The 72,089-nt window shown below is 41.1% G+C and overlaps 1 long non-coding RNA gene across 1 annotated transcript; it reads right to left on the reverse strand.

The window, feature by feature from the left end:
• Positions 1-16,188: 16,188 nt before the first annotated feature.
• LOC118716751 lies at positions 16,189-48,368 on the reverse strand. Its single transcript, XR_006741342.1, has 4 exons — positions 48,256-48,368; positions 30,325-30,439; positions 27,820-27,959; positions 16,189-16,289 (listed from the first exon to the last, which is right to left on the reverse strand). It is a non-coding gene; the product is annotated as an uncharacterized LOC118716751 (long non-coding RNA).
• Positions 48,369-72,089: the final 23,721 nt, after the last annotated feature.

Consider the following 72,089-nt stretch of genomic DNA (forward strand, 5'->3'; position numbering starts at 1 on the left):
GACTTCTGCAGCATTTCACATTTATACAAACATCAGTTCAATACTTCTGGTAGAACGTTGTTCCTTAGCCCTGTCTCCTTAGGGAGTAGTCCCCTTTGGAGATTAGGAAAAGGCCGAGTACTTTCTGGCCTCAACCAAAGTAAGACAGGGCTGAGGGGGCAGACAAAAGTATGGCTCCGAGTAGAAATTTGCACACAAAAAAATCACAAATTCCCTCCAAAGAGCTGTGTGGGTTTTATTTATAATCACCTGTTATTTAAAGCTTTCTGAGCCTGGAAAGCCCATGATGGACTATGTGGATGATTTGCCTCCAAAGAGTCTCATGGCTAGGAGGGAAGGCAGGGATGGCAAGGAGGCAACTTCAGGGAGGCAACAACAGAGAGCCGCTACTTCTGAGAGCAACTGCTGCTCTGGGGAGTCCCTGCTAGAGAAGGTCCGGGGTATAGTGTTCAGTGGAACCAGCTTCAATTCCTGACAGTCAACACTGATAGACTTCAAGTGCAAGACAGGTAGTGCAGTGGAAAGAGCGTGAGCCTTGGAGCCTATTGGAGATGGGTTTGTAGTCATGCTCTGGTGCTCACTAGTTTGTGTCCCTTGGTGATTTGTCTTAATTTCCTTGCCAGAAAAATTAAGAAAACTCTTAGTATGTGAGCGAGAGGGCCGAGTGAGATAATGCGTACAGCAGCACCTGGCATATTGCAGATGATCAAAATGTGATAGCCCAGAGTGTTCTTTCCTGTCTGGGCCCCAGGTGAAACGGGAAGCCATGAAGCTCAAAGGCATCGGCCAATTTTGAGTCTGTGAATTCTATCCTGCGCCTTATGTTCCTACGGGAGTAACCTAGGAGAGTGTAGTTTGGAAAAATCGGTAAATCAAGTAACTGAAGCCAGCCTTCTGCCCATGAGAGCCAGGACCCTGTTACAAGGAGATGAACTTGCAACTGATCCTAGAAACTTCATGTGCTTTAGAGACCAGTATGGCCATTCTATGTATTTCTATTGATGACCCTGCTGAAAAGATTGTAGTCACAAAGGATTTCCTTTCTGGAAAAGGTTTTCTTTTCCCTTTTTTTTTTTTTTTTTTTTTTTTTTATATATATCTTTATTGATTTCAAAGAGAAAAGTAGAGGGAGAGAGAGAGTCAGAAACATCAATGATGAGAGAGAGTCATTGATCAGCTGCCTCCTTCACGCCCCTAACTGGGGACTAAGCCCTCAACCCCATCCTGTGCACTGACCAGGAATTGAACTGTGACTTCCTGATTCATAAGCTGACGCTCAACCACTGAGCCAGGCCAGCTGGGCTGGAAAAGGTTTCCAGCATGAGTTTTCTCCACTGCAGACTCAGCTTGCATAGAAAAGATGCAAGCCAAAATTTTTGTTTAAAAATGCACTAATTTCCACTTGCCCAGCTCTACATGCAATCGCTAGATGACTTGGGTGTCACTTTGCAATTCAAACTCTGAGCCTTCCAAGGGTGCTTCTTGATTTGATGTTCCAGGTGGCTGAGAAGAAATGGCCAGTAAGCGATTGCTTATGGCACATGTGTCAAACACAAGGCCCGCGGACCAAATCCGTCCCGCCAGGCCTTGCAATGTGGCCCGCACCGCGCTGTCATCACTGCACTCCGCTGCGTTTCCATCACAATGACAGTTTATGACTGTTCAGTAAACCATTCGGCCCGTGATTTAGGCTGGATTTTAGATTTTGGCCCCTTCTCTGATTGAGTTCGACACCCCTAGCCTTATGGCTTTGAAAGGTCGCAATTCACTTCCTCCAGCACGTTAGAGAATGACAATCTGAACCTGAACTTCAAGCCTCATATTTTGCTGATTATAGATGCAAAGCATGTGACAGTGGCAAGTATCTTATTCTCATGCAAAATCCAATGCTCAATTAGGTCAGGGCTCAAGGCTGATGGGAGCCTCTGTGATTGACGGCTCAGAGGTGTATTTGTTTTAGTCCTACTTGACCTTTTCCACATAACTCAAGCAACTACGGAGTGTGAACAATTTGGCTGGTGGGCAAAGGGGAAGGTAATTCCCCCCTTTATGTATAATCATTCACACACTTGGAGTTCTCCAAACATGTCATTCTTTCACAACTCAAATTTTGCCCATAATTCATTTACTAAGGATAAAATAACTGATACATTTCATGAAAATATTATAGGAATTATGGACATGAGCATTTGAAACATTGCAAGGCAATAAAAAATCCATAGCGTTAAGAGGTAATGGTATTTTTGGTGTAGCATCAAATCATTAATCCAATATGGAACAGTTTTGAACATTATGAAATAGATTTGCATGTAGAGTTTGGTACAGATAAAATACAATTTAAATGTTTTTCACCTGAACTGCATCATTAATACACTCAAGTTTAATGACGCACATGCTTTGTTTTTCTTTTAACAAATATTTATTAAGCGTCTATTTTGTGCCATGCCCTGAAGTAGCACTGTGTTTTAGGATCTCATTACAGCTAGGTGTACAGACCACAGATTACATACACACACACCATAATTACAGAATGTTACATGTGTTATAAAGGAAATAGTGTTCAGGAACAGTAACATGCGGTGATCTACTCTAGATAGAACAGACAGGGAAGGACTCTCTAGGATTTAAGTGAAGTGACATTTAAACTGAGACCTAAAGAATGGGAAGCCAGGTGTCTGGAGCATAGCAGGAAGGGCACTTCACACAGCAGAAAAGCAAGCACAGAACCCCTGCCCGGGGAAAGAGCGTGGCATGGTGCAGAAACTCAACACGGTGTGTGACAGGAGAGGCGTGAGCAGGGCAGAGAGCAGAATGTTACCAAGCGTATTTCTGAGTATCCTGGTGTGAGACAGGAGAAGAACTGTTTAGGCAGGCCTCCAGAGACAGTAAATGACAAACTGAGCATGGAATCCTGGTTTTCTAATTGTAACTTATTCTAAGGACAGAGAGATGAGGGGAGGAGGGACAAAGGATGCAGAAGTCACTGTGCTTGGCCCCTTGCAGTAATGCTGCATGTGGGCTTACTATATATTCCTTCTTACCACTTGATGCATCCACAAGAGTGGCAAAGTTCTAGGACTACAAACACGAGAAAAATGATGGCAAACCATAGTAGAAATTAGCATTCTCCTTAAAATAAAAAAAAAAGTCACTACAAGGGAGGCAAAGGTAGTACATAACATTTTAGTCACAATCCTGATTTGACTTCCTCAATTTCATTGACTGCTGGAAACTATTGGGAATCTTTTAGTTACTAACTGTATCATTTAGCTTGTAAAACACAAGCAAATTGGCATATACCTAGGAGTCCTGGCTTCTGTGTTCCTTGGTATTTTGTGTTGACTTTGAAGCAAAATTATTTTTAATCCAAGATATAGCAGATGCTTCTGGAAACGTTTCTCACGGCAGGAGGGAAGCCATGTTATCGCCTGACACGTGATATCACAATCACTGAGAATCTCCTCGGGGGCCAAGTGGGATGGGATACTGGCAGTCACAGACTTGCTAACACTTGAGAGGCACGGCACCAAGAGCAATGATAAGGACCGTGGAGTTGTCAGGCTCAGCTTAGCCAACCACTAATTCAGGGCATAATATGCTGCCCCAAAGGCCCCCCTCGAGGCTCTTCAAGAGATCCTCCTCTGCTCTAGGCTCCAGAAGCAGTTTGGACTGAGACTCAGGTTCAGGACCTTGATTGTGAGAGTCAGATGACAGAGAAGGGTGAATATGCAGCCCCATCAGATCTCGTATGGAAATAGGACCCTGAAACATGGGGTAGGAATATCCAGGTGGAAAATTTGAGAACCCCAAGTCTTCAGAATCTCTTGAACCCTCTGGGCCATCAGAAGTGGACCATTATTCCTCACCTAAAAATATTACAGAGCCTTCCCTCAAGGCCCATGTCTTGTAAGATGATAGTGTTCCTTCCTCAAATTTTGCTCCCATCTCCCTGACAATGTCCAGGCTCATAACCAGGATCAGCTCCCCAAATTGCCCACCTGGTAAAGTACCGCTGTGAGGAAACATATACGTGTTTCAATTTTATATCATTGGCCTAACAAGCGAGCACACATGTGTAAGATGAAACAATGCAAATTTATTACTTTACATTTCTGTACGTCAGAAATCTGACACGGTCTCCCTGGGCTAAAGTCAAGGTGTTGTAGGGGCTGCCTTCCTTCCTGGAGGCTCTAAGGTGGAATCCATTCCCTTGCCTTTTCTGGCTTTGAGGGCACCCATGTTCCTTGACTGGTGGCCCTTCCTCCATCTGGAGCCAGCGATGGCAGGTTGGGTCTTTCTCTGGTCTTGCGCTGTTCTCCTTCCATGTAGAAGAACCCTTATTCTTACATGGGGCCCACCCAGATCATAGGGTGATCTCCCCACCTTAAGGCTAGCTGGTCAGCAACCTGGATTCCCTCTGCGACCTGGACTCCCTTTAGCCATATAACGTAGCAAATAGACAGGGCTTAGGCCCCAGGATCAGGATGCGGACGTTTTGGGGAGGCCAGCATTGTCCTGCCTGCCTCAGTATGTGAGGATGCTCGCACCCGCTCAGTAAATGCTTCTTATCATTCTCCACTTCTATCCCTGGGCTTCCCCTTGCAGGGGAAAAACCACCACTACCACGGGAACCAGAGGCACCTTAAACCCAGCGTCCTCCCATCCTTAGTGAGAGACTCCTCTTCTACTTTCTTCTCTGATGTCCCCAAACTGCCACTTTCCTCCGGCCCTTTCCCTGTCCCCACAGTCTCACTCTCAGCAGATGGCTTTGTCGTTGCTTACTTCAAACCAAAATCTAGAACCATCTGGATTGAATAACATCAAACTCTGGTGTTCCCACCTACAAATTTACCTTCCTGGGCTCCCAGTCTTGGATCTTTCCCTGTTGTCTTGGAGGATTAGCTGTCCTACCTCTTACTCAGGGTCAACTCCCCCGCCCCTACTCTTGGCCTCCCGTCAGCTTGAGGACACGGCTTCCATCCTTGCTTCTCTCTCCTCTGTCTTCGCCTTTTACTATTAAGGATCGCTCTCTCCTTGAATTGCCTTCTGTAGTTTCTTACATTCCACACCAGACTGCAGTGGTGCTGTTTTCTCCTGGTGCTACTGGTATCTTTCTCATCACTTCTTGGTCCCCTTTAAAGGCTCTTCCTCCACCTGCTCATTCAGCGGGACCCCCCCAGATGCTATTCTTGACTCCTGCTGCCTTCATTTCACCGCCATCCTCTCTCCATCGGATGTATGGTGCTCACGTCATCTTTCTGAAACTCAGCACCTTCAGGAAACCTTCTCTTGATCTCGCTTCAGTGCCTTTTCTCTGAGTTTCCATAGTATTCATGTGTGCCTGTAGCTTAGCACTTATATCATATCCTATTGAATTTATTTATGTCTGTGCTAGTCTGCCTTCCCTATCATAATATAAGCTCCACATGAATACAGATGAGATTTCAGTCTTCATTCTCTAGTACCAACTACAGAGGCTGGCACACAACTAACCCTTGATAAGTTTGGGGAGTCTTTTGAATCTGAAGTAGAAAAACAATGCAGAATTTATAAAGCCCTGGACTTGATCTTCCTTGTCCACCAGATCCACCTTCTGCTGAAAGTTATATATGTTGTATTATGTAGAAGATGCTCTAGAAAGTGAAGTAATGTTTTCTAGCAAATATTGCTAGTATCATTCAACTCTGCAGAGACATACAACAAAGCAAGATTAACTTTGATAGGCCAGTTAATGTATAAGCATAAACAATTTGATGTAAAGTAACTTTTCAAATACAGGTTCCAATTTCTGTATCCAAATGCTCCATTGCTCAACACATTTTTGGAACTCCATTTATGAACACGTCCTCATATTTGTGCAGTGCTTATGTGGCTCTGAATGTCCACGTTGTGGTTTTTTGGGACGAATGGCTGATTAAAAGCTCTGGAAGTACAGAACAAGGTCAGGTTTGCAAAATACTTAACTGTAGCCTCCACTAAAAAAAAAAAAAAGTTCCTCTGAATGACAATGAAATTTGGTAACTTCTTATATTTTCTGTTCATGTCAGGAACTCATGGAAACATAGATAGCTTTTTCCCTACTGCTATAACTCCCCCCCTCCCTGCTCCCCGCTCCGCCGCTGTAAAATTATCTTGGTCTCCTGGGATGACTGCTCTGTCTTACATGAAAGGGGCATCCATTCATATGGTGGATGAAGGGATGCATCCGCAGGCTGAATACAATTTTGCAGAGTTCTTGGCATAACAGATGCTGTACAAACAAAAGATACTTAGAATAAATGGCAGCACACAAGTGCGGCTTCCTTCGGAGCTTTTCAAATCTAGGCTATCCTGAGATAGGAAAACAAGGGTTCAGTAGAGTCAGTCCTACCTATTTATTGGGCCACCCTTTTCTGTACCAAATCAATCCACAAGGCCCTGGATTGCTGGGGAGCACAAGACTTGGTTGGAAAGTTGTAAGGAGGACACTCTGAGAAAAGGGAAGTATGTGGAAGGCCGCCTGCCCCGTTTATCGGAATTCCGACTTAGGGGAATGTGCAGGGGCGCTACCTTCAACGCTCCCCTATTATTCCATGACCTTTCCAAACAAGTCTGTGCAGGTGCAGACCCCGGGTGTTCACTGGAATCCTTATGCTTAATCCCTGGATGCCCTGGCCTAGAGGACAATGTAAACACATGTGAACTCCCAGGATTACTCAGCCTCCTGATTGTATCTAAAGACAAAAATTCCAATAAAGCCTAACAGACAGGCAATCGAGGCTTCCCTGGCCACTATGGCTGGGGCCCCTTAGCCCTCTCTTTCACAGTCAGACTGTGTCTAAGTAATCTGTCCATCCATCGTCCAGGGGCTGCTGGTCAGCCCCCGCACCGGATGGCTCCAGAGGATCGTGAAAACGTATTGCGTCACCAGTGGAGTAAGTCATGTTTTTTCACTTAGCATCGCGGGATGGCAACTGTCCCAGGTCTCTCTGTCAGTACAGGAAGCGCTCAATACATATTTGGTGAAATAGATCCAGGTCAGGTTATGTCCCCAATGCTGGGATACAAAGATAAATAAGACACATCCGCCCTGGAGGAATTCACAGTTTGGCAGAAAGACCAGCAAAGCTAATAAAAGGGATAATAAAATCTGATATGAGCAAGGTGCTATGGGAACCTACTAAAGGGTAAGATTAATTATAAGGTGGGATCCAGGAAGGATTCAGCGAAAGACCCAGTAGGCAGAGAAGATAGGGGAGAAGGGAGAGGAGGATGCCCGTAGGAAATACCTTTGGGGTCTCAGTGAGTGAGAGCACTGAGTGTGTCCATGGGACCCTCCGAAGTGTGATTTAGATGAAGCAAGAAGATGCCGGGGAGGAGGGGACAATAAATTGGGTCTGGAAAAGCAGGTTGAGGTTGGAGTGTAATAAGCATCATAAGTCCCACAAAGAAGTATGAATTGCATTTTTCCCCACCAAAAATTCTTGTTTGTAAAGCTCTGCATTGCCCAGATCCCCGGGTTTTTCTGAAGGCAGTTCCCTGGCCTGCTGTTTTTATGGGATGTTGGTGAGTGGTGCACCGAAGCACCTGTTCAGCTTTTAGTTGAAGGAGGGGAGGCATTGTCTGCAGCAGGTTACGTGGAGCCAGTTGTGAGAAATAACATTCATAGAGACTTTTCTGGATGTGTGCAGTCCATCCATCTCTTGGAGAGATTAGGTGAAACGGAATTACACTGCCTGCCCAGACCCGATAGGTCTGCCTCATCCTTGAATGGATTCTTTACTCTGCGCTTTACGTGTGCTTTATCTAAGCAGCTGGTTGGTCTTTACCTTGAAGGCAACCTGGGTGTTGTCATTGACTCATTGATTGTGTCTTTTTTCTGTTTTAATCATAAACACTAGGAAGCCTAGTGTTTATGATTAAAACTAATCATAAAATCCTCTGGAGGGTCCTCCGGGCATGCTTTCTTGGGTAGTAACCAAACCCAGGATTTTGTTTGACTTCCTACACTTGTATTCCCTTTGCTACAAGGTCTTCATCTACTCATTTGATCTTTGGCAAGCATTTTGCAACCTCTCTCAGAGCCTTTTGGGGGGGCTGGGGGAAAGTGAGATCAACAGGGGTAATGAACGTATGTTACTTACCACAGTACCTGGCTTACCGTACATTCCAAATAAGAACTTGTTTTTATCATTGTGGTTTTTATTGGTCCCATCTACTCCAATGCACAGTCCCCCATGTGAACAGAAATGGGAAGGAAGCTTATATGACTAACAGAAATGCTTTTCAAATTCTAAATATTTTCATGGTCTCAAGCCTTATTAAGCACATAAGTAAATGAACTAGTCTGAGTTGAACAATTACCAATGCAAGTCCCTGAGCTTTGTGCTGTGAAAGAGACAAGTCCACAAAAGAAATAGTAAATGGGGCTTCTCATCTAATGAGGGAGCTTTACTATCACAACAGGCCTCAGTATCCTCATCTGTAAAATGGGAATAATAATACCACCTATTTTATGGAGTCATTGTAAGGGTTCTGACCTTATACACCAGTAGTTGGCAAACTTCAGTTCGAGAGCCATATGTGGCTCTTTGGCCCTTTGAGTTTTTAGCAAAGACCAGCTTAGGAGTACCCTAATTAAGTTAATAACAATGTACCTACCTATATAGTTTAAATTTTAAAAATTTGGCTCTCAAAAGAAATTTCAATTGTTGAACTGTTGATATTTGGCTCTGTTGATTAAAGAGTTTGCTGACCACTGCCTTATACAATAAAGTGCCAAGAATAGAGCCTGGTATATGAAAAGTTGCTGTCAATCACCTTTAGAACATCCAGTCACCAGGGGCTCTCCAAACCCAGCCCTGGGGGAAATCACCTCTAGCTGAAGTCATCCAGGAGGGCTTCTCAAAGGAAGTGGCATCTGAGCTAGACCTTGAAGGATGGAGATCATTCAACTTTGCAAAGAGAAGCAGGGGCAGCGGCCTTTCAGGAGCCCAATAGAAACGGCAGAGAGGAGGGGGATAACCTGCGAGGAAGAGTCCTCAAAGCGCAGAGGACTGCTGACGGGCCAGTTGGTGGCAAGGCTGGTGGAGGCTCCGGTCTGTGTCACTGCACACAAGTGGGCCTTCCAGTGCTGATCCCGGAGAGACAGCCGGAGCACCCTCTGAATCCTTCCCCACCTGGTAGCCAATAGAATGACCTCTGGGTGGAAATCATAAGGAGCTCCCTGCCGGAAACCAATCATTGACTCACTAATAGAAAGAGGCTGGTCAACCTTGAAGCTCTGAAAGGTCAGAGCCAACCACACCCTATCTAATTGAGACAACAGTAACTAAGGCAACTTCCCCATCTTGTAATCATGTAAATCCTTACTGATATGATAATCCGCTTATTACCTGCCTAAGGGCTATGGGTGTTTCCCAAAGCTGCTTAAGGCTAATGGGTGTATCCCATAGCAGCCTCAATAAAAGGGATAGCAAGGCCAAAGCCTAGAGAGTCTTCCCACTAGAGGTTGACTCCCGCCTGGCCCCCAATTTGTCCCAAATTAACTCTTTTCTAGTCTCTCTCTTCATTTTAGTGTGTGGCCTCCTCCAGACACGGGACCCTGAGTGGGACCTCATCACGCAGGTCGTGTTAAGGGTTCCCACAGCTACCTGCCGTCCCCCCCCTAAATTCCCACACCGCCTCCAAACACAGGATTCTACTTTGGGCGAATGCTTAGGAAGGGAAGTGCAGGAAATGTGAACAGAGAGGGCGCAGCAGAACCCCATCTGTGCAGACACTGCGGGGGGCCCCCATCAGGGAGCATGGGAGGGGAGCTGGCGGTTCCCACAGCGTGGGGCGGGCTCCGGGGGAGGCTGCAGACGCAGCACCAGTGGCTGCAGCTGGTTCAGACCAGGGCCTCCTGGCTCCATGTCCACATTGCTCTGTTTGTGTGGAGAGAAAATCTATTCTTAAAAATGCTCCACAGTCTGGTGTTTCTGGACCCCTTAAATCTGGAGGGGAACCCCCTCCCCCTCAGCTGCTGAAAGATGTTAATTTAGATAATTACTAGTAAGCACAATCCTGATGCCAAAGACAGAAAAACCCGATTTTAATGGCAGCAGTGACAAGCCAACGAGAGGAGAATAAGGAAGGCTTGGCTGGTGTGCCCAGGCCCGTAGGCTCACGCTTGTCAGTGACTAAAGCCTCAGGAGCAGGAGGCTGAAGATTCCACAGGTGTAGTAGTTTGCTGAAATTTGAGCGGAGAAGTCAAATCACCCAAACTAGCACCCGCAGCACTTTTTTTTTTTTTTTTTTTTTTTTTTTTTTAAAGCAAATACTAAACACTATACAGAGAGAAATTCTCCTTTCTGCTCCCGGGACACCGCTGGGAGGCGGGGAGGGGGAAGACACCCAGGAAGCAGGCACACAAACACTCCCCATGTTGGCCCCTGTCCAGACGCCAAGAGAAAGTGTTCACCGAGGGACTGGCTGGGCTCAATTAAAACCTTTATTCAAGTTGAAGATACAGACCCGTACAGAAATCATAAATCTGCAGCTGGATGCGTTGCCACAGTGTGAGCATGTCCCACGGGGCTGGCGCCCGGAGCATTTCTGGGGTCCCTGAGGCTCCATCAGGCACCCTGTGCCTTCAGGGGAAACTCCTCATGCTTTCTCTCGCCACAGGTGACTCCTGCCTCCCTCACGGCTCTCACGCAACATTAGGTCTGTGAAATCCATTCACTGCATTTCTTCATTCCTTCTCATAGTTGCATAGGACTGATTGATTTAAAATGCCATGATTTACTTACCCGCTCTCCAGTTAGCAGACATTTGGGTAATTTCCAGGGACTAATGGTTAGTTGGGGACTAATAAAAGTAATGGCGCTGCAAGCATTCCTGTGCACGCCTTACATATGCTGGGATTGTTCTCAGGGGTAGGACCGCTGGACACATTTCTGAGCGCTTGCCATCCACTGGAAACGATGAGAGTAGGTGAGGTGCTGAAATAGAACCACAGCAAAACCCAGTCCTTGCTTGCAAGGACCTCTCAATCCAGTGAGGGGCAGAGCTGAGCTGGCAAATGCTCTTCGATCTGGTAAAGGTCATGGGTGAGGTACCTGGCACTGGATTTGGGGGGTGGGAGGAGTTGATCGAGGGAAGCAGGCTCAGGAAAGACTTCTCAGCGGAGATGACATTCCAATTGATGTCTGACCGTTGAAGCGGCATCGATAGGGACCAAGTGGAAAAGGCAAGGGAACAGCAAGTGGCAAAGCAGAGGCGGGCCAGGTCCAGGGACCATGTGTTAGAGCGGCAGAGGAAGGCGGGAAATGGGTGTGAGGGTGGGGGCTGACAGCTAAGTTGGGGGCACCTCATGAAGGACACATTCCCATCTAAGAAATACCTACATTATGCCGAATGTGACGGCAGCTGGAGAAGACTCCAGGGCCGGGGAGTGACGAGGTTGTTTCCTTGAGGTGACTATGGTGATGGGACGGGAAAGGGACAGCCAGAAGCTGCAGAGGGACTGGAGAACGTGCTTTCTCTGGGGACAGGAAAGGGCATCTCAGCAGATGGAAACGAGGCGATTCTTTGAAGAAAACCTGGCTTTGTCTCAATATCCAGGCTTGATCGACTTGGGATGACTCTCTCAACTTTGCAATACCGTGACACTTTAATACAGTTCATGTTGTAGTGACCCCCAACCATAAAATTATTTTTGTTGCTACTTTATAACTGTAATTTTGCTACAGTTAGTGAATCATAATGTAAATATCTGTGTTTTCCGATAGTCTTGGGCTCTACAGCAGCGGTTCTCACTGTGGGTCGCATTAGAAAGGTTGAGAACCACAGCTCTAAGGGAATACGGAGTGTGAGGGGAGGGAGGCCGGATGGTGTGGGTGTGTCTGGGTGCCAAGGTGCAATGTGCAGAAAGCTCTGGGGGCCAGCGGGCCGCCTGCTGACATCCCGACTGGTGCAGGCGAGGAGCGCCCTGCTTGAAAGCGGAAAGGCAGAGCATATGTGTGAGGAGTTGAAGCCAAAAAGCAAACGCATTGCCACGTGGGTCTGGAGCAGTGGTGCCAAGATCTCATCACCCCCATCCCCTTCGGAGACAGGATGCCAGGTGAGGAGGAGCACGTTCCAATCCTGCCTAGCTCCCTGCTACACTCGGGCGAGGATTCCAGAAAAGCTTCTGTTTTCATAATGGAAAGCACAAACCCAGGAGTATCTTACGTAAAAGCACCTAATGCGGTGGGAACCTAGAAATCTGGCATTTGGACTCCGTGTGAACAGTTGATACAGCAGAGAGGCATATAAGATAAAAATGTAAAGGGAAAATCCTAATTACCTTATCAATTTAATCTATATTAAAGACACATTTCCTTCTAGTTCTTCTACATATAAAATTGGTAATAGATGGGAAAGTCTGAGACATTAATAGAAATAGAAAAACATTTGCCCTCTATTCCACTGGCCAAAGAACCCTGCCTTTAGCAGGGATGCCTGCCTTCCTTCTAGTAAGGTTACATCTCTATGTAGTTGTAGTCACAGTGTCAATTATAGCAAAAAAGGTCGCTTTATCTCATATGATAGTCAAACCATCTTTTTATTTAGATAATTAAAATTCTATTGCAAAATTATTTATAGACAATACTATGGAAAAAAGAAAACCATCCAAAGGTTTCCATCACCCAGAGATAATCTTTTTTTTTGTAACATACATTTTTCCATCATTATGATTTCTTATTACATCACCTTCTTGGCATTTTGTTATCTATAATTTTACAAAATATAAAATAGAAGGTGAAATAAAATAATTAATTTTAAAACAATTACCAATGTATTATGAATATCTTTCCCAACTATATTCCATTGTATAGCACATTTTAAATAATTCCTATTTTCAGACACTTAAATTGTTCCCAGTTTTTTTAATGTAAACAATGCTATACTTGTTCACATTATTTTAAAAAAATATACCATTTATGTGGATTTGCTGATAAAAAAAATTACGTGAATTTTTAAGTCTTTGGCTACATATTACCAAATTTCTATCTAGAAAGTATGTACCAACATGTACTGCCCACACCAAAGTAGTGCCCATTTCTCCACACCTTCACCAACATTGATATCATTCTTTAACTTATGATGAGTAAAAAGGGAGTTTTATTACTTTTATTAATGAGGTTAAGTATTTCTTTGTGTTTATGGTACTTCTAAACTTTGTCTTGTAATCTGCCTATTCAAAACATAATTTTGAACCTGGCACAGTTCTGTCATGTGGACATGCCATTGTTTAAGCATTCTCTACTAGTGTTGTGTGTGTAATAATGCCCAAAAGCAGAATGCATTATTACATGTGTCTGAAACAGAGTGTTCAGACCATACCACCTTCCATCCGCTCACCTATGTGCATGCCATGCTGGGATGAACCACTTCGAGTTAGCCAAGTGGTGGTGCTTCTTTTCACTGCATTTCAGATACAGCAAATTTGACAGGTTGAAGGCAAACCCTCCACCAGCAAAAAGATGATGACTGTCTTTACTGTGACAGTCATTCTGTTGTGGTGGTCTGAAACTGAACCCAGAATGACACCTCTGCAGTGTGCCTGTATAAAGAGCCTATGTAATTTGTGTGTGTGTGTTTGAGGCACTTTCCTACAAGTAGTGCTAGGTCTTATTTTCAGGGGATGTCTTATCTTTCCATGCGCTAGGTCTTTTTCGGAGGATGTCTTATTTTCGGGGAAACACGGTAGTTGTAGTCAGTGCGACTTTACCATAGAATTAGTCCTAAGTATAACAGTTGAACAACCCTTGGTATGAGAATAGATTTCTGGTATTGGTGGGTTAACATGTCTGCTTGTATTTAACGTGAAATATCAAGTAACATAGGAAGCAGGTCTTACCAAATACTCTGTAAACACAGGCTATTCCTGAGTCTCATCAAATACCCACCCAGGATTCAGATGATGCAACATCTGGTTCTAACCATTCTTACAGTGACGATGGCAATGCAAGAGAAACTGTGAGGCAGGAGGTGCTCGAACTAAAGTCGCTTGCCTTTCTTTTGGGAATCACCTTCTGGTACCAAGTAGCATGACTGCCCGAGAGACTGGAAAGAGAGAAAACCTTTAGAAACTATCCTTGGTTATGGATCCAACCTCCTCGTTTCTTTAGTATAGTCCACCCTCCATTTTTGTGGGTTCCACATGCCCAGATTCAACCAACTGCGCATCAAAAATATTTGACATGAATGTTACCTTGTTGATGTATACTGTGTAGCTAGGCCTATGACGATTGCATCTGTCTTGAACATATAGACTTATTTCTTGTCATTGTCCCCTAAACAATGCAGTCTCACTATTTAAATAGCACCTACATTGTGTTAGGGATTATGCATAATCTTGAGATGGTTTAAAGTTTATGGAGTGTGTGAGGAGGTTTTATGCAAGTGCTATGCCATTTTACAGAAGGCACGTGAACGTCCATGAGGTTTGGTATCCATAGGGGCTGTGGAGCCCGTCCCCAGTGAATGTGGAGGGACAATTGTCGATGAACATCTGCGGGCGCTCATGTATTTGGTGCTAAGGAATAAAGGGGTTTTAAACCCACCTGATGGCCAGAGTAGCTTTTGTAAAAGGCATCATCCTGAATGCCATCCTGAGCATCTGGGGGGAAAAACATACCGTATTTTTCGGACCATAAGACGCACTTTCCCCCCCCCCCAGAAGTAGGGGGGAAAAGTCCCTGCGTCTTATGGTCCAAATATAGCCTACACATATACTTTAAAAAAAAAGTTTTTTTACTTGCCCGGCTCTGTGTGGTCTCTGTGTGCTTGCCTGGCTCTAAAATGGTTCTAAATGCTGCTGTTTACAGGGTTGATTACATGTGTTTATGACTGTGATGTTGGGTTTTAATGCACATAAAATATTTTAGGACACTATTTGTTTCAGAATCTTTTTTTCTTCATTTCCCTTCTCTAAAAACTGGTGCGTGTTATGGTCTGGAGCGTCTTATGGTCCGAAAAATACGGTAATACTGCATTTTAATGTGCGGCTCAAGTGATTCTGATAATCAGATTTTCATTCTGGTCTCTGTTTTGCTTTTGTCCATTATTATTCTAATGATTATTGCTTTGCAATACTTTTTTTCTCTACTTGCTCTTCAGCTAGCGTTTGCTTATTTTCGTGTTCTGTCCTTCACAGGAGTCTAGGAGTAGATTTATACGTTGTACGCAGGACTCAGTGAGTTCCTTCAGTTTGAGGCTTTTCTGGGCTATGAATTTTCCAGAGCTATTTTTCACTTAAAATATTGCCCCTTCTCCCTCTTTCTCCTTCTGACATTCCCATTAAACCTAAATTGAAACGTCTAATTTAAACCTGTCTTTTGAATTTTATGCCTTTTTATCTCTCTGCAGCCCTCTGGATAATTTCCTCAGATTTATCTTTCCTACCATCCATTCTTTAAGTGTGCCAATCTGCTCTTAAAGCTGGTCATTGTATTTCATTCTATCCATAACTTTTTAAATTATTCTACTGTTTTTTTCATCTCTGCCCGTTTTTTAGTACCCTGTTCTTTCATGAAGTTTTCAGTTCTCCCATTAGCTCCTCGATGATTTTGCACATATACTTACAGACAGCTTTATTTTTCCTACAGCTTTAGGTTATGTTTTCTCAGGTTGTTGAGGTACAAGTCCTCTCCCCCATTGTGGACCATTTCCTTGTTTGATTTGTACTTTTTTTTTATTGCGAGGATACATTTTCCCCGTGGAATTTCTGTGTACTTTAAGATGTTGTAGTAACCTTTCAAACAAGTCTGGCATTTTATTCCTGGGGACTTCAGGATCTCACTGGTCTGAAGTATTCCAGTACCAATATTAATATCTCCATTTGGGAGTCCTATACTATGAAAGTAATCAGCAATTTGGATTCTACACCTTTGCCTGGCAGAAATTTTAAAAAATGTTTCATTTTGGAGATATCTAACTGGTGAGAATTTCACCAGTGGTTTGGTTGTAAGTGAGCAATGTTTTATGATCCCCTTTATGGTGATAACATTTCCTCCTTGGTTCTAGCTTTGTGTGTAAATTTCAGTTTCAACGCTTCCCTATTCACAGGCCCAAGTCTTTTATTCTAGATCACTGTTAAAACTCCAACCCCTAGTCGTTACTCCTGTAGCCGCATCCGATTGTCCCCCATTCTGTTTTGGCATCAGCTCACGCACTCACCATGTTGCTTATGGGGGTCTTCTTTTAGCACATAAGAATTTCATCTGCCCTCCACATATGTAAAATAGTTTTGTTATATTTTATCCAGCAGCTCTGTATGCCTGGAGCACAGAGAAGGATGTCAGTATGTTGATTGGATGAGACTAGACATGAATAGTAGTCAGGCTTGGAGACCCAAGCTCTCCCCCAGCCCTGCCCCCTCAGGTGCAATAGAGAACACGTGACCTCTGAAAGTAGAATTGAAGTCTCAGCTGTGACTTCACCACTCTATCTGAATAAGCTACGCTGAGTCCTTTAACCTCTCAAAGTTTTACTTTTCTCAAAGTTTTACTTTTCTCAAGAACATAGGGAAATTTTAGTCCTGATCTTTCTGTTGCTCTAAGTTCCATCCCATAGAAATGCAAGAGATTTTCCCATGCTCCATTCCTACCAGAGTTGGAGAAGACTGCAGTATCTCCTTGGAGGCAGGCACAATATCTTAGCTAATAGTTCCCCTTACAAAACAAACAAGGGATGAACAAAATGGTAGTTAATAAAGTAATTTTATTTCCTTTCCTCGTGGACTTTTCACATGCCAATGCGCTGAGAAACAGCCCTGGCCAGGAAGAGAGACTTGAAATGGGAAAGAAGTGACCAATTCCATTTCTTCAGAAGTTTGTCGGGGTGGGATGAGGGGTGATTGCATTCTGCGGCGTCTCCCTCCTCAGTTCTCTCTCTCCCTGGAGTGTAAATGAAACTGTATATTGGTTTAGAGCAGCGGTTCTCAACCTTTCTAATGTGACCCACAGGTTGAGAAACACTGCTTAGAGCCTAAGATCATTGGAAAACACAGATATTTACATTACGATTCATAGCAGTAGTAAAACTACAATTATGAAGTAGCAATGAAAATAGTTTTATGGTTGGGGGTCACCACAACATGAGGAACTGTATTAAAGGGTCGAGGCAGAAGAAAGGTTGAGAAACACTGGGCTAGAGGTTTTGCTTAAATAAGAGCCAATCAACCTCTCAGGCTGAGTCCAGGTGGACAGCCTCACGTTCATCCTCCCAGAGCCTCAGGGTACCAGGCAGCGCAGGCACAGGAGCAGACACCTCACAGACACACGGGGAGCTTTCCTAAAACTTTGTTTGTCATATAGTAAATTCCTTGTCAAACAGCAGAGCAATCCAATTTTTAAAAATCAGATAAGAAAACAACAACAGAGGCAAGTCCCCACAGTGATTCTTGTGGTCTATAGAATCCAGGGGAAATTATTATTCGTTGTGGAGAGCAATTTGTTATTGTCAACTCAGAAAATTTAGTGCACAAGTTCTTTGTTTCAGCTAGCCACCTCTAGAAGTGTATGCTGTAGACAGACCCACAAAAGCACTGGGCTGGCCAGAGCAGCTTCATTTTATATATATTTTTTGCAGTTTATTTTTAGTAATAAAATCTCAAAGAAATTAAAATTCTCATTAATTGTGAGTCGATAAAAGACATCCTACAATGGAATGTTCTGTAGGTAATAACATTATGCAGATCTCCGCATAGTCATCTGGAAAGGTATCTAAGCCATGTTGCTTATAGTGACAAGAGCTTTGACCTTTGACACCAGACTGCCCTAGCTGCCTCTGCCTTGCTCTGTGGCACTGGGCCTCAGTTTGCTCATCTATGAAATTAGATAATAGTAATACTTGAGCCATAGTATTATTGTGAGCATCACAATGGGTTTATATTATATATATATATATATATATATATATATATATATATATATATATATATATACATATATATATATACATATATATATATATATATATATATATATATATAAAACAAAAGCAGACTCCTTATATCATTTAATCCCCATGAAATGAATTTCATATTTATTATTCTAAATAGAGGAGAAAAGTGACAGAATGAGTTTGTTGTTGGGTATCCCCCTCTGCTATCATGGCAAAGCTGATCAGGCAACAAAATCAAGGCTTAGCATGTTAAGAACTTGATTTTGAGTAATAAGTGAAAAGGTGAGTTTGTTGTGGGCCAACAAGAGAGAAGAGCCAAAAAGTCAGTTCTCAAAGCTTATGAACAAAGCTTATATTGTATAATTGCCCCAGGATAAAGATGACCAGTCACTGGCAAATGACACAATAAGACATATAGGTGCTTCTGTCCATAGCACCCTCAGGTTAGATAATGCTGATAAGGTGGGACAACGAACTGATTAGATTGGTAGAACCAATAGTATAATTAAAAATATTTGCCACTGGATGTAGCTAAGGTTAGTGTAACAGTGAACAAATTTAAAGCAAATAGCCGCCAATCTACATGATCTTTGGCAAGTTGCTTTTCTCTCTGGTTTACTCATCTCAAGAGAGAGAGAGAGAAGGATTATAAGGCTTCTAAAAATGCCTTTCATCCATCTATTAACCCCTTCTTTCAAAAACCAGGCATTGAATGTTTTCTTAGTGCCAGACACTGATGATACTAGGTTGAATGAGACTGATAAGGTCACTGCTCTCAAGGAGTTTACATTCAAGTAAATTATTAAAATATCAGATAGTGGTAAGTGTTAGAATAAAAATAGGCTGATGAGAAAGAAAAGAACTCAGTGTGCAGGGAAGAACTCTGAAGAGGTGACATTTTAGAAGAGAAGACTGCGACTCAAACAAATAAGAGAGAAGGTCATTCCAGGCAAAGGAAGCACTTGTACACAGACTAGACTCGAGGGACGGGATGAGCTTGGTGTTGTGAGGAACCAAACGCAGGGCTGGTAGGGAAGAGCTAGAGCATGTGCGGTTCTGTAAGGAGACTTCAGGAGGGTCTTAAACAATGACATGATCTGATTTATGTTTCTAAAACTGTGGTTGCTATGTGTAAGAATGGGAGCAAGGATACCAGGTGAGATGCTATTGAAGTAGTCCAGAAGAAACATATCTTTGTCAGCAAACTCATTAGTCAACAGAGCCAAATATCAACAGTACAATGATTGAAATTTCTTTTGAGAGCCACATTTTTAAACTTAAGCTTCTACTAATGCTACTTCTTCAAAATAGACTCGCCTAGGCCAGGGTATTTTGTGGAAGAACCACACTCAAGGGGCCAAAGAGCCGCATGTGATTCGCAAGCCACAGTTTGCCAACCATGGGTCTAAGATAAGTGTTGTGGAAATACAGAGAATCAGACAAGTTCAAAGCATTTGCTGGAGTAAAACCAATAGTGTTTGTAGATACAACGTGTGTTAAGTGGAAGAAGAATAAAGAGTAATGGTCATATTTTAAGCTTGAGCAAGTGGCTGCATGGTGGTGCCATTTTACAAAAAGAGAAGTAAGAGGTATATAAGGGGCAGTTAGGGTATGTGTAGATAGTATGACTCAAGAGTTCTGTATTGAACATCTATGTGAAGATGTCAAGTAGGCAAATAGCCTCAGGAGTCCTGGGGCTACAACATAGAGACTGAGTCATCAGCATATGGCCAGGGACTGGATAGAATCACCTTAAGAGACAGAGAGGAGAAGAGGTAAGTACAAGATCCTGAAGCACTCTCACATCACAGCTCAAGTTGAAAAGATGAACCTTACAGAAGAAAATAGAAAACAGTGGCCAATGTGATAGGAGGGAGAAACAAAATCAGAAGAATGTGGTATGTGGGAAAGATTCAAGAAGCAGAGAGCAATTTAGTATACCAAATGTTGCTAGAAGGTCTAGTAAATAAGACCAGCATATCAAGTATTTGATTCCACATAAGGAAATGGCTTAGCTACAACTACGATGCTTTTATACCACTTAAAGGGTGGGGAGGAGCCCTGAATAGGAAGTTTGCCAAGGGGTTAGAGAGTGTTACATGGAAAGTCAGTAGATAGGGCTTTTCAGTGCAATTATTCTAATATGTAGAAAATCTCAACCTCACTCATGAAGAGGATACATAAACATGGCTTTTTAACAAAGTCACAACAACGAGATTGATGAACTTCAAGATAAATGTAATTGTCTTTAATGAGTAGAATGGGTCTACATGCAATAATTACACATTATGAGGAAATAAGTGACATGTAAGTTGGCACCAGTTCAGAAGTAAAATTAGCTAACAGCTATCATGTAACTATTAGAGTTTATAACTCAACAGTTAATATTTAGGTATATGGCACAAACTGAGCAATAATTCTTTTTGAAAGAAGTGGCTTCATTTACGAAAACAATTCATAAAGCTGATTGGGGATAGAAGTGGGTCAGCATGAATCAAATAGCAGAACATTTAGGAATTCATATACCTAACATTGAATTTCAAGTTGTTTATGATGCCATATATAACTAACCTTCACAAAATTTTACACAGGTAAATATCTCATGTGCCTGTTGATATAGGCGTTTAGAAATTTCCCAATAAAAAGTCAACTCATCACCCAATTATTCTACAGTGCACTCTACAGTTGATAAAGCCAAGTCCAAACACACAGAACTTCCAATCAGTGTTTTTTAAACCTAACTTTTAAAGTATCAACAGAAAACCAAGGATTACTTGACATTTGAAGAAAGCCCCGACATAAAAGAGACATCAATACAAGAATGGAAACACACTAAAAAAAAACACTTTAATGAAATTATAGTTAATGATCTCAGAGAGAATAAAAATAAACTATCCTTAAAACAAAATCAGGGTGCTATTAACAAAAAAGAATAAGCAGAGATTATTATTAGGATAATAAAGGGTTCTTAAAATTTTTAATAGCTACAATTATATGTATATATTTGCAATTTGTATGTACAAGGTTGGTCAAAGTAGGTTTATCATTGTTCACATATAGATCAGTGGTTCTCAACCTTTCTAATGCCGTGACCCTTTAATTTGTGGTGACTTCCAACCATAAAATTATTTTCATTGCTACTTTATAACTAAGTTTGCTACTGTTAATGAATCATAATGTAAAAATCTGTGTTTTCCAATGGTCTTAGGCTCTACAGCAGCGGTTCTCAACCTGCAGGTTGAAAACCACTAGCAGGGTAGTGGTTCATAACAGTAGCAAAATTACAGTTATGAAGTAGCAACAAAAATAATTTTATGTTTGGGGGTCACCACAACATAAGGAACTGTATTAAAGGATCACAGCATTAGAAAGGTTGAGAACTGCTGAATAGATAATACAAGAATAAACTGTTTCTTATATTTAAAACTGTAAACCTACTTTTCCCCCTCCCTGTATATTGATTGTAAATTATACACCTATTAATATTTTGTAAATTTATATATTTGTAAAAGGTGTAGAAAATAAAGCTAAGGAAATATCTCATTCTTTTAAAAAATCAGAGAAAAAAGATGAAACAAGGAGGCCCAACATCCTAACACTAAAATACAGAAGAGAAAAAAATGTCAAAAGAAATATTTACAAGAACATTTTCTGGACCTGCAAAACATGAGTGTCCAGACTGAAATGGCCTACTGAGAACCAAACACAATAAATGAGAAAAAACACAATTGCTATAAACTTTCAGAAAGATAGTAAAAGTTTCAAGAAAAGGGGGGAAAAACAGGCCCCGTATAAATGATCAAGAATATGAAATGCAGTGAATACAGACCCAGTGTTAGCAAGATAGAATACAAACATTTTCTGACATTTCAGATCTATGTACATTTTTCTCAAGAAGTCTTCTGAAGGATGGCTCCCTCTAAAGCAGTGAGGCAAACCAGGAAAGAAAAACCAATATCCAGAAAACAGGGACCAACATCAGACCATCAGTTAGACAACCGGTAGGAAACAAGTGATCCGGGTGAACCTAAGCGACAGGGAAGATCATCTGGTAGATGAGCATGCGTAGAAAGTTATAAGAAAGGTGATATTGCTTGGGCTTGGGAAAGTAGATGCAGAAGCTCGACTGCCTGGGTTCAAATCCGGGTTCTGCTACGCATGATCTCATCTCAATCAGTGAGCCTCTCTGTGCTGCACATTTCCCATCAGTAAAATGTGGCTCAGCATGCACTCCTCACGGAGTGACTGTAACAGCTAAATATGTCACTATACTTACGCTGCTAAAAATAGTGTCTTGACTACGATGGGCTGCTGGAGGGGTGTCTAGCTTGTCCACTCAAGGCAGCAGCCTAAGTGAGACCTGCTTTTGTGTGAGCTCCACAGGATGCTTCAAAGCCGAGCTGTGAAGAGCTGATGGCAGCCCTCAGGTGTCAGGCTGGCTGGCATTTTCTACCTCAGCGCCTCCATCCCCAGACAGGCTCCTCCGTGGCGCTCAGCCCCCACACTGGCTAGAAGGGCTGAATAAAACCACAAGACTGGTCCTCGTGGAGGAAGTCACTTCATTAGGCAGCTTCCTGTCTGGGGTGGGGGTGGGCAGATGTGTTTGGATTTCAGGGAAGGAACTGAAATTTCAACAGCTGAGCGGGAGACAGCTGCCCCAGAACACCACAGGGAGATGGGGTCTCGTGTTGTGTGGCGTAGCCTGGCAACGCCGGGCGCTACCGCTGACCCAGAGCAGAGGCCGGCTCCCTGGTGCTGGGCCCAGAGGCCCCCCCGGGTCAGGCTGTGTCCGGAAGAAACAGTGTGGTCAGGGCACAGGCGTCCTGGCCTGGGTCACAGAAACACCAAGACACCACCCGAGAAAGGGATCCCACCTACAATATAAATGAGCAGCACTGTGACAGCTGTGGGAAGGGAGGGTTTTTAAAGAACGAAGTCAGTACAGATGATTTTCTTTTTTCTTGACATCTGGCATTCTGAGGAAACGGCCTTGGATTTATAACGCCTGTGGATGTTGGTACTTGCAACATTAAGCAGAACAATTGAGTTTGGGCTCTTAACTCCTTTAAGCGTGTCTCTGTAAAATCAGATCATGCTGGCTAGCCATTTGTTCTAGAGAGTGTTGTGTTTATTTTCTCACCCCATCTTCCCCCAAGGCTAGAACTATGGCAAAAAAAAAAAGTAATCTGAGAAAGGGAACACATGTTTATGAAGTACCTTGTCCATGCTGGGCCTTGTTCTAGAAGCTCTGCCCACACAATCATCAAAATGATCAGCCCAGAATTATGATGATGCTAATTTCAAACAGGAAGAAGTGAACGCTCGGCTTATTTAAAATACGCCTAAAACCACAAGGGTGAGGAGCATCAGAGCCGAGACTGAAATGCGGTCCTCCTGAATCTTCCACCCGCTCTTTTCATTCTCCCACTTTCCTCCTCACAACTCCACGTGCAGGCTTTCTCTCTCACATGGTCAGGCAGCACCGCCAAAGATACCACACTCCACTGAAACCGGTTTGGCTCAGTGGATAGAGCGTGGGCCTGCGGACTGAAAGGTCCCAAGTTCAATTCCCGTCAAGGGCATGTATATTGGTTGTGGGCACATCCCCGGTAGAGGGTGTGCAGAAGGTCAATGTTTCTCTCTTATCAACATTTCTAGATCTCTATCCGTCTCCCATTCTCTCTGTGGAAAATCAATAAAATATATTTAAAAACAAAAACAAAGATACCACACTCCATTTATTCATGGAGGACAGTCCCATAAATTCAAGCTGTGACAGTGAGCGCCCTGCTCTCTAGTTCATCAACTAACATTTCTGCTGCAACATATTTCTGTTTTGCCAAGTATTTCAAATCTTCATTATTCGTTGCTTTCTCGCTATGCCCAGTGACAGTTGGCAGACGCTGTTATCCTTGCTTAATAATCCAACCTGCCCAGGGAATAGCCTGGATTAGAGGCTGTGATGCTCCAAGCTCATGAATAAGCATTATGAGTCTGCTGTCTAGAGGCGGTGAGTAATTCGGAGGTCTGTTCGGGGGAAATCCAGTTAAGCATCTGGCAGACTTGATTGCTTCAGAGCTTTGTCTTGGTTTCCTCCTTCTCTCTGATGATTTCTCCTTAGGGAAATTCCTCTCATTCCCCTTTCCTTTAAGGTTGGTATAGTACCAAGTCCTGACCCCAGCCCTCCCCTTGCTTTCTTCTCTTCATCCAGCTACAAAGTATTGGAGCTCTTATGACATGGGCATGTCAACTGCTGGCTGGCTTTTGAGTCTATTTCTGGCCCGCCCCCTGTTCTGCCCTGTGCTTCTGTTTACTTACAATGTAGTATGAGCGATATGGTGTAACATTGGAGGGTGGGTGGAAGAAGAGGGCCAGATACTTCCTTCCCCGCCCCCCTCCTTCCTGTGAAGCTTCACTGGTCACCTGTCCAGCAGTCCTTACTGTGGTTCCAGCTCCTGTCAGACGGTGGGTGCCCCTCCTCCACGGTCCCTGCAGCCCTAGGGGTGATGGCAGCTTCTAGCTGTGACTGATCTGTGGGGTGCCTCATTGCTCCCCATTTGGCTGTCCAGCTTTTCTATTCCCTTTTTAACCAATGCTCTACATTAAATCTCATCTGCTTGAAAACCTGGCTCTGTCCTGAATGACACAGAAAGACAGCATTCTTAGTTAGGAGCTATACAAACCAACCTTGACACTGGCAGGAAAGACATTTATCCGAACGCTATCGGAGAGATCAAAGAGTCTGAGGGGACCAAAGATACGTGCTCCAAACCTTCCCAAGTCTACTGTCTGGGTGAAGCGTTGGTCTCAGTCACACCACATGTGCCACCAACACTGGATGCTGCAAGTTACCATTCAAATGGTTGTCTCTGCCACTATCTGTCCACAGAACCAAATATGGGCATTTCCCACTTCATGACATCACTGAGGGAATAGGTGTATCTGATTGACAAAGACAAGGTGGTGTGCCCATGCCTGGGTATATATGCATCTGATCCTTTCATGGGAGATGCACTATTTAGAGGTGGCAGAGTTCCCTCAATACAGGAGAGGGGTTTGAATGCTAAGTGGACATTCTGGGTGAGCAGACCTTGAGACAAGGATACCCATGTAAAGTCTCAGTGGAGTCATCGCTCTGGGATAACTAAAGCACGTCCCAGGGTCATCCAACCCTGGCGAGAGCAGCTGGGTGCGGCTTAATTCTCCCAGCTCCATTTCTCCCTCCCGCATGTGCGAGCTGGTCGTTGAAAGTTGGGCCAGTGTAAGCTGAAAGGTGAGGGATAAAGGGGGTGGCAGGGCACCAAGGACGGGATAAGACAAAAGGCAAAGGTGCCCAGACACTAGGAACAACTAAGTGTTCAAGATACAATAGTGAACAGGAGAGAAAAGCATTTCTGACCTCCCTAAGCGGGTGGTCTGAAGATGTGAACAGTCAAGTACAAGACTGTGGGGCAAGAGCAGTAACACAGCCTAAAGAGAAAGAGCTAGACATGCAGCCTTGGGGACCTAGGAGGATTGGGAGGGCATCCTACTCATATTTGAATCCCCGTTGCCTAGGGTGGTACCCATTTATTACATGTTTTCTGGCCCAATACTGAACTGTCAAGCAGAGTTCTGGTGTTATTAAATTCATTAGCTCTGTTTCTCAATTTACCACCTCAAGGTAGATGTGTCCCTATTTTACTGGAAGAAAGTTAAGGCATTTGTAGTTACTCTTAACCATCTGAAAACTCCTAGTCACTCTTTATATCTCAGCTTTGATATACTATTGTATACCCGAAAGGTTTGCCCACACAGTGTGCCCATTTCCAAGCCTGGGCTATCCCTATCAGAGAACTTATCCTCTGATTGTAATTCGTAATTCATTCTCGTCTGTTGGAAGGAACTGAGCCCTTTCAGAGCAAGAAAGATATCCGTCTTGTTTAGTACTGCAGGCTCAGCATACAGACTAGGGCCAGCACATTCTAGTTGTGCAAACCTCATTTACACTGATAATTTTGTGAATGGCCTGAATACACAAATAAGGCTCAGAGATGTGGAGTGTCTTGACCACCTCAAACCTAAGAGGTGGCAGAACTGAGGCTTGAGCTACAGTTGGTCTGATCCCCAAATAATTCTGTACTTTGCTGAGCATTAAACAACTTATTCACCTATGGCTGTAGTCAGCAAACTGTGGCTCGCGAGCCACATGCAGCTCTCTGGCCCCTTGAGTGTAGCTCTTCCACAAAATACCACGGCCTGGGTGAATATTTTGAAGAAGTGACATTAAAAGAAGTTTAAAAAACTTGGCTCTCAAAAGAAATTTTAATCATACTGTTGATATTTGGCTCTGTTGACTAATGAATTTGCCGACCACTGACCTATGGCACCTAGAACATTTAAGTTGGCTTAAAGGCTGCTTTCTTAAGGCCAAAATAATGGGGCAGGAAGTGCCTAAAAACATCCTATAATCATTAAATGGAAGGATTGCAAAGCAGAACGCTAGACCTAAAGCTAGAAGAAGGTTCTCTGAGGATAGGGCCCCCAGCCAAAGCTTTGGCTGGACACCTTTAAAATGTCCCATAGATTTAACATTCTGAGGTCTTTAACCTAAATAACTAATTGGCATCCAAATTGGGAAGAAATAAAACTATGAATAATTTGCAGCTTACATTATTTTACATATAGAAAACCCCATAGACACCACCAAAAACCTACTTGAAATAGTAAGCAAATACAGTATTAAAAAATACAAAAATCTCTATCTACTAGCAGCATACTGTCTGAAAATAAAATATAAGAAACATTCACAATCCCATGAAAAAGAATAAAAGACATTGTTGAGAGAAATTGGAGAAAACATACAAAAATGGACAGTATGAATAATTAATATTGTTAAAATGTCCATACTACCTAAAGCACTCTATAGATTCAGTGCAATCCCTATCTCATTGGCATTTTTCACAGAATAATTCTAGTATGGGACCACAAATAGCCAAAGCAATCCTGAGAAAAAAATCAAAACTGGAGGTATCACACTCCCCAATACTACAAAGATATAGTAATCAAAACAGCCTGGTATTGGCACAAAGACGGACACAGACCAATGGGACAGAATAGGGAGCCTAGAAGTATGGACAACTCATTTACGATGAAGTAGCCACGAATATAAATGTAGAAAAGTCTCTTTAATATATAGTTCTGGGAACCTACTTTAGACCATACACAAAACTTAGCTCAAAATGAGTGTATTAAAGACTTGATGTAAGACCTGAAACAATTACATGCACCGCAGAAAACAGGCACTAAAGCTTCTGGACATCAGCTCACGGTGGTGTTTTGTGAATTCCCTTGTGAAAGGCAAGGGAAACAAACTGGAAATAAACAAATGGGACTACATCAAACAAAAGCTTCTGCACAGCAAAAGAAACCATCAACAAAAAAAGGGCAACCAACCGAATCAGATACTGATGTGCATTTAAGAGGAATATTTCAAATTCCATTGCAAAACATTCATTTTCATGTATCTTCTTTTTGTGCTCTTTTTTTTTGAATTTGAGAAGTAAGCTTAGAGACAAAAACCCACATTTCCTGAGCCAGACAGAACAAAAGTACACTCTCTCCATCCCTGGAGTTTATCCATATGCCTCTTTAGATTAAGAGAAGTTTGACAGTACACAAGGAAAATTACTTTAAAAACCACGGCTATGGTAGGCATGGGAACTATAATCCTATAATATTAAAAATTCTTTTGAATTTAGTTAACATGAATGACAACTTTCACAATACATGAATATGGTTTTTGGAGTCAAGGTGAAGTTGCAATACTCACATTCAGCTGGCCAGCTGAGAGGATCTGACCCGTTTTCCCTCTTCGCTCTGCAGGGGTGTGGTGCAGATGACATCGCAAAGAAGAGGACTCACCTTACGGTGCCAGGCTGTATTTTCCCGGAATGGCCGTGTTAATATTCCCATTCCCACGCATGCCTGCGGAACTTGTTCCTTTCCTTTAGAAAGATGGAGTCTACTTCTCTTCTTGCACTTGGGCAATGCCTTCTGAGTACCTTGAATAAAAGAGGAAGTGATGCTGTGTGACTTCCAAGGTCAGGTCATAAAAGGTGAGACAGCTTCCACCTGGCTCTTTCTTTGAATACACCCTGTTTGAACCCCGGACTGCATGTGATTCAACATAAGCAGTCTTGGACCACATGTAGGTGTTGCAGCCAACAGCCAGCATTCACCATCATCAGATTCATCAGCCTCCAGAGAAAAAAATGTCCCTGCCACACCCCACCCAAATTACAAACCTGTGAGCAAAATAAACATTGTCATTGTCTTAAATTACTGTTTTGAGGTGGTTTGTCCTGTAGCTGCTGGAATATACTTGTCAAATGTCTTAATTCTGTTTTATCTTCTGTCAACAGAGTGTGTCACTTCTCACCAGGAAAACAATTTAACAATCATGCGTATGTTCTAGTATCTGACTCTCAAAAGAAGTGCCTTGTATCCACTATGTGACTAATACCATGTGAGAGGTATGCTTGCTCAATGGGAGCAATGCAAATTCTTTCTTCAAAAATTATAAAAATAATACATACTCATGAAAATTCAAACTTTTTGGATTTTTAGTAAAAATAGGGGGATTTTTAGTAAAAATAGGGGGGGAAAAATCCCACTGTGTTGCCTTACTTTCCCTCAGTTCCCCATCTTTCTAAGGTAACCATACCAAGTCCAGTGTATCCTTTCAGACCCTTCTCAGCTTTCATCCACCTTTATACACACATACCCCTACATATATATCATAGGCAAATTGCACTATAGATCATGAGTTTCTTTTCAGTATGTTCTTAAAGCAAGCTTGTTCATAATAATTGTGATCAAGATATGAAGATGATGATAATGGTTTACATAGTTTAAAATCTCTTAAAATATGTACCAGCCAATGCAGAACATGGATAGCTTGGAATTTGTAATATGGGAATATTTATACCAAAAAATGGAAAATACTAAAATTCAGGGGTTTTGTTTCTGGAAAACTAGTTAAATTTATCATCAAGAATCATGTTTGGACCCTGTTGGCATGGCTGAGTGGTTGAACATCTACCTCTGAACCAAAAGGCTACAAAATTTGATTCCTGGTGGAGCCATATGTCCAGACTGTGGGTCCGATCCCCAGTGTGGGGTGTGCAGGAGGCAGCTGATCAATGATTCTCACCAATGATGTTTCTCGCTCTCTCCCGACCTTCCTATAAAAAATAGAATCATGTTTGTCTTTAGCTATTACTACATCCAGGATAGTGTCCAGACATGAAGGCTCTCAATACATACATATTTGTTGAATGAATGAAAAAATATTATAATCATAAGTTCAAAGAATATTCCAGTTAATGCACTTCTGAAAAGAATGTAACCTACCAGTTTGCACGTGAGCATGCTTTCAGAATGCAAATTCTACTTATTCTTTGTTTTCAGCCATTTCTTTCATTTGGATAATTAGATTACCTTCTGTGTGAGCTCTCAGAAACATTGACATAGCTAAAGCATGCAATTCACACAGAGGCACAGGTCTCTTCAATCTCATAAATTTCAATCTCATAAACAAAACATATAATCTATTCTACCCTCATCTCTTATTTGCTTTGGTTATACTCAAATGGCTTTTCAGGAGGGAGTGAGTCAAGAAAAAAATATAAAGACATATACAGAACATGTGGTTACATGTGCATGAGTATGCAGGCATATGTAGGAATTCCTTTTTGGAGGAATCTATATTCATATTAAATAGTATCTTCTTTAAACAGAAATGGCCAGAGGTTGGTGTTATATAGGGAAGAAAGTATGAATTAAAAAAATTTAAAAAGGATAGCAATTTGGGATTTGTTTTCTGTCAGAGGATGATGGTGTCTCGAAATGTAAACACTGCCCAAATATAAGCAACTTATGCACTTCAGGCCTAGAGAAGCTAAGGCAACTGTAATAATTGGGTGGAGGACAAAGGCAGTCTTAAAGAACAAAACTATGAATATTATTTAGCCATTAATACCTGTTCCAGGATTCAGGTCACTGACAATAATTGTGATTTGTAGAATAGTGGATATCTACATGGCATTTCCCCAAATTCCATCTCTGCTTAAAATGCAAATGCTTTCCAAAGCAGATTTATCTTTTCAGTAAGTCTTTTTGTGTCAGGCTGGTTATGAAGAAGATGAAGGATTGTGGTTTTGGTATTGGTTGACTCACCAATTATTCCTTAGGCTGGTTCCTTTCAAAACTAAATGCCAATTTGTCAGTACAGAATTATTTTTTCTTTCCTTTTTTATTTTTTGGAGATTTCAGGAAATGTTAGCAATCTCTGTTTTGTTGCTATGAAAAAAACTCATTAGACTATTATAACTAATGGCATAGCTTATGGTGAGAGTCACACATTACCACTGGGAAGTAGATTTTCCTGTAAGTCCTTGCTTCTGAGGCATATCAAAAATGTCCACCACTGAAAATGCAGTCATCACGCTGGTAGCATTTCCAAAACCAAAGGCACTGGAGACTGCAAGGAAGCCAAGAGAAAGCTCTGTATTACCCCTATAAAAATCAAAGAGAAGGAACTTAAGGGAATATCTAAGAAAATTTCTAGCATTCCAAAGCTTTGTCAAGTCATAAAAATAAGTTATCAAGAAATCTTAAACGAAAGAGTAGAAAAATCACAGCTGGGCACCTTATGAAAGTCCAAGGATGAGTCAATATTAGAAAAAACGATTAGTATAATCCACTAAATTATAAATCACAAAACTAGCTTTTTCTCCCTTCTAATCCCATCCCCTTCCCTTCTTAAACAATTCCAAGCCCATTAGCTAAGCCCAAGGAGAAGTGGGGGTGTGCCCGAACTTGAGTGGTATGAGAAGAGCATACACAGGGAGAGAGCAGTGGTTTAGATGGAAGACTTGTTTTACACAATGATTTGATCATATAGATGTGAATTATATCTGTTGTTACTTTTAAAAATTTACCCATAATGTGTCTTTAGTTTTATTCAATATGGAGCAATTGTTTAATCTTTTTCTTGATATTTTTGAAAATTATAGGTCAGTTCTTTTATAGATTGCTTCTCAGTTTTATTTTTGACTTCTATTATCCTTAACAATCTTAAGGATAATAGAAGTCAGGTTTCTTATTCTCAGAGAAGGGAGTTACAAATGGGGAAATGGAGAAATCTAGAATAAACCAAAGTAGTTGGATTGAAGTAAAAATATCCCTATAAACTTCATAGATTTTTAATAGGTGGATGGATGGATGAATAGATAATCAGACCAACAGATAATATAGAAAATCACAGACATAAAGGTATGTATACACATAATCATACATATATTCTCTAGCCCTGTCCACTGAGAGGGATTTGGGGGCAGTGACATCCAAAGAGCAATGAGCCTACCTTAGAGCTCAAATTGTGGTCTTTAAATATTGTTCTTCACCAAGAGAAATCAGGCTTCTTTGAAAAATGGCTGGTGTTAGGGTGGGGAAAGACATAATAAAGATAAATCTAGAGCAGCATCTTGCACCAGAGAGTAAGGAAGTGGTCAAAGAATGAACGGGTCACACTGAGAGAACACAGAAGCAGTGTGATGGTGTTCCCACTGGTCAAATCTGGAATAATTTGACATCAAAATAGATACTTTAGTAATGGATCATAACATGGCAAATAAAATATGAAAACATGGGTTTATACAGATATACTGTAAATAAATGAATAAATGTTTGATAAAGAATGAGGTGATCACACCCTTTCAAAGTAACTTTTCACAAAGTAAAGTTATTTGAAAGGAAAAAGAATAACTTTATAGGAGATTAATCTGACATATAACACCATAATCAAGTGACCAAATTGAGCATCACTAGCACTTGGGACAAATAAAAATCATGTACCACTTGATAACACACAATGATAGGAACACAGTATCCCTTCTGTGATATTTCTGGCCAAGATACATAACCTGGATGTAATCGTAAGGAAAGATCAGACAAACTAAGACTGAGGAGCAATCTATAAAAGAACTGACCTGTACTTTTCAAAAATATCAAGAAAAAGATTAAACAATTGCTCCATATTGAATAAGACTAAAGACACCTTATGGGTAAATTTTTAAAAGTAACAACAGATATAATTCACATCTCATAAACTTCAACCTTTCTAAGTATATGAATAAATGTTTCTACAATAGTTTATTCACAAAGATGTGCAATCACAAACACCATCTAATTTTAACACATATTTTACCTGGAAATTTTACCAAGGAGGTAGAAGACATGACAACTAGAAGACACTGTGGAAAGGAATTGCAGAAGACACAAATATATGGAAAGATATTACATGCTCATGGGTTGGAAGAATTAATAGTATTAAAATACCCATAATACCTAGAGCAATCTACAGATTCAATGCAATCTTTATCAAAATCCCAAAGGCATTTGTTCACAAAAACAGAATAATCCTAAAATTTGTATGGTGTTACAAGATAAACTGATAAACAAAATAGATCCAAAGACATAAAAGCATGGAAGAGACTGATGAATTTCAGAGGGAAGGCAGGGGTTGGGATGTGTGTGGAGATTAATCAAAGAATTTATATGCATATATGTATAACCAATGGACACAACCAATAGTGTGGTGATGGCCTCGGTGGGAAGGGTAGAGGGGGGAAGTCAGTGGGGGCGGGGGGAAGGGACATCTGTAATGCCTTGAACAATGGAGATAAATTTTAAAAAATAATAATAGAACTACCATATAATTCAGCTATTCCACTTCTGGATATTCATTCAAAGTATACAAAAACACAAATTAGAGAAAGACATGCACACCTATGTGCACTACAGCATTATTTACAACAGCCAAGATATGGAGAAAGCCTGGATGTCCATCATCTTATGAGTAAAGATGCTTTAATATATATTCACAATGGAATAGTCAGCCTTAGAAAGGTAAAACCAAGCCACTTCAACAACACGGATTAAATTTAAGGATATTATGCTAAGTGCAACAAGTCTAATAGAAAAAGACAAATATCACTCCTATGCATAATATTTAAAAAACGAATTAACTAACAACAAAATAAAAAGAAATTTATAGAGGAAGACAACAGATAGGTTACCAGTGGAGGGAGGGCAAAACAGGTAAAAGGAGTCCATTCTATGGTGACAAATAGAAAATGGACTTTTGTTGGTGAGCATGATGTAGTATATGCAGATATCAAATGGTAATATTGCACCTGAAAATCATGTTGTAAAAAATCAATCTTACATCAATAAAAATAAATACAACTAGATTCTCACATACACAATTTAGAATATTTTCATAACCCCATAAAGAAAAGTACCCAATAACAGTCACTCTCCATTCCCTCTACCAAAAACCCCAATCCCTAGGTAATACTAATCTTTCATTCTATGGATTTGCCTATTCTGGAGCTTTCCTATAAAGAGATTCATACAGTATATGGTCTTTTGTGACTGGCTTATTTCACTTAGCATAATATTTTCAAGGTTCATCCATGTTTTAAGATGTATTAATACTTCATTCTTTTTGTAGGCTGAATAATATTCCATTGTATGGATATACCATATTTCATTTATCTATTCATCAGCTAATACACATTTAGATTTGTGATTATGATAATCCTATCATCATTTGTATATAATTTTTTAATGGACTGCATGTGATTAAAAAACTAGATGTTGCCCCAGCTGGTTTGGCTCAGTGGATATGTTGCCCTAGCTCAGTGATTTACTCCGGCAAACTTATTAGTCAACAGAGCCAAATATCTAAATTTAAACTTTTTCTAAGGCTACTTCTTCAAAATAGACTTGCCCAGGCCGTGGTATTTTGTGGAAGAGCCACACTCAAGGGGCCAAAGAGCTGCATGTGGCTCATGAGCTGCAGTTTGCCCACCAAGGCCCTAACTGGTTTTGCTCAGTGGACAGTGACAGCCTTTGGATTGAATCATCCCAGGTTCGATTCCAATCAAGGGCACATGCCTGGGTCAATCCCCAGTAGGGGGCGAGCAGGAGGCAGCTGATCAATGTTTCTATCTCATCATTGATGTTTCTATCTCTCCCTCTCCCTGACTCTCTGAAATCAATAAAAGTATATTTAAAAACAACAACAAAAACCAGATGTTATTGGGATGTGGCTGGCACTTTTGGCAGAGTCTGAATAGGTTCTAAAAATTAGATGATACATTACTATTATTTATTTTCTGGTATTGGTAGTTATATTTTGATTACCTAGTATTACTTGTTTGTAGAAAACACACTAAAGTATTCAGAGTTGATGGGGCATCATGTCAGTAACATGTTCTCAAATGGTTTAGGAAAAACAGTTTTTGAACTATATCTGCAACCTTTCTCTACATTCAAAATTGTCTCAAGACTTCCAAACTAATTTTATGAGGCCAACATTAACCAGATACCAAATCCAGAGAAGATGCCACAAGGAAATTACAGACCAACAGAGATACAAAAATCCTCAATAAAATATTAACAAATCAAATTTAAAAATACACTAATAGGATCATACACCATGATCAAATGAGATTCATTCCAGTGATGCCATGATGGTTATGTCTTTATGTTGCCTAACTACTTTTACTAAAACTTCCATTGCCATGTTGAATAAAGTGGTGAGAGTAGTCATCTTGTTTTGTGCCAGGATGGTTCAACATCCGCAAATCAATCAGTGATATGCCACATTAACAAAATGAAGGATCAAAACCACATACTTATCTCATTACATGCAGAAAGAGCATTTGGCAAATTTCAACACCCATTTATCATAAAAATTCTTAAAGTAGGTATGCCAAACCCACAGTTAACATTATATGCAATGGTAAAAAGTTGAAAGCATTTCCCCTCTGATCAGGAATAGGACAAGGATATATATTGTCATCTGTTAAAAATAATAAATTCAGTGCAATTGGAGGACACAAAAATCAATATACAAAAAATGCTGTTGAAGCTTTCTCGCTTTCCCTTTTGAGCATGCCCACGCCTTCCCCCAGGCCTGTTTTCTCTGCCTTTCTTTTGCTCACGCAGCACAGCTGGCTCACATTTTCTATGTCTTTCTGTATTTTCTCTTATACTTTGAAAACAAAACAAACACCAAAAATATGTTGAATTTCTATACAATAATAAGAAACTATCAGAATGAAATTAAGAGAACCCCATTTATAAATGCATCAAAAAAGATATACCTAGGAATAACTTCAACCAAGGGGATGAAAGACCCATACCCTAAAAGATTACAAGTCATTAATGAAATTAATAAAAGATATTGAAGACAAAGAAATGGAACAATATTTTATGCTCATGGATTGAAATAATATTGTTAAAATTTCCACACTACCCAAAGCAATTTACAAATTGAATGCTATCTCTATCAAAATTTCAAAATAAAAAACTTTTGCACAGCAAAAGAAACCATCAACAAGAAAGTCCATAGCATGGGAGAACATATTTGCGAGAGTTATCTCTGATAAGTGTATGATCTTCAACATTTACAGGGAACTCATATAACTTAAAATAAGGAAGATAAACAATCCAATAAAAAAAAATTGGCAAAGGACCTAAATAGACACTTTTTGAAAGAGGACATACCGAAGGCCAAGAAACATATGAAAACATATTCAATGTCACTAATCATCTGAAAGATACAAATCAAAACAATGAGGTACCATCTCACACCTGTCAGAACTGCTATCATCAACAAATCAACAAACAAGTGCTGGCGAGGATGCAGAGAAAAAGGAACTCTCGTGCACTGCTGGTGGGAATGCAGACTGGTGCAGCCACTGTGGAAAACAGCATGGAGTTTCCTCAAAAAATTAAAAATGGAACTCCCACTTGACCCAGTAATCCCACTTCTAGGAATATATCCCAAGAAAACAGATACACCAATCAGAAAGAATATATGCACCCCTATGTTCATAGCAACACAATTTACAATAGCTAAGATATGGAAGCAGCCTAAGTGCCCATCAGTAGATGGTGGATTAAAAAACTGGCACATCTACACAGTGGAATACTACACTGATATAAAAAGAACTTTTACCATTTGTAACATCATGGATGGACCTGAAGAGTGTTACATTAAGTGAAATAAGTCTGTCGGAGAAAGATAAATATCACATGATTTCACTCATTTGAGAAATATAGTGAATAGCATAAACTGATGAACAAAAATAGATCCAGAGACAGAGAAACACTGAACAGATGTCAAACTTCAGACAGAGGATGGGGTAAGAGCTCAACCAAAGGACTTGTATGCATGCATATTAGCATAACCAATGGCACAGAGTGCGAGTGGCAGGGGAGGTGGTGATGGGGGAAAAAGGAGACATATGTAATACTTTAAACAATAAAAAAAATTTCAATGGCATTTTTCATAGAAATAGAACAAACAATTCTAAAATTGGTATAGGATCACAAAAGACCCCAAATAGCTGAAGGCCTCATACTCCATGATTTCATACTATATTATAAAGCTACAGTAACCCAAACTCTATGGTACTGGCATGAAATCAGACACACAGATCAATGCAACAGAATAGAGAGCACAGAAATAACCCCATGCATATATGCCAATAAACTTATAAGCCAAGAATATACAATGGGGAAAAGGTGGTCTCTTCAATAAATGCTGTTGGGAAAACTGGACAGCCATTTGCAAAAGGATGAAATTAGACAACTATCTTATACTATATACAACAAAATAACTCGATAAAGACCTGAAACAATAAAAAATTGTACAAAGAAAACATCGATGCTTCATATTAATCTTAGTGATAATTTTTTGGATTCGACACCAAAAGCTAAGGCAATAAAGGCAAGAATAAACAACTGGAGCTATGTCAAACTAAAAAGCCTCTGAACCATAAAGCAAACCAACATAATAAAAGAGCAAACTACCGAATGGGAGAAAATACTTGTCAGTACTATATCTAATAAGGGGCCAAAATATATAAAGAACTCATTCAACCCAATAGCAAAAAGCCCAAGCAATTAAATTTTTAAAAATGGGCAGAATATATGGATACATATTTTTTTCCAAAGAAAACATAAATGTAGTGAACAGGTACACAAAATGATGTTCAACATCACTCATCATCAGGGAAATGCAAATCAAAACCACAATGAGATAGCACCTCACATCTGTTCGAATGGTTATTATAAGAAACAAGTATTCAGAGAAAAGAGAACCCTTGTATACTGTTGATAGGAATGTAAATTGATGCAACCTATAAAAAACAGTATGGAGGTTCCTCAAAAAATTAAAAATATAACTACCATATCATTCAGATTTCCATTCTGAGTAATTTTCTGAAGAAAATGAAAACATTAACTTGAAAAGATGTATGCACTCCCATGTTATTTACAATAACCAAGATATGGAAACACCTAAGTGTTAATCAATGGACAAATGGGTTTAAAAACTCAGCCATTAAAGGCAGGAAAGCTTGCCATTTGTCATAACATGGGTGGATCTAGAGGGTATTATGCTAAGTAAAATGAGACAGAGAAATACCATATGATCTCACTTATATGTGCCACCTAAAAAATAAAAACAAGCTCAGAGAGCACAGATTGGTGGTTGCTGAGGGTAGGGGTGGACAAAATAGGAGTAAAAAAGTACAAATTTCCAGTTATAAATAAGTTATAGGGATGTAAGGTACAACATGGTTACTCTAGTAATAATACTGTATTAAATATTTGAAAATTGTTAGAACAGTAAGTCTTAATTCTCTCAATCCAAGAAAAAACACTTTTTTTGTAACTATGAATGGTGATTAGACATACTTTGTCTAGGTGTTAACTAGACATACTTTGGTGATAATTTCTCAAGGTACACAAATATAAAATTGTTACATTATACACTGGAAATGAATGTTATATGTCAATTATACCTCAATTAATAAAAAAATTTTAAAAGAGGCATTACCATTGTTTTAGAATTTCTAGCTAATAAGGAAAAGATGATTCAAAATTAATAAACTATTTAAATGAATACAAATGTTTAGCAAGTTTAACAGTTAACACAGACACACAAAAATATAACTTTCTTAAAAATAAAGAATAATCTGATAGAAGACCCAACCCAGAACACATTCTACTTGTAATGAAATACACAACTGCAAAGCAAATAAAATGGAAAAATTATTTGGAATAAATATTTTGCACTAAAACAACTACTACAATCTATCAAGCCATTAAGAAAAATAAAACTGCCCTAATAGAAAAATGAGTAGATCTGAAAAGTTAATTTCCCCAAATAAGTAATTAAAATGGCAACAGACAAATGAAAACAAATGTTCAATCTCCCTAGTTATTAAAATGCAAAATAAAACAATGAGATACTATTTGTTTTTGTTCTTCAAACTATCAAAGATTAAAAAAAAAGGTTATGGGCATGTTTGTAGAGAAATTGGTAGTCTTAATATTTGTGGTAACACATACACATTAGTACAACTTTTTCACAGGACAATATGACAAACATACAAATAAACCAAAACAAATTTTTTTTAAGCCTCACCTCAGGCTATTTTTTAAATGATTTTAGAATGACAGGAAAGGTAGAAAGAGAGAAACATTGATGTGAAAGAGAAATATCCATCGGTTGCTTTCCAGGGACTGAAACTGCAACCTTGACTATGTGCCTCCACCGGGAATCGAACCCGCAACCTTTCTGTGCACTGGATGACGCTCCAACTCACTGAGCCACACTGGCCAAGAATGAACCAAAAAACTTAAAACCTCTTATCTTTTAACCCAGTAATTTCACTTCTAGAAATTTACCCTAATGTATATAAACCTTAGGTTCCTAAGTGTTTATTGAAGTGTTGATTATAATGACAAAAAAAATAAAATAAATAAATAAAAACAACCAAAATGTCCAACTGGGGACTGTTTGAAAAACAACACAATTTTGATACGACTAAATATTATGTAGCTAATAAAAATATTGTATGAAACATGTTTACAAAAGACAGCTTTTGCAAAGTGCTGTTGACAATTCATATGTGTCCCTGAGGTAAAGGATTGTACGAAATGGACTCGAAAACCTTGCAACTCAAAGTGAGGTCCATGGACCAGTGGCTTTGACATCACCTGGGAGCTTGATGAAAATGCAGATTGTTGCTTCCCCCACTGGACATCATGATCAGAATGGGCATTCTCACAAGATTCTCATGTAAATTCAAAAGTGAGATGCAGACATGGAGTCTCCTTTAGTCATTCCTCCTCCCCCTACTCTTGCACAACCTACTAAATATCCATTTAATAAGAATCTATATTAGTAAAAGGCAGAAGACCGGAGTGTGATTTGTGATCAAATGGGTATAATGAACCTCCGAATTGATATAATCTGATGGATGGTTCCATTCCTTATTGGTGGGAATTTGGAGTGGGGACAGGAGTCCCACTGGAATCCATTGACAGACAAATGAGTGTGATGTAGTCAGGTATATTCTCCTTGAACCCAATGAACCAGAACATACCCAATCTCTCACCTTCCTGTATGATTCTCATCCATTACTCTGGTCAGCAATTTTTGGCTGCCTACCCACTCTTTGGGACTATCTGCAGAAAGGAAATGGCATTCTGCCTTCTGAGTAGCATATGCACATTAGTCCTATCCTCCAGGATAGTACTCTTCTTGTACAGACATATGCTCCCTGCTTTCAACAGCTGATCATCAAAAACTTCACACCAATAAGCAGTGGAAACAGAACCAGAGCTCGTGCATAAGACAAGAACCAGAGCAGTTAACGACAAGTGGATGTTAAATAAAGGGAAAACCAGGCCCCACTTCTCTGGTAGTTTCATCTTCTTCCAGTTCCCAATTCACAATACTTTATGCTCTGCAACAACCAGCAGCTTTCAACGTTCCCACCTTCCCTGCCTTTCCTGTTACCTCAGTCTGGAAGGCCCTTTTGGTTTGTCGCTGCCTGAATAACCTCTGTTTGTCCTGAAGACTCAGCTCAGGATGCATCTGCTCTTCCAGGTAGTCTTCCTTCAAACTCAAGGCTGCGTGACATGCGCCTCTCTCTATTCCCATAGCACCTGGGGTTAACCTCCACTGTATCATCTTAGACCAGTTCTGTCCAATAGAAATATAATAGGAGCCCTTAATGGTTTGGCTCAGTGAATAGAACATTGGCCTGTGGACTGAAAGGTCCCAGGTTTGATTCCAGTCAAGGGCATGTACCGTTGTTGCAGACACATCCCCACTAGGGGGTGTTCAGGAGGCAGCTGATCGATGTTTCTCTCACATTGATGTTTCTAACTCTCTATCCCCCTCCCTTCCTCTCTGTCAAAAATCAATAAAATATATTTAATAAAATATATATAGCAGGAGCCACATACATTTAAATTCCTAGCAGCAAAGTTTTTATTATTAAATATGTTTTTATTGATTTCAGATGGAGGAAGAGAGGGAGAGAGAGAGGAATATCAATGATGAGAGAGAATCATTCATTGGCTGCCTCCTGCATGCCCCACACTGGAGACTGAGCCCAAAACTTGGGCATGTGTCTTGACTGAGAATTAAATCGTGACCTCCTGGTTCATAGGTTGATTCTCAACCACTGAGTCACACTGGCTGTGCCCATTGCAAGTTTTTTTTTTTTTTTTTTAATTTTGTTAAAAATAAGCAGGTGAAAGAAATTTTAGTTATGTGTTTTACCAGCATATTCAGAATCTTATTTCAACAGGAAATCAATACCATACAAAAAATTCATTATTTTACAGTTTTTATCCTATCAAGTCTTCAAAATCCATTGTGTCCTTTACTCGTAGAGCACATCTCAATTCAGATTAGCCCCATTTCAGTTACTCAGTAGTCACACTTGGCTAGTGGTGACTGTATCAGCCTTACACTGCAATCATCTATCTATGAGTCTGTTGTCTCCACTAGAAGTAAGTGGCTCAAGGGCAAGGTCAATGCCTTACTTATAGTCTCATCAGTGTCACTTCAGTGCCTGGTACATAATGGGCACTCGGTAAATGTTAGCTAAATGGAACTGACCTGAAAGTATTTGGAGAGAAAGAGGGATTTTAATAGCTGTTCACATAAAGAGGACCTTAAGCATACTTGTAATATGATGATAGGAATAACAGCTAATATTTTTGTCTTGGACAATGCTCTGTGCTCTGTCAATGTGTATCTCATTAAACCCTCACAAGAAACCCACACTCTATATACTGGCATTGCCTTCACTTTATGGAAAAAGAAACTTGACCCCAACTCACACTGCTACTCAGTGGAAGAGCCAGGGCTTACTGGAATAGTTTCTAGAACAAAGTAAACGATAAACTCATCCGCAACCCCAATAGACAAAAAGTAGAAAAAACGATAGCCACAGATGTTCCACACCTACTCCAATAGGTAAGGCTTCTCCTGAGTCTCCCTTTCCACCCCCACCAGCATCTTCTCTGGGACTCTGATCTGCGGAGTTCTGCCTTCCACAGTGTGTAACTCTTTTCCAAGTTCTTGAACCAGCCCTTCCAGGTTTGCAATTGACTGTTATCGCATACTTGCCATCTAAATTGCTTGCATTCTGCCTATCTTGTCAAAATGGCAGAGCTTTTCACAAACCATTCCAGTGAGTAAAGTCACTTTTCTCAGAACCTAATCTCCCAGTATCTGCAGGAAGGGTAGGGTATAAACAGCTGGCTTTGCTCCATTCCTGTCCCCAGAGGCCCGGTCTCACTTACATGGCCTGGAGGGGGTGGGAAGGGGGTGGCAATCGCTGCTGATGTGTGCTTTTGTTCAAGGCAACCAGGCTCAATTGCGCTTCAGAAAAATAATGCAGGTTGCAAATTTTTATTCTTTTGGAGTACAAAAATTCCATTATCTCTAAACCCCAGGAACCAGAACCACATCTGGCAAAGGAAATAAAGCTGGAGTCTTAAGGAAAGAATCGATTAAGAGCTTTGAAAACAGGCATCCACGTTTGGATTTGATGTGGTGGGAAATAAAGAACGCTGGAGGGCTTCTGAGCACGCCAGTGATGTGATGAAAACAGTGATTAAGGAAGATGAAATGCAAGCAGGACAAATTGCGGGGAGGGGCTGGGATCAGCAAGGAAGCAGTCATCTGGGCCCAGAGAGGTGCAGAGAGCGAAAGAAAAAGCAGGCCTTTTAGGAAAGGGATCCACCTTTCTATGTAAAATAGTTAACATGTGCCCATCCCCAAATCACCTGACTTACCAAGTTACTACCAGATTTTTATTCTCTTACTCTATTCGAGAAGGCAAAAACAAACCCGCGAGGAGCTAAATATTTTCATTAAAATGATAATAACATTTCATCTGTGAATATAATGGTTTAACTGTATGGATCCCCTGCTGAGAAAATGAGCTTGCAGAACAGCACATGGGGCAGAAATGGAGCACAGAACAATTTATATCAGGCCCTTATTCACAGAACACAAACACAATGAAAACAAAACAAAAAAAATTTAAAGCAGCCTCATGTGGATGGAGCCCAAATGACAGAATATAATCCCCAAAGTGGTAGCCCCGAGCCTGTCCCCAGTTCATTGCCTTTCGGGACTCTCACAGCATCCTGGCCAAGGTAAGTCCGGCGGTGGCAGGAGGTATAGGTTGGCTCTAAGGGGGACCAGCATCGTTTGCCAGAGCCCTCACCCTAAGCCGTTATGTTCTTCAATTCTGGATGCAGTTTTATAAGGTCCAGAGACTTGTTATTTTCATCTAAGTTTAGGTCTAGAAAGAGTCTTGGAAAACATCTAAACCCATAGCTTATAAATATTTCCAAGCTGCACACCCCTTTTTCCATTTAATCTAATATAAATACAATGGATAAATCTAAAAAATGGGCACCTTGAGCAAGGAAGGACTGAGGTGAAAGCCCAGAATTCCAACTACTCATTCTCCCCTTCCCTGTCCCAACACCACCCCCGCACCCTGCAGGACTTAGAGACACGATAGCAGACCCAAGTCCTCCCTAGGAAGCAGTTTGCGAAAACACTAAAGAGTCCAGAGCTTTTGTTTGGCTTTGGTTTCTCATGACAGAGGGGGAAAAATTGAAGCCTAGAAAGTTTAAAACAGGATTTCCATTTCTGTTCATATGCATATTAAATAAAAGCCTTCTTCTAGAAACACATAGAATTCTAGCTAAATACAAATACCCATTTAAATGTATAAAAGGAACTCATAAGGACATAAACTCCTCAATTTGAAAATATGGGTATAACCTAAAACCCTCTAATTCCATATCTAGATATATGTCCTGGAACAATTTTTTAAATTCTTAGTGGAGATGCATCATTGGGTCATGAAATCACTTTGGTAAATTGCAACCAGCATATTTTTTTGGGTGTGAAATAGACTAGGTTAAACTAGATTATAACTGAATAGAAAATAAGGGTGGGCATTATTTTAATAAACTTTTATTCCACATATATGTGCACACACACAGACAAATGCAGCACATGTATGTGCTGGGCTTCCATATAAATGTATGTTTAACTGTGAGTATAGATAAAACTTTTTGGAAATGTTAATTTAGAGTAGCTTTTGTATGTTAGTATAAGAAATATATAAAAAGATTCATTGAAGCATTGGCTAAATAATGCAAAATTAAAAGCAATCTAGCACTTCCAGTCAGGATAGTAAGTAAATGCTATGCTCATCTCCAACATCAAAATTACAACTAAGTTAAACAGCAACCATCATGGAGAACCACCTAAAGACTAGCTCAACAGAAGTCCTATAACTAAGGACGTAAAGAAGAAGCCACAACGAGACCAGTGGGAGGTCTCAGAGACACAGCATAGGCAGGTCCCATGCCCACAGTGTGGTGATTAAGAATTGGGAAAGGTATCTCAGCTGTGGAAGTCCCCCTGAGGATCAAGGGACCCCAGACCTTGCTCCCCAACCTGGGGCCCAGTGCCAGGAAGGAGAACCTGCCATAACATATGGCTGTGAAAATCAGCAGGCGTTACATCCAAGTGATGGAGGGCTGCTGGAGTCCCAGGTTTTTCTCTTGAGGGACCTGCTCGCTCACTCACTCCCAGGTCCACTCATTCTGAGCTATAGCTCAGATGCAACACCTCGAAAAGCACCAGGGACATACAGGGAGGAACGGAAATGACTGGCTTCAGGGCACAGCTGACTGGAGAGGCCTGGGCCAGGGCAGCTCAGGGCAGCTCTCACTGGGATAGAAGCACTGGCAGGTGCCATGGCTCCTTTGTTGAGCTTTACCCTCACCAAGCTGACAAGTGCAGGTGGCACCGAATCTCAATTCTCCATTAACTGGCTCAACACTGTTCACCCCACACCGGTGAGTCCCCGAGGCCTTGCCCCACCAACTCTCATGAGTAGCCCAAGCCACTTCCAGTGGCTTTTCCTTACAAGTGGCCTGTCTTTGCTTGGGCTGAAAACTTTCCCAAAGTCTCTCAAAAGTCCACAACATCAAAAAAGTAACAGCTAGCCTCTGCTTGCCCTTGCTTCTTGCTGAGTCGCCCCAAGCCCAGAACAAGCAGCTACCAGTCTCAACTTCCATAACTACTTCCATCAGGTGGCCCCAAGACTGGCATAAACTGTGGTCAGTGTTGGTTTGGAATGTAGCTTCAACTAAGAAGACACAAGCTCAGCACAAGTGGCAGCCACAAAAAGATTCTAACCAGGGCACTAATGACAACTGGTCTCAGTTCGTAGCACAGCCTCTCCAAGTGCCTTCAAACCTAGAAAAAATGGTAACCAGTTATAGATCGTTTTGTAGTTCCCACGAGGTGGTTCCAAGCCAGGCACAAACAATGGCTAACCTTGGCCTGCACTGGAGCCCCTCCCAAGAGGCTCCAGAATCAACGTACCCAGTGGCCACCTTCAGATCATACAAGAGCACCACCCAACCAACTCCACAAATGGCTCACTCCAAGGGCAGACTCAGCTGGCATTAGAAGCCTGCTAAAGTGACTCTTGGTCCATGCGGTCAGTCCCCTCCACACACACACACCCCCCACACCCCACAACAACTTGTCTACTGTAGTCACAGCTAATCTTCATGGCCAGTCAGCCTGAAGAATAATCCAACCCACAGATGTACCAACAGCAATTAAGTTTCAACTACCATAGGAGGGCACACACAACACACATAAGCTTAGGTGACCATGGATACAATGCCACTGGGCCTCAAGGACACAGTCAAAGCAGTTCTAAGAAGACAATTTATAGCAACGCAGGCCTACCTCAGTATCCCTGATGAACACAGATGCAACAATTCCCAAAATATTAGCAAATTAAATTTAGTAATAGATTAAAAAGATCATACAGTAGGATCAAGAAAGATTTATTCCCAGGTGGCAAGGCTGGTTCAATATATGCAAATCAATGAACATGATATACTACATACAAAAGTGAAGGATAAAAATCATAGGAACATATCGATGGATGCATAAAAAGCAAAAAGCATTTGACAGAATCCAAATTCTGTCATTGATGATAAAAACTCTCAGCAAAGTGGGGCTAGAGGGAGCACACCTACACATAATTAAAGCCATGTGTGGACAAACCCACAGCTAACATCATACCCAACAGTAGAAGCTTAAAGCTTTTTCTTTAAGCTCAGGAGCAGACAAGGATGCCATTTTCACCACTATTATTCAATATAGTATTCTAAGTCCTAGCCTCAGTCATCAGACAAAAGAAAAAAAAAAAGGCATCTGAACTGGAAAGGAAGAGGTAAAACTGTAATAATTTATAGATCGTATGTTACTATACCTAGAGAACCCAAATATTACATAAAAATTATTAAAATAAATGACTTTAGGAAAAAATAGGAGGATACAAATGAAATAATAATAAATAAGTTGCATTGTTATATACCAATACAAAAGTATCAGAAAGAGAAATTAAGAAAACAATTTATAATTGCTTCAAAAGTGTAAAATACCTAAAAATAAATTTAACCAAGGATATTAAAACTGTACTTGAAAAAAAATAAGACATCAACAAAAAAAAACATGAAAATGATTCAAATAAATGGAAAGATATATCATGCTCATGGATAGAAAGAATTAACCATTAAAATATTCATAATACCCAAAGCAATCTACAGATTCAATGCAATCCTTTTCTGGCATTTTTCACAGAACCAGAACAAATAATCCTAAAATTCATATGGAATCAAAAAAGACCCTGAAAGCAATCTTGAGAAAGAACAAAATTAGAGGTATCATACTTTCAAACTATGCTACGAGGCCGTAGTAATCAAAATATCATGGGTACTGACAAAATATAAACATATAGATCTTTGGAACACAATAGAGAGTTCAGAAATAAATTTCTGCCTATATGGTCAATTAACATTGGAGGCAAGACATACAATGGGGTAAAGAAAGTCTCTTCAAAAATTAGTGTTTGGAAAACAGGACAAATACATACAAAAGAATGAAACTGGTTCACTTTCTTATACCACATACAAGAATAAACTCAAAATTGACTAAAGGCTTCAATGTAAGATCTGACACCATAATATTCCTAGAAGAAAAATATGTATAGGTAGTAAAATCTTTGACATTGCTCTTAGTGATTTTTTATATGTCTCTTCAGACAAGAGAAACAAAAAAACCAAATGGGACTACATTAAAGTAAAAAGAAAAAGTTTTTCACAGAGAAGGAATCAATTAACAAAATGAAATTACTATATATTGAACAGGAGAAGACCCCAGCTGCTGTGGCTCAGTGGTTGAACAACAACCCATGAACCAAGAGGTTACTGGTTGATTCCTAGTCAGGGCACATGCCTGAGTTGCAGGCTCAATCCCCAGTAGGAGATATACAGGAGGCAGCCAGCCAATGATATTTCTCTCTCATTGATATTTCTCTTTATCCATCTCCTTTCCTCTATAAAAGTAGTAAAAAACATATTTTAAAGTAGTGAATGGGAAAAAATATTCACCAATGATAAGAAGTTAATATCCAATATCTAAGATGCTAAACCAACTAACACCAAAAAAGACCTGAACAATACATTTCTCCAAAGAGGATATGCAGGTGGACAATAGATATATGGAAAGATGCTCAATGACACTAATCATCAGAAAAATGCAAATTAAAAACATATTAAGATATCACCTCACACCTGTCAATACATCAACAAGTGTTGGTGAGAAAATGGACAAAAGGGAGCCCTCATGCACTCACTGTTGGTGGTAATGTTAATTGGTGTAGCCACTATGGAAAATAGTATGGAGCTTCCTCAAAATATTAAAAGTAGAAATATCAAATGATCCAGCAATTCTACTTCTGGGTACTAATCCAAATAAATATAAAACTCCAATTTAAAAAGATATATGCACCTGTATGTTCATAGCAGCTTTGTTTATTATAGCCAACATATGAAAGTAAACTATTGATAGATGTACATCAATAGCTGTATGTATAAAGATGTGGCATATACACACAGTGGAGTATTACTCAATCATAAAAAGAGTGAAATTTTATTACTTATGAAATGAATGGATGTAGAGGGTATTATGCTAAGTGAAATAAGTCAGACAGGAACAAATACCATATGATTTTACTTTATGTGGATTCTAAAAAACAGAATGAACAAACAAAACAGAAACAAATTGGTAGTTGCCAGATCGGAGAAGGTTGGTGGTGGGATTAAAAATGTGAATGGATTAAGAAATATCAACTGCCAGTTATAAAAATAGCCACAAAGCTGTGATGTATAGCATAGGGAATACAGTCAATAATACTGCAGTGTCTATGTATGGTACCAGGTCGATACTGGACTTATTTGGATGATCACCACATCAGGTATATAAATGTGTAATCATGAAGTGAAATACTGAAAATTAACATAACATTGTATGTCATTTGAGATAGAAAAATAAAATAGAAATTTAAAGAAGCAATCTGATTGTTCATCAATAGAAAAACGAATATGCATATATAGTGATCTGTTCATGAAACATTACACCACATAGCAGTTAAAATGAATGGACCCAGACCTATGTTTCTGATGTCTAATGCTAGATTCAGAAAAAGCCAGTGTGCTTCCATTTATTTAAAGATTCAAAACATGCAAAACGACAGTACCTACTGTGGAAAGATACATATGTACACGGAAGTAGGAAAGCATGCAAATTCAGGACAGTGTTTATCTGTGGGGTGGGAGGAAGGCAAATGGGACTGAAGAGGAATCAAGTGGGTCTGGAGTGAACTTGTCAAAATGTTAGGGTTGCCTAGAACTCAGTACTGACACACAGAGTTTTGTTATTTTATTCTCCCTATTTTTTGTTGTTGTTGGTTTTTAAAAATGGTTTTGTAAGTCACAGGTACTCACTTGAGACCAGATGGATGATTGGAGGGTGATCTGGAAGAAACCCAGGACAGGATCCTGACTGAGTTCCAAGCTAGTCTTCTTTCCACGTGGCTCCCAGTTCATGATCTGTCTGTAAATAAAGGATTTGCATCATTTTGGTTCTAATCTCAGTAATTTATTTTACCTGAGAGATATTGTTTGTCAAAGACCATCAGGCCACATCTGCTCTGTCCAGAAATAGCACAAAGCACATTTACTCTGTGAGGCTGAGCTGTTGCTTCCCAGATTGGCTCTGTTTTCCAACCTTGCTCACTCATTGCAACAAAATGCTGAGCCATTGAAAGGTCTTTAGGGAGAGAGAGAAAGATGATCTAAATATGCAAAAAGTATAAAGGTGGGAAGAGAGGAGGGAAAAGGGGGTAATAGGGGGGGAGGAACAGGAAAGGGGGAGGAGAGAGAGAAAGAGAATCAGCTTTGCATGAGGAAATAAACAGGACGTGATCAAATAAAGTCAGAATATTGCTGAGAAACCATGAAACAAGCATGGGGTGTGTTTTAGATGTGTATGACTTGAAGTAGTAGCACTTCTATAGACTTGGAGCACAAATGCACAATCTAATGCTCATTAACTTTTTACCAGTCTATCGCATGACAAAAACAAGAGACAAATGATACTTTGGCAACTCCTGGAGATCCTTATGCAGAGAGATTTATTGAGTTTTGGAAAAATCCAGGACAGTGGTTTTTTTTTATCACTGCATCCTTTATACTCTCCAAGATATAATAGAAGAGGCACTTCTTTTTCTGTTCTAAGCATGACTTCCAGGTCAACTCGAGCTTTTCAGTTGGTGAGCCAAAGCTTTCTGCTGTTGGAGGCAGTGACCAGGACAATAAGGAGATAATCCATATAGGACAGGATCTGTGACAGATCATTCTCTGGAGTCAAACAGCAAATTGGACATAACTATGTTTCAGATTCTTCTCAACCTGGGATGCCTACAAATGATATGAACTATGAACATATTCTTTCTGCACTGCTGGAGACAACAGCCCTGTAACATAATTCCTTGTATTGTATCCAGAGCAATGCAGCAACCACTAATGTTGATTGAGCACACACTCTTATAAATCCCTTTTGTCCTTTAGTCTCAACCATCTTCCCAGGAAAGTACTCTTGCTAGCCTCCTTTTGTAGCAAACAAAACTGAGACTCAGGAAGATTAAGTCATATACATCAGGTCTCCCAAAAGAAGTGGTGGAGCCAGGATTTGGAGCAGCCAGTTGCTGCTAATAGACTGGGCTTTTATGTGCCACACTATGCCTGGGAGACAACACACACACACACACACACACACACACACACACACACACACACACACATATAATCACCCTATAATGCAAATGGACATAACGGCAGAACAACAGAACTGAACAACTGGCTGCTATGACATGTGCTGACCACCAGAGGGTGCGCACAGAACATGGTGGCATCAGCAGCAGGTGGCAGAATGTGGCAGGCATCAGCCACAATAGGATAGTGGAGCAGGTGAGTGAGGGCACCAGACCAATGTGGGGCACTGGTGCTATAATCAGGGTGAGCCTCTGGTGGTTACTGGAAATTCTTTCCTCCGGCACACCATGTTCTCACCTGGTGCTCACACCCTGCTGCCAGTGCCGAAGCCACCACTCACTCGCACCCACTGCTGGCATCTGGCATTGCCTCTGATCGTTTGGCGCCACAAGTGGTTGTGACTGGTGGCTGCCAGCCCTGATTGCCTTTCAGGGCTTCTCCATCTCCCCCTGCTCCTGAGGGACAATCGGGGCAGCAGCCACCACTCACACCCACTGATGGTGTCGGCCCCACTCACACTTGCTGCTGGCACCTGCCCCAATCGCTCATGGGAGTGGTGGTGGCAAAAGCAGGGCTGCCTGCCAGTAGACAGGGGAGTGGGTGCTGTGGTGGGAGGGGCCAGGCGAGGGCACAGAGGATGGTCCGAGACCCTGTGCCCACCACAGCCTCATGGCCCACAATTCCTTTCAAGGTGTATAAATTCGTGCACTGGGCCTCTAGTTTAAAATAAGTGAAGGCAGCTACTGAGATGACAGCATCAAGTTATATGAGGACCAGAGGACCTGGGCTTCAGATACAGCAGATCTAAGGCGGAAATAGTCATACGTCAGTGAAGGTGAGGATGGTTTGCTGAAAATCAGAATCCTTTCCTTGGAACTCCCAGCAACCCAGAACATCCACCACGGGGCATCTATGTGTCCTAACCCACCAAATTATGGCTAATTCTACTATGTCCCTCAACTCTCAGACAGCACAAGTGGAGGTGGACTTGGAAATTATATTGGATGAAAGCTGGAATGCTAAAGCTTGAGTTCAGGGTTGCCACTTACTAACTAAATGGATTCATTTCTGTGAAATAAGAAAAAGAATGCCTGCTACTTAGAATGGCCAAGTCAAGCCAGATAGAGGAACAGAGGACTCTGTACACATTGTTGACAAAATGAGATATTTTGTTCTTTGTTCCATAAGTCAAAGCAGAACATTACAACAAAATATTGGAATTGTCTACGCAAGACCCATGCAAATCTCAAGGAGCCTTCCTTTTCCTTTAGTACTAGAGGCTCAGTGCACAACTTAGTGCACCAATGGGATCCCTTGGCCTGGCTCATGAGATTGGGCCAAAACTGGCTCTCCAACATCCCCCAGGGATCCTGGATTGCGAGAGGGTGCATGATTGGGGTCAGGGAGAGACTCGGGAGGTTGGCCAGACAGGAAGGGATTGCAGGAGGGCTCCAGGGCATGTCCAGCCCACCTCACTCAGTCCAATCTGCCAGAACCCAGTAGCAAACTAACCTACTGGTTGGAGTGTCTGCCTCCTGGTGGTCAGTGCACATCATAGCAAGTGGTTGAGAGGCCTAAGCATATTACCGTATTAGCATATTATGGTTTGATTGAACGGTTGACCAGATGACCACTTAGCATAGTAGGCTTTTATTATATAGGACTATTAATATTGGCCAAGTCATTTTTTCTTTTTTATTCCATCTCTAAGAGGAGGGTTATTAATCACCAAAGTCTCTTCTATTTTGACATTTTGTGCTTTATTTTGTAACAGGTCTAGAGAACTTGACTGGGGTTTCTAAATGATAGTTTGGGTACTTCCAAGTCACCTTATTCTTCTAAAGTAAACAATCATTGCATTCCTAGGGCCCCACCCATCACACAGGACCCCAGAGGAAATCTAACAGCCTACAGATATAATTACAATGGTTCTAATTGCCCGGGGTTCAAGTAGGGAGGGTGGCATTCATTCTAACAGTTCTGTTCTGGGTAATGCCAGACAACAAGAGAAAAAAGTTTGAGAAAGCTGGATTTCAGCCCTGTGATCTCAAGCCACTGCTTCACTGATAAGTGCCACTTGGAAACAATGTCAGGTATGACCAGCTAAGGCAAGCTGGGAGCCAGAGCCAGGAGCCCTCCCAGCTTCCTGCCTCTCTGTGTTGGTCTTTTCCCAGCAAGACACATCAAGTGTGGCAACTCTAACTAGTGGGAGTGACTGCAGCGTGGCCCAGAAGCAGCTGTGTATCAGCCAAATGCTTTGCCAATCCCTCCAGAATAGGGCGGACCCCATTCTAAAGGAAGCCAGCCCCTGGGGAGCCTTGGGACGAGTCTGAGAATGACAGGTCCATTTTCAAAGAAAAGCGGATGATCAGTAACCCTGATCACAGTCTATTACACAGACCCTCCCCCATCCATCCATCCCCTGGGTTCTGACGGGCTGAAGCAGAAGATAGGAAAAATCACTTATGCAACATGTAGCCGTCTGCAGCCCGGAGATACACATAATGCCCATGGCCGGAACCGCTACAATGAGATAAGCCTGGGTGGGCTTCCAAATCACCGTGCAGTGGACACTCGTCCATGACTCATTCATTCTGTGTCTCTAGCGGGCCATGCTCGCTCCTGCCTGGGGCCTCTGCATTGGCCAGTCTCTCCCGGAAAGCTTGGCCCTCAGGTCTCACACAGCGGGCTCCTTTCTGAGGCCTTCCGTGCACACAGCATCCCATGACTCTCTATCACAACGCTCCACCTTACATTTTATATAGAACTTCTCATTATCTGAAATGATTCTGTTCACTCATTTTTCTGGTTTATTTTCTATTTCCTCCTCCAAATGTTAACTTAATGAGAGCCAACATCATCGCTGTGTTCTCCAAACTAGCCCAGCACCTAGGAAAATAGGTAGCAGATGATAAGGGATCAATAAAAACCAGTAAAATGAATTTGCTAAAGGGCTAATTCTATTTAGGACATGTGTGTACTAGCATGGTGAGATCTCAAAGCTTCAGGGTAGTTTGCATAGACACTTTGAACATACCACCATTTCATAAACCATCCCCTATCCTCACCCCATTAAAGATCTGACAGTCACTATAATCCCCAGGGAGTGGCTCCTGACAGCTATATTTATACTACATAACGCTTTCACTGAGGAATGAATTTGGTTTTAAGTAACGGCAATAACAATGCCCTATCTCAGTGCACTGTGATTTCAACAGATAAGTTATCATTTTTCTCGATCAAGAACAAATCAGGAGTGAAACCCAGACTCAGTGTGGCAGCTCAGCCATAGAGGGACCTTGGATCTTTCTTCTTCGCACACTCTGTTCTTAGCACACAACTTTCATCTGGTGCTTGTCATATCATGGCCACAGGATGACTGCTGCACCACTAGGCATCGCATCTAAATTCCAGAGAAGAGGAGGAAAAGCAAAAGGAGAAAGAGCCATCCATGCCTTGTAAATCTGTTGTTTCTTTTTATTGGGAAAACAAGCTTTCCCAAAACACATCTCCAGCCACCTTTATTTACATCTCCTACATTAGTGCTGGGTCACATGGCCACCCCTACACCAACTACTGTCAAAGGGAAAAGATTACTAGGACTGCTCAGGGGTGGGGAACATCTGGTCCTGGGGCCATATGAGGCCCTCGAAATCATTAGGTCTGGCCCTGTTAAGGCATTTGGGGTGAGTTAAGTAAATATTTGACCAAATCTAGCAGGCTAATTTTTAAGTTGATCATTTTATCTGGCCCACGAAGGATGTTATAAATATCCAAATGGCCCTTGACAGACAAAAGGTTCCCCATCCCTGGTTTAGATTGTCACAATCTATCTTCTGGGACTGGAAAAAGGACCTATTTTTCTTCAGATCAAGGTATTTCCACATTCTCTTCAACAAACAGATGTGTCATAACTAAATGAACTAGAGTAGACTTGACTCAAAGTCAGAGCTGAGGCTTACAGGAACTGAGAGTTAAAGGTAGACCCCTTGACCTGCCACATTTTTAACTTTAAGATTGGATTGGGCAAGCTGTTTAAATTCTATATTATGCTCAAATATACTCACAGTATGTTTCCCTTTTCTGTTAAGCTAGCTCAAGATACAGTCTGTTATTTAAAACTAAAGGGTCTTTGTTACAGAGCTTCTAACTACCAACATTCTACATGGGCAAGAGGCTGCACTGCATGGGTGCTGTAGAGCGTCAGACAGTCCACCCACAACTCCCTCAAGAATGATTCTTTGTACCAGTGTGCTCCTCCAGGGGCAACCCAAATACTGAGACATTATGTCATCAGCCTGACAGCCTTCTCCTCCTCTTCATCTTCACAAGTATTCACTGAGGTCCCAAGTGGAAAAAGAGAGCTGCCGGGCACTAACAGTCTGCCTGGGAGAGAGGAATGGGAGCCTGCAATAGCACCCACACTAGCTGGGGAAGGAATGGAACTGTGGAGATGTCACATCACAAATCTATGTCAAAGGCCAAAAATATATCGTGCCTTCTGATTACTAGCCCAGTACATTTTTTTTTCTTTTTTTAAGCCATCTGATTATTCCGGGCATGTGCACACACCACACACACACACACACACACACACACACACACTCACACACACATACACAGCCATCTAGACCCCTACAATCAAAAAAGACCCAATGAGTGAAAAGCCTGCCACGTCAGCTTATTATTCCGTCCCTGCTAATAGCCACAATGAATATTTTATGAGAGACTATAAGGACTGTCACTCAAGTGTTTTAAAGGGCTATCTCCACAGATCTCTTACTCTGTTATCTATGTACTTGATCTATATCCTTCTTCTATGGATACATTTTTTCAATTTACATGAATTTTAAACAGATTTTTCAAAACATGTTGCTTAAAGCTTACACGCCTCACATGAACAAATGGTTCCATGATCATATGGCTTTGGAAACACCTGGTTAAAGAAAAGTTGAATGGCTTCTTCATTGCAAGACCTTGTCCAATAAGCATAATGAGTAGCCAAGAGAGGGATTTAGTGTGTGGTAACTTCCAAATTTGTTTCACCACAAATATTTACCCTTGGTGTATATTGGAAGGCTGGTGATTGAAGAGAAGTTTTGGGAAGCACTGCAAGTGGGAAGATGCAGGAGTTAAAGCCTAGAAACTACTACCTCTTTTAAGAATCAAGAGGCATATTCTGTGATTTGGTGAAGTAGGTCATGTCCAAACTTAAATGTACCCCTCGTGAATGTCACTAGATAATTAGCATCATCCCTTGGTCCCCCGTTCCTAAATTCTGCATCACAGCTGCTGTCTCGGGTGAAGAGCACAATGAGCTAGCAGGGCGTGCGCTTGGGATCTGGAGCTGATCATGTTATTTCTCTGATCATCAAGTTCCTCTCCTTCAAAAAGAGCGTGACAGACCATAGGAGAATGAGGTCACTGTCAAAGGCTCAACACCCTATTATTTTTCTTCTGTTCTAACCTTTATCAAAGACATTTTCAACAATGCGTGAGTGGGCCACTTTGACCTCAGTGACAGGATACACAAACACTTATTTTTCTTGTTCAGATCCACCTTCTCTAAAAGTCCTCTTGGTACGATATAACAAATATCCTGTTTCCCAGTATACAAACACTTCCCTAAGACACCTGGCACCAATGAGGCTGCTTCATAACCTTGATATACTTAAGCATCCCTACACGGACAAAATGATTTTAGGAGAATTAAATGCCAAGATTGGCAATGGTTTTGCCAAAGCTCCATTACAGGACATCTAGAAGTAAACCTTGCTCCCCTGAAAGCCTTTTTCCCAGGCACAGGGAGATCCAAGTCAAAGAAGAAAATAACAGGACAAACTCTTTTTCATCACAATGTAATAAAACTGAAGCTTATGGAATAAGTCCAGGAGAACTTCATCTCTAACTCTAAAGGCTCAACATTATCAGCCATTTGATAATCAGAATGTTATTGTTTTTCTTTATCCCCAAGAGGAATATTTTCAGTCTATATTAATAAGGATTTGTATTCCCCTAAATTTACTTTGACCTTGTGCTCTCCTAAATTGAATCATTTGAAATGTTCTGTGTAAAAGGAAATGGTCTTCTCTATGGCAATAGGAGCAAGAATATTAAAAGCCATGTAGTGTAACAGAAAACAAACAAAAAAAACTAGCAAGAGCATCAGAAGAACAAGATTGTAATCAGTGTATAGACAGCTGTTGCCATGAGTTGAATCTTGTCTCTCCCAAAATTCATATTTTACAGTCCCAATCCTCAGCTCTTTATAATGTGACTGCATTTGGATTTAGGGTCTTTTGGGTCTAATCAAGTTAAAATGAGGTCATTCGGGTGGGCCCTCATCCAATATGGGTGGTGTACTTAAAGAAAAGAACATTTGGACACAGACTCAAACAGTAAGAAGATGATACACTCAATAGATAAGGGAGGAGATGGCCATTTGCAAGCCAAGGAGAGAGACCTAGAGCAGGTTCTTCCCTCACAATCCTCAGAAGGAACCAACTCTGCCAATACCTTAACTTTGAACGTCTAGCCTTCAAAACTGGCAATAAATTTCTGCTGTGGTACTTTGTTACAGCAGCCCTGACAAAATAGTTAATTTGGGGGTAAATCTTCCAATATCTCTGGGTCCATTTCCTCATCGGTAGCACGAGGGAGGGGGGCCGGGGAATGGCCTTTGAAATTGCTTTTATGTCTAAAGGTTAATGATCAAGGATGAAAGTAGCCTCTCGCCAATTCTCCTGAGATGTAAACACTCACCATCTTCTGAGAAAAGCTTTCCCTCTTATCTGCAGATCAATGGATTGGAAGCTGTCTTTGATACTCCTGTCTGGCCTTCCTAATTTATATTTCAGTAATGACTTCAGGAAGCAAAACAAGGAAGAAAGGAGGCCCAAAGTAACTCCTATGGAAGGCCACAGACTTGTAAGTTTCTATCACTTTATAAGAAATTCATCATTTGGAAAAATTGGCTTATAACACATTCTACGGGAAGCGCTGGGTTGGGATCAGTTGAAAAGACCAATAACAAATTCCAAGTTTCATGACGTGGTTCCCCATAACAGAACCTTTGTAAATTAAATAAAAGCACACATTTTTTGTGCTCTCTTCACAACCCATTTCTGGGATCTCTCCCCCCCCCCCCCCCCCCCCACACACACACTTAAATGTTAATCGTGAAAGGAAATATGTTTCAGGCACAACTATGGACCATCTGAGTGCTGCTATCCTGCTCCAGCTCACCAATAAAACAGTTAATAACAATGACTTTTTGCAACATTTATCAACCTCTTATCAGCTTGTATCATCTTGGTATAAATCCCAGGCTATTAATGCGACTTCAAAGCCTGCAATGTAGTATTAATGCCAGAATCATAGTGGGTAATGAGCATTTTGGCAACTGCAATTGCAGTTCTAAATGCTATAAAGCAGAACTGATGTGCTAGCTCCCCTCTTTACCTCATTGAATGTCTCCTCTCCTGCCAAAGGAGCTGCAAAGGTAAGTTTCTATGATGTGATTTTTATCATTGCTAAAAAGCAATGATAGGGTAACCTTCATAAGCAGCTAAATGGCCGGCTTAACATCAACTATATAAAATAAAAACCAATGTACTCGGCAAGCATCAATCCAACATTTAAATGCACGGTGCTTGTATCAGTCAGGGTCTCAATAAGATGGAACATACAAGTCAGGAGAATTCAAAGGAGCTCTATTTACTCAGCGACTTTTACGAAGGCATACTCAGGGTGCAATAAAACCACAAGGATTGTGGGCAATAATCCAGGGTTAGGAGCTAAAGCACTATGACCACCCTTAGGCACAAGGAAGTTAAGAAGGAGTGGCGAGCAGAACCCAGAAAAGGGCTCAGTCTCACTTTAATCACCAGCCTATGGTACTCATACTTCCACCCAGTTGACTACAAGTCTGGAGGTTCCTGCAACTCCCATTCAGCTCCCTACTTTCTATTACATTTTTATTCTAAAGGATACAGCTCAGAAACAGCCAAACGATGTACAGGGCCAGGAGGGCCCAGAGTCCCCATGCCCTCTCTGAGTGCGGCCCCTCCCAGCACATCAACCGGCTCACCAATCTGAAAGCTCCCTTATCCTCGCTGTTTCGGTTTTTATGGATGTTCCACAATGTAGGCATGATTTCCCAAATCACTTGCACTGGTGAGTGAACTCAATCTGTAGCCCCCTCTTCTCCCCAGAAGTTGGATATGTAGTTCTAATTCTCTAATCACGTGGTAGGTTCCTTGGTGACCAGCCCCCATCCTGCAGCTAACTAAGCACCACACATAGTAACCTCATTAGCATACAAGAGACATTCCTATGACTCTGGTAACTCCAAGAATTTTAGGAGCTTTGTGCCAGGAACTGGGACAACTATATAAATATATATATATATATATATATATATATATATATATATATATATATATATATATTTTTTTTTTTTTTTTTATATATTTTTTTTATTTTTTACAGAGAGGAAGGGAGAGAGATAGAGAGTTAGAAACATCAATGAGAGAGAGTCATCAATCAGCTGCCTCTTGCACGCCCCCTACTGGGGATGTGCCTGCAACCTAGGTACATGCCTTTGACTGACCGAAATCGAACCCGGGATCCTTCGTCCTCAGACTGATGCTCTATCCACTGAGCCAAATCGGTTTCAGCAAATATATATCTTTTTTACCATGTCACACCAGTACACTATATTATCAAAGCATGTCAAACTCACAGCCCTTGGGCCACATGCAGCCACAACAAATGCTTTTGCAACCCATCCAATATAAAGTTAAGTAAGAAACGTCTTAATACAAAATTTGTAGCTTAATTTTTATAATATCCTATTATACAATGTTTGCTAATGACTGATTATTATAATCATGTTGCATTCTTTTCCTTACTCGCCTTACATGCAGGTGCACCATTTCTCCTCACTAATACTAGCAGTGAATATTTTAGTAGCCGATTACCACGTCATTAGTCTTGGACTGACTTGTTCGATGTGCACAACAGGAAATATTTCACTTTCAGAGAACAAGAAAAATAGGTTTATTTGCATTATGCTTATTAATTTGTGCAGGTATTCAGTGTCCTGGTAAGTTAAAGAAAAAATTAATTTTTATTAGAATGTCCTATTATTTTATGTTAATGAATACTAATTTATATCAGCCTTTTGTATTCAGCATGTCTCTATGGAAATAAATCTATGTTTCTATGAAAATTGAAGCTTTTGGGTTTTTTTGCAGCCCACATAAACTTAAACCTTGTTTACTTGGCCCATGTTAGCCTTTGAGTTTGACATGCTTGCTGTACCAGTTTCTGGAACATAATGAGCACTTAGTATTAATGAATGATGCAGGCTTCAGTGGGCCATTCTAGGGTTCTTTCTCCTTCATCTTGAAAAATTAGTGAACTTTTAAAAATACATATTTTTATTGATTTCAGAGAGGGTGGGAGGAGGAGGGAGGGAGGGAAAGAGAGAGAGAGAGAGAACGCAACATCAATGATGAGAGAAAATAATTGACCTGCTGCCTCCTGCACACCTCCCCCTGAGGATTGAGCCCGAAACCTGGGCATGTACCCTTGACTAGAATCAAACCCAGAACCCTTCAGTCCATAGGCTGATGCTCAATCCACTGAGCCAAACCTGCTAGGGTGATTAGTGAACTTCTAAAGCCAAACTATTTATGCTTTAAGATTCTCCCCCACCCCCACCCCAGTTGGATAATTTAGAGAAGACAAACCCTGGCTTCCAGAATTGTAGGGCACTTCATGCCTCTGACACAGAGAGACCATAGGAGAAGCATTCACAAAGACATTTTTAGAGACAGAATTTAAATGATTTACAAACTGCTCCTGTCTCCTCCCAATTTCATCTCTTTTGTCACCTTCACAACCAACAGATTCTGCTGCTCTAAATAGAAGTAGGAAGCTGGGGTTGGACATTTGCTGGGGGTGGTAGGATATTTTTGCCCATGTAATACATGTATAATGTGCCACCAAGGGGACTTGATATTCTGGATAGTCCCCAGTGATATGAGTTCCACCTTATGCTATTAGAATCCCAAGTTACCAGCATTTTACAAAACATAGGAACACTGAGTCTCTAACAGGAGAAAATTGGAAACTAGGGATGAAGGAAATGGTTATTCTAAATCCATTAACAGAAAAAGCAAAATGAAAAACAAACAGTCTACCAGGGCTAACATGACTTGAAAATATGGTATGAAATTTGCATTTAAAGGAGGGCTCAGGGGAACAGTACTGAAGTTTTCTGCCCATCAGCAGAGCTAGGCATCAATCTGATGGACTGTTAGGCTACTCAAAACTAATAGCTTTCTAATTTTAACAAAAACGAGCCACACCCTATAACCATGCTGTGAACTCCCAACTTAAACACTTGTCCAGGGGCTTCCTAATGTCCTTTTTGGAGAATATTTTTAGCCCTGCTCATGCACACTTGGCCCACCTTCCTGTGGAAGTGGGTACTCTTCATCTTGAGAGGGAAAAAATTATATATATATATATATATATATATATATATATATATATATATATATATATCTCCCTCATCCTCAGCTGAATGTCCTGCTTGGCGCCTGCATCCTCTACGTATGCGATGCCTTTGATCAGCAGCACACAGTATCATCATTTCAGGCATTCTCAGAACACACATTCAAGAACAGATTGTGATCCCCTGCAAATGTGTGCTGGAAACACCTGGCATTGGAAAGAAACACTGGAGGCAGTTGTTCCAAACCCGATGGATCACTCTAAATGACCTGGGGGTGGGGGGTGGGGGGAGAAGATGAGAGGGGGGGAAAGGAGATGGAAACAACCAGTGGGTCATGGGAAAGACAGTGAGAGAGAACCGAGTGGATATCGGGGCCCACCCAACATATAGGACATCATAGCTGAAGGTGGGGCCCAGGTGTCTTTATCAAGGCACACCCCTCCCCATCAAGCAATGGAAAGGAGACATATACGAATTTTCCTTTTCATGTCGCCAAACAATATGCACCTGGATTGGGTACAATGGAATTACCTGGGAAACTTTTTCAAAATACACACATGCAAGACCTTCCCTACTCCCCCCCACCCCCCTTCTGACAAACATTATGTCGTACAACTGATGCATTTTGCAAGAGTCCATTCTGATCCTCCCGCCTCCCTTCATCCCATCCCGTCTTCGGCTGAAATACACCACACACCACTTCTCTATTACACTCAGTTACTAGAAAGAAATATATTTGGGTCACATCTCTTAATTCCCCACTGACATACCATAATGGAATTAATATTTAACAATACACACTTGACTTAGATCCAAAATGCCTTAAAGGGGCTATCTACTTGAATTTGACATTGTTATACCTTCTGGAAAATCAGCTGCAATCATCCAATTCGTTACCCAACATCCATTACCCTTCACAAAACTCTGTGTCTGACAAGAGATGGTCCCCCCAGCAGAACAATGTCTGTGTCTTTTTAATAGACAACGATAATGAGATTAATGCAAAGCATTTACCCTGGTGCCTCAGCTGCTAGGAAACAGTCTTTTTGTCTTTTTCTTTTTTTTTTTTTTTTTTTTTTTTTGGTATTTTTAGCAGTCGCAGCATATGGGTGAAGCTCCTTAGCAATGGCTTATGAGAGAGTACTATCCAATGGAACTGTGAGGGTAGAAATGTCCTAAACCCATGCTATCCAGTTCGGTAGCCAGTAAGCAATGTGGCCGGTGAATTCTTCACATGTGACTAGTGTGTCAGAGGAATGAATTTTACATTTTATTTAATTTCAACTAATTTAATTTTAAGGAGTCGCAGGTGGCTAGTGGCTGTCTTGAACGTGGGCACGGTTGTAAAGCCACTCTTTACAATTAGACTCAGTTAATACATAAATATAAGTAACACGGTACAAAATGTATACAGTCGTTTTAACTTTGGTGCAAATGCTACGTTTATATTGTAAGAGCATCATTGGCTTTTCGTAATATCATCTGAAAGGACTGTGGGTTTCGGGGGTTGACTGCAGACACTTGGCTGCTGTGCATGAAGAGGAGGCTCAGGTGATCTCTCCGGAGCAGCCGGACTTCATGGGACATGACCTCTGGTGCGGGATGTCACCATTAGAACAGCCGGGACCTAATGGCAGCACCACTGACCTTCCTCTGAACATGCCACCATACCCTGCCTCCGTGGACTCTCAGGTAGAGCCCTCCCCTGTGTAACCCCTCCTGGCAGAGGGAGGGCAGGCGGTGGCTTTAACGCTGGCCTGGATAACTCACTCCTGGAGCGTGTGTTCTCTTTTTAGCAAAGGACTCAGTGGGTTCCTCAGGGTTTCTCGGCCTCAGCACACGGACATTTGGGGACTGTGATGCTGTGTTGTGGGGGGCTGTCCTGTGCATGGGAGGATGGTTAGCAGCACCCCTGGCCTCTACTCATGAACAATACACATCTGGCTCGGCATCCCACAGCTCCCTCCTTCCCAGTGCTGCCAAGCAAATATTTCTCCAGACATCATCAAATACTTGCTGGGGGGCAAAGTCACCCCCAGTTGAGAACCACTGATGTAGACAGTGAGTCCTTGGACTATGGGCTACTGAAAAAAGGTGAATCTTAATTGTTTTTGTTTAATATCTAGTACCTAGCAGATGCCTGGTACATGATATATACTCAACTAAGCATTGCGTGGATGAATAAATAAAAGGCCACTATTATTTTTTTTTTTAATTTTTAAATATCCCCCCTGTGCCTAGCAAAGTGTAAGACTTAATCGACAAATATTTTCTGGTTGCTTAATGTTCTTATTTCTAATTTTAAAAAGTAGAAATGCCTACCAATAACTATTTCTGAGGAAGGAAAATGATGGAGAAATTAATCTCATACCTAAAGGTGCATGAAACAATTTCCTATCCTGTTAGAGTTTTTAGCAAACAGTATGAATCTAAAAAGAGTCTCACCGTTTCCAAATTAAGCACCACAACTGTCTGAGGGGGAGGAAGCAGGGCTCCACAGCCTCTGGGCCTCGGTCTCTCCACCGTCTGGCTGCTGGGGTCAGTGAGAGACAGGCCTCTCAGGAACCAGGTAGGAGCCCCAGGACCACCTGCTGCTGGCTGCCGAGCAGGAGAAAAACAGGGATGGCTCCCTTCAGCTCCGAGTTCCTGAACCTTTGAGCTGCATTGCCAGCAGCTGAAGCTTTTTATCTCATTGGTCACAATCAAACCCCAAAGAACAAGACTACTAATTAAAGCCAAACCATTGCACCTACAACTCGGGGGCTGCTGTACCTCTGGGTACCAGTACACATGGCCCAGCACTGCAGAGAGAAAGGGAAGAAGGCATCCCCCCCCATGCACAGATTTAAACCGAAGACGCATTTAGCACCGTCTGCCCTTCCCTGTCTGTTTACTGTTTGTGGTATTTTAAGTTTCTGGGACGAGATTTCTTATTTAATGGGAACTGTCACTCTCTAAACTCCATAGCACAGGCTGTACATTTAAGGAATTGCTGCATTCAACCAAGATTGTGAAGTCCCTATTTCACCAGTGAAAAGGTCAGAGCATTAGTGCTAATTAAAAAAAAAGCAAAGGAGAAGGAAGAAAAAGCAACTTATTTGCAAAAATCATCCCTTCCTGAGAGCGGTGGTTTGCCCAGGAAAAATATTAGAATCACCTGGGCAGCTTTTTGAAGTCCCGAGTCAGACCACACACACCGGACAAATCAAATCAAAACCCCAGGGTCGTAACCAGGCATTGCAAATTGTTTTAATTACGTGTTTTAGTTTAGAGCAGTTTTAAGTATGTGGGAAAATTTGCCAATTTACTGCAGAGACTTCCTATCTACCGCACTCCCAGTTTCCCCTATTAACATCTTATATCAGTATGGTACATTTATCACAATTAATGAGCCAATATTGACAGATCATTATTAACTAAGTCCATATTTTTTCCATATCTCCTTTGTTTTTTCCCTAACTTCCTTTTTGTATACGATGATCCCACCTAGGATACCATATTACATTTAGTGGCCATGTCTCCTTAGCTTCTTCTTGGCTGTAACTGTTTCACAGACTTTCATGGTTTTTGATGACCTGGACAGTTTGGAGGAGTACTGGTGTTTTGTGGAATGTCCTTCCATTGGGATTTGTCTGATGTTGTTCTTATGATTAGACTGGGGTTGTGTAATTTTAGAAAGAAGGCCATATAGATAAAGCCATTCTCATCACATCGCCTGATAGCTGCATAAACATGCAAGATGGATCATAATCCCGTATATCAACCTGACTTAGCACTGTTGATACTGACACTAATAATTTGGCTAAAATAGTGTTTTTCAGGTTTCTCCACTGTCAATTACCCATCCTTCTTCCTTTTAGTTCTGTAGTCTTTTTAAGGAATCCACTATGTTCAACCCACACTCAAGGAATGAAATGATGAGGACACAGTATCTACATAAGACTTTTAGAATTCTTTGTATAGGAACTATGTCTGTTTTCCTCCATTTATTTATCTACTCAATATTTTATTCAAATCGGTATGGATTCATTTATTTATTTTGCAGTCTGGGGTTCACTCCAATACTACTTTATTTTGTTGCTCAAGTGTTCCAGCTTTGGGCATTGGGGGGCCTTGCAGGTGGCCCCGTGTCCCTCTGATATACCTCCATCACTGTGTTGGTGTCCTAAACACTATCTTACATTTGGCACTATAAACAGCTCTAGGCTCACCTTTCATATTTGCTACCCTTGTCATATAATCAGCCATTTATCTTAGTTCTGGTTCCTTTGTTGAACAAAAATATTAGAAACCTTTGGTGAAGTATCTGATCAGATATTTTGACCATTTAAAAACTGTTTTTTATTTTGTCTAGTTTTAAGAACATTTTGTATATTTTGAATATGTCTTTGATTAGATGTGTTTGCAAATACTCTCAATCTTGTTCTTTGAGTTTCCTAACAGTTCCTTTCACAGAAGTTTTAAATTTTAATAAAGTAAAAGAAGCCACCCTTTTCAAACCCACGGCAACATAGCTTTCCTCCAGTGTTTTATTCTAACAGATTCATAGTTTTGTACATTATATTGAGGCCTATGATTTATAAAAGTGTAAGGTCTGGGTCTTGGTTCACTTTTTATTTTTGCATATGAACTTCCAATTATTCCAGCATTATTTGTTGAAAGCTTATCCTTTCTCCATTCAATTGCCTTTGCTCCTTCATCAAAGATCAGCTGATTATATTTGTGTGGGTGAATTTCTGGGCTCTCTATTCTGCCCCATTGATCAATGTGTCTGTCTACCCTTTCACCAATGGACAGTCTTGATTACTAAAGCTTTCTAAGTCTTGAAATTGGGAAGGGTGACTCCTCCAACTTGGTTCCTTTTCAGTATTGGGTTGGGCATTGCCAATTTTTTTTAAAGCTTCCCAAATTATTCAATGTGCAGCCAAGGGTAAGAATCACTGCCTTGAAGGCATCTGGGAATAAAAGTAAGGACATGGATATTAAAGTCAAGCAGCCCTGCGCGCACATTCTTGGTCTGTAGATAAGCCATCTGAAACCTTCGGGTTTCAGTTCCCTATTCAAGAAATGGAGGATTAAAACGCTTCCTGGCAGCGTTTTTGTAAAAGCAACGTGGAGACGAGGATCAGCATCTAGCAACCGACCAGTCTAGTCAAGTTCCCTTTTCTGCCCTTTGAATACTTTCTTGACTGTTTTCTTAGTGTGTGCTCTTTGACCATTTTCTTCCAAATATTATGAAGGATTGGCATGGTTATTATTATAAAACATCGCCTGATAGCTGCATAAACATGCAAGATGGATCATAATTCCGTTTTTTGCTTTTCTGGGAAATTGGCTGCCCAGACTAAAGAAATAAGCCTGTTTGACAATCTTTCTTAGAAGGAAGTGATTCATCCTGAGCCCACGGAAAATTAATACCGGCCTATTTTTTAATGATTTGAGGAAGGGATGAGAATTTACTAACTGCATGGAAATAATAATAATGAGAATAAGAAGCAAATAGCTCAAAAGAAAAAGAAAATGATGGAAATGCTGGGGTTTTTGTTGTTGTTTTGTGTGTTTTTAAAAAAATATATTTTGTTGATTTTTTACAGAGAGGAAGGGAGAGGGATCGAGAGCCAGAAACATCGATGAGAGAGAAACATCGACCAGGTGCCTCCTGCACACCCCTTACAGGGATGTGCCTGCAATCAATGTACTTGCCCTTGAGTGGAATCAAACCTGGGACCCTTCAGTCTGCAGACCAATGCTCTATCCACTGAGCCAAACTGGTTTCGGCTGTTGTTGTTTTTTTTTTTTTAAGGCAAACAGGCAAATGACCAGGAAGAACTTCTTTGTGTTGGAAGTGACAATGGATGTTTTTATGACAAAAGCTTTCTACTTCTTAAAATTTGGTCCCCCCAGCCCAGCTGGTGTGGCTAAGTTGGCGGAGCATCGTCCCGTTCACCAGGAGGTAGTGGGTTCAATTTCCGGTCAGGCACGTGCCCAGGTTGCAGCTCGATTTCCTGGCAGGGGCGGGGGTGCAGGTGGCAGCCGAGCAATGATTCTCTCCCATCTTTGATGTTTCTATCTCTGTCTCCCTCTCCCTTCCTCTCCGAAATCAATAAAAATATATTTAAAAAATGGGCCCTTGTTTCAGGAAACATTTAAGTATGTGAAATTATTAGGTAGCAAAGTATAAGGATTTTGGTAAAAATGTATTCTTGTTTTCCAAAACCCCATCCTTCATTCTACAAAGTAAGAAGCACATATACAACCAAACAACAATATAACTAAAAGTCAGAGAAGGCGAAAAGAAAGAAAAATTAAAGAAAAACACACCCTGCATTTATCAAGGGTGTTTATGCTCCAGGCAAGCTAGGAATCACACGTTTCAATTATTTAATCCTCATGACAAATTTAACACCATTCTCACTTATTCGATGAGAACTGAAGTCCCGGTAAAGCTCAGTCACTTCCCTGTATGGAGACCCTGAGACTTCTGGCCCTGCCCCCGTTAGCGGTCCTGAAAGGAGAGGAATCTTTCATTCCTGGCAGGACTCAGGCCGGTGGTTTTCACAATGGCCTCCCCAAGACAGAAACCTCCTCCTGCCCCTCCCCAGGAGTCCTGAGTGAATCCCAGAGCCCTCCGTCCATCCCTACCTTCCAAGCTCCGCTGGCCAGCAGCAGTGGCAATAAAGAGGCTTGGTCACTGTGTAACATGCTGCTGACTCACAGGAGATGGGCCCAGTCCAGCTATGCCTCTTCCTCTTTTTTTTTTTAAATATATTTTTTATTGATTTTTTACAGAGAGGAAGGGAGAGAGATAGAGAGCTAGAAACGTTGATGAGAGAGAAACATCGACCAGCTGCCTCCTGCACACCCCCCACCGGGGATGTGCCCGCAACCAATGTACATGCCCTTGACCGGAATCGAACCAGGGACCTTTCAGTCTGCAGACCGACACTCCACCACTGAGCCAAACCGGTTTTGGCTGCCTCTTCCTCTTGCTGCAGACTTGAAATCCAACCAAATTCCTCACAATAAAAGTGGCTACAAAACCCAAAGAAGAGAAAATGCCAGGGGATCAGAAGGGGTCACGGAAACCACGTTTGAACCCAATTAAAAGTTGGCGTTTGCCAGCTTCACCTGTGAGAGGTGTCTTTGTGCACATTCCCCCTCGTTTCCCGGAGGAAAGGTGGGGAGACAGCAACAGAGTAGAGAGCACGGCTCTAAGAGAGGAGCCCTAGAGCATTCACAGCAGCAGATGAGAAGGACTCAGGAGTAAAGAGCAAACAATCCCTGGTCATGTAAACAAGGAAGACATGAGAAAATGGTGACCATTACATTTTAGAGATTTTATTCATTAAAAAAAAAAAACATATGGCTGTCTCCCCACAGTTATGCAGAGAATCTCAAAAGGGAGTGGTTCTTATGTTTTTCTTTATTCTTACCCGAGAATATTATTTCCATTGATTTTTAGACAAAGTGGAAGGGAGTGAGGAGGAGAGAGGAAGAGGGAGGGAGGGAGGGAAGGAAGAAGGAAAAGAGAGAGAGATAGAGATAGAGATAGAGATAGAGAGAGAGAGAGAGAGGAGAGAGAGAGAGAGAGAGAAAGAGACGGGGAGAGAGAAAAATGTTGATGTGAGAGAGAGACATTGCACCCCAACTGAGGCCTGGGGATTGAACCTACAAACCAGGTGTATGTCCTTGACTGGGAATTGGTACCCCATGACCCTTTGGTCCACAGGTTGATGCCCTAACCATTGAGCAACCACCCAGGGCAAAAAGAGAGTGTTTTGAAAGTCACTTGTCTAGGGTCTGATCCTTCATTTATACAAGTCCAGAAACTCCACTGTGTCCATTTATTCTGCTACTCAGGTTCTCGAGGACTTCCATGTTCATTAGCTTAGAAGACCCTAAAACACAAACCAGAATGCCAAAAGGTGTGGTTTTCTTTTTCATTTAAAATATTTTGGTTTGTAATTTTTTTTAAAAAATGTATAATAGTGGATAAAATTTTCTATTAATTATAACACTAATATTAGACCACTTATCAATTTGTCACTGCTGTGTAACAACCACACCAAAACTCAGAGAATTGAAACAATAAGCATTTGGTTTTGCTCACATGTCTAAGGCCAGTGGGCATTTCTGCTGCTCTGGGCCACTAATCATTGATCATTGAGGTCCTCTCTCTTGGGCTCATTCAGACACTTGTAGTCAACTAGTGGCTGATCAAAGATGGCCTCACACGCATGTCCAGTGTTGTCTAGCAACTAGCCAAAGTAATGTTTCTCATCACCAAGCAAGTTGGCTTGAGTGTGTTCCCATCGTGGCTATGCAAGTCTCAGAGAAAGGAGTATTCAAGACCTCTGGAGACCTAGGCTTAGACCTGGCATACCACCCATCACAGCTACCACATTCCACTTTCCAGAACAAGTCACAAAGCCAGCCCAGATGCAAGGGGTGAAGAAATCATCCCCAGCTATTGATGGGATGAGTTACAAAGTCTCATACAGGATAGGGAAGGAAATAATTACAGCTCTTTTGACCTTGATCCTCCACAGCTCCCCATCTCAGGCTCTTGGAAAGCATGTTAATAAATAGAAGTCACTTGGTAGATACAAGATCAAATATAATTGGGTAGTGCTCAAGGGTTATTTCAGCCAGACTTCAAAAGAACTTGATGAACCCTACCTGCTCTAAATCCAGAATGAACCAAAGCACCAGGTTGTCTCTTTCCCTCTCCCGCCTCACCCACACCCTCACGCCTCCAAAGGCGTGGATCATCTCTCTGAGTGGATTTTTTTCTGCAAATGCCCGACCCTGAAGCCTTCTGGTATGCATTGCTTTTTGTTGGTTTCACTCTTATGGTGATACCTATTTTTGTTTGTTTGTTTTGTTTTGTTTTGTTTTTGTTTTTCACTATCTGTAGACTCTACAATAATTACTATGTTTGGTTTTTAGTCAATAAAAATTCATAGTTGCTAAAGTTGTTTCAGGAAGAGATAGATAAAAACATTCTCTCTTCATCTCCTACCTCCTCCAGGGGGTGGGAAGCACTCCTGGAATCTGGAAGGAGAATCTTTTTTCTTCTTCTTTCCTTAGCTATTGCTATAATGACCAGCAATTTCTGGCCCTGTGGTTATAATCAAATGCCTGTGGGGCCCCGGGGGTATTGTATATACGAGAACTACTCCAGAATGGAAGTCTAGTTATTTTGCAGAAATTCAAGGAGTTCCAGCCCTGTTAAAGTAAGAAAGCATTTAGGTCTTCAGCGTGGCTTTGGAATGAGCCTTTCTGTGGAAACTAGTTTTCTAGGTCGCTATTCCATTACACAGTGCCCTCCTTATGAAAGCCCAGGGGAGAAATTTCTCTCTGATCTCAGAATGGGAAGTAGCTGGGCTGCCTTTTAGTAGTCAGAGCGGTTTTGCAGTGGCTGTTATTACAGATAATGTAGATCAGGTGTGTGAGGGCATCTTGTTCTTCCAGCATTTTAGTGTCACATCTGAGACCTATCTCCAGAAAATCTGCAGAACTTTCTGGTGTGAATTTTAGATATTAACCTCACACCTGACTTTGCCTTATTTTTCTTAATTCTACATTTCCTCATTCAATGTTTTTTTTATTTTATTTTGTCCTATTTAAATTATTTAAGTAGACATAAATGCCTTTTAGAGCCTCAGAAAATAAATAAGAAAACAAATGCCATTTTCTGAAGAAAGCTATAGTTTAATTTTTTTGAATACTTTAAAAAATTCTTCAATTTTATCAATTATGATGGAACCCTTTCTTTTTTATTTCTAATAGTTTGACCTGAGTTGATCATACTTCTCAATAGTCCATTATCATCTTTGTTCTAAGAAGACCCGTCTGTTTTATTTATTTTCCCCTCCTCGATCTCTCACCGCTATTCCTCACCTATCCCAACTCAACTATTTAATGTGATTATGTTAGTATGTGTTCTTATAAAATATAAAGTTCTATGTGCATATATCTTAATAGTATGCAAGTGTTATTGTTACAAAGCTTAAGCTGTTTCTTTTTTCATTCAACACTGTGTTCTAAAGGCATTTATGTTTTGCTATGGGTACATCTAGCCTGTTACTTCTTTCTGCTGAATAGCGTGAACTCAACACATTTTGCTGCTCCACGCCCCAAACTGCTTCCCAATCCCCTACCCACAATCCCCACCACAAACATGCTATAAATTCAGTTATTATACACAGGGTGAACACTTTTAAGAATGGAAAGGGAGCTATTAAAAATTCTACCAGACAGAAGATGTACCTACAATTGTCAAAGGAAAGCTGAAGTGCCTTACCACCTTACTCATATAAAGTTTATAAGGATCCTGGTAAATTCTGCAACCATATCTTCTGGATGTGTATCCAGGAATGGACTTGCTGGGTAAGGACGTGCATACATAGACCTAATTTGCTATTCCCACCAGAGTCCTCTGCAAGGTTTCTACACCAGTTTACGTCCTCATCAATAGTACATGAGGGTTCCCGTGGTCCCCTATCTCTGCCAACACTTGGCGTTATCCTAATTTTGCCAGTCTCGTACACGCAAAGTAATATCTCATTGGGCATCTCTTCGTACTCTGGTTAGCTTTTTGTACTATCCCTTTCTGTGAATTTCTACCCTGATACCTTTGCTCGTTTTCCATTGAGGTATCAGTCTTACTGATCTGCAGAAGATGGACATTTTTCTAAAATGAGTACACAGTTCTCTGTGCTCTTAAACAGTGTATCACCAGCACCACTCTCCTTTCTTGGAGAACTAGGGTCACGTGATGATGAGTATAAGTAACACTGCTGGGGTTATAAGATGCTATGGAACCTAGAATTCAATGAGTACAAACCAACTGTTATAAACTGAACTGTGTCCCTCTAAAATGTGCCTGTTGAAGCCCTAACCCCCAGTGCAAACATCTTTGGAGATGTGGCCTTTAAGAAGCTAATAAATTGCATGAGGCCATAAGTGAGGGGACCTAACCCAATATGGCTTGTGTCCTTAGAATCAGAGGGACACCGAGCAGGTGGCATGCATCCACAGAAAAGGCCATGTGAGGACACGGCAAAAAGGGAGCCATTCTCATGCCAAAGAGAGAGGCTTCCAGAGAACCAAACCTGCCAACACCTTAATCTCAGACTTCCAGCCTCCAGAACTGAGGAAATAAATGTCTGTAATGTAAGCCACCCAGCCAGCGGTATTTTGTTATGGCAGCCCTAGCACACTGATACAGCAATCAACGTAGAGGAAACATCTTTACATTTAGTCGTTTGCATCTTTCATTTCAGATAAAATGAAACATGCCCAGCTGTGTCATATATTAGACAGTATGTGCTGGCTGTTTTTCCAGAAAATTATTTACTGAGTCAGCATAAGCAGCCATATTACAATTGGTTTCCTTAAGCCCTAGCAAATCTCTCTCTTTCTCTTTTTTTTTCCATTGCAGTTGTCAATGTCATCCAACTTAGCAGCATCTTCCAAAGCAGCACAAACAATAGATCCTGGGTATTGTCAGCCAACTCTTCCCTCTCTTTATAACTCACTTTGACTATTCAAGGGTTGGAGAGAGGATTCTCTCTCAATACTTAAGAGATTTATTGGAATGGGTTTACTTGAAAACACAAATTCTTCCTCCTCCAGGATAAATAATACTTCTGAAGACACAATATTGGAACAAGGGCGGAGAAGGTTTGATTTCACATAACCCAGTCAAATTGGCAATGGTTACGGAGAGGAGTGCGTTGAGAAAGATTCGGAGCCTGAGTGTGAACTCGGTGGGTTAAAGAGCTCGATGGCCAACGTTGCAGTGTCGGGTGGAGGATGCCGTGCTTGCCATCTCTATCTGAACAGACTGTCCCTTGATTTTAATGTTTGGCTCTGAAAAAAAATTCCTGATACAGCGTCCATCAACATGTGCCTGAAAATTATGGGTCTGGAAGTTCAGTATATTATTTATAAGATGGATAAAACTGCTTCATGA

Source organism: Pipistrellus kuhlii, unplaced genomic scaffold (assembly GCF_014108245.1).
Source record: "Pipistrellus kuhlii isolate mPipKuh1 unplaced genomic scaffold, mPipKuh1.p scaffold_m20_p_12, whole genome shotgun sequence".
Lineage (NCBI taxonomy): Eukaryota > Metazoa > Chordata > Mammalia > Chiroptera > Vespertilionidae > Pipistrellus > Pipistrellus kuhlii.